The sequence below is a fragment of the Saccopteryx bilineata genome, chromosome 5 (genome assembly GCF_036850765.1).
Source record: "Saccopteryx bilineata isolate mSacBil1 chromosome 5, mSacBil1_pri_phased_curated, whole genome shotgun sequence".
Taxonomy (NCBI): Eukaryota; Metazoa; Chordata; class Mammalia; order Chiroptera; family Emballonuridae; genus Saccopteryx; species Saccopteryx bilineata.
The window spans coordinates 78,655,288-78,727,376 of NC_089494.1; the positions used below are offsets into that span (position 1 = coordinate 78,655,288).

General features: G+C 40.2%; 1 protein-coding gene across 3 annotated transcripts; it reads right to left on the minus strand.

Annotated features, from left to right (window-relative positions):
- Positions 1-23,474: 23,474 nt before the first annotated feature.
- DAPL1 (death associated protein like 1) lies at positions 23,475-43,680 on the minus strand. Of its 3 annotated transcripts, none has more exons than XM_066280018.1 (5): positions 43,561-43,680; positions 34,449-34,536; positions 31,860-31,914; positions 27,787-27,816; positions 23,475-23,761 (listed from the first exon to the last, which is right to left on the minus strand). In XM_066280018.1, exons 1-5 carry the CDS (start codon positions 43,616-43,618, stop codon positions 23,645-23,647), a joined length of 348 nt encoding a protein of 115 aa, XP_066136115.1. In that variant the 5' UTR covers positions 43,619-43,680; the 3' UTR covers positions 23,475-23,644. The 3 variants fall into 3 exon arrangements, with proteins under 3 accessions (XP_066136115.1, XP_066136116.1, XP_066136117.1); XM_066280020.1 differs by lacking the exon at positions 23,475-23,761 and adding an exon at positions 27,260-27,321; XM_066280019.1 differs by lacking the exon at positions 27,787-27,816.
- Positions 43,681-72,089: the final 28,409 nt, after the last annotated feature.

Below are 72,089 nucleotides of genomic sequence, written 5' to 3' on the forward strand. Positions count from 1 at the left end.
AAAGGAAACAGATATTCTATTTCTTTATAAACAGAGAAAGCACCCTAAAGTGATATCAGAGTGAGAGATCTAACATGATATACTGCTGTGTGACAAAAGCAAAACACAGAACGATGTATACAGCATATCCCATTTAGTGTAAGGAAAGGGGAGTATAATATATACTTATATTTACATAATCATTGGAAAGGTAAATCAGAAACTAATACATATGGATGTTTACCTGCAGGGTGTGAGAGGTAACTGAATAAATGGGGGTGGAGCAGGAGTGACATTTCTCAGTATCTACCTTTTTATAGTGTTCAGATTTTTTTTTTTTTTTTTTTTTTTTTTTTAGAGACAGAGGGCGAGTCAGAGAAAGGGATAGATAGGGACAGACAGACAGGAACGGAAAGAGATGAGAAGCATCAATTATCAGTTTTTTGTTGTGACACCCTAGTTGTTCATTGATTGCTTTCTCATACGTGCCTTGACCACAGGTGTTCAGCAGACTGAGTAAACCCTTGCTCGAGCCAGTGACCTTGGGTCCAAGCTGGTGAGCTTTTTTTGCTCAAGCCAGATGAACCTGTGCTCAAGCTGGCAACCTCGGGGTCTCAAACCTGGGTCCTCCACATCCCAGTCCGACGCTCTATCCACTGTACCACTGCCTAGTCAGGCAATATAGTGTCCAGATTTTTCAATCATATAAATATATTATCTATTTTAAATAATTATGAAAAAATAAAGTAATATCATATGTGGGCTAGTAATATTCTGTATGTGATGGATCAACATTTGAGAAGCACCACTATATTCTTAGTCCTTGGCCTAAAGTCTTTTTTTTATTTTTAACCTCTATTTTAGAAATGATTTCAAATTTTATAAAAATGGTAAAAACAAAAATAGCACAAAAAAAGATATGTGTGCCCTTTAAAAGATTAATCTATTGCTAACATGTTATCCTATATGAGCTCATCCTATCTATCACCCATCCATCTCTATCTATCACTAATTTTGCGTTTAAACTGTATGAGGTTCATGACCTTCTCCCTCTAAATATTTCAGTATGTACCATATTACCTAAGGACATAATCATAGTACAGTATCAAGGTCATGAATTTATGGTGATATATGAACTAGAAAGTTTTATTGTGGAAACAAATGTTTCCTAAACAAAAGAACCATTTTAACTTTTATATTCTACAAAATGGTCATTGGGCCATCTCCTGTTAGAGGTGAGGAATGCAATGTGTCACTGTGGAGCTCATCAGACACTCCAAATAGTGTTCATCAGTCAGTTTCAGAAGATTTCTTTTTCCATTTGTTGCAAATTAAGCCATTCATTTCTAAATGCCTGCAGCTTCCCCAAAGTCCTAAATAAACAGTTGTATATGCTCCCATTATAGTTCAGTAATGGACTTGGAAGAAGGAAGGTTCTGCAATTATATTTCGTCTGAAATTAATTAAAAAAATATAAATGGCACCTTGTTTCAAATCTATTTGTTTGGTTCCATCTGCAACAGTGGCAAATGTGGTCATATTACAGACCTTTCTTTTCGGGTCCTGACTTCAAGTTAAGCCTGCTCCCTTTGAAGAAAGAGGAGACATATGGATGTGGGGTAGGCCTGAGGGGTCTTGAGGAAGCTAAAGGGGCCGGCCTTGCATCCCACGCCCCTCACCATGGCTATACCAAAGACCTGGAGTCTCATGTAGCTACTTCAAACTACTTAGAGATATCATTTTAAGTCCAAGATTGAGGTAATTAAAAAAATATATTACAGAACCATTCCACAAACACCTTAATGTCCAATGTCATGTTTTGGGTAAATGATATTGACGAATGTTCCTGTCATTAATAAATCTGTGTGAAGATGCTGTGAGGGTGACACATGTTAGTTTAGGCTGGGATTTATGACCTTGTTTGGGGCAGGTTCTGCCTTCACACTACCCTAATTTTTCTCACTACATCTCTCCCCAGTTGCTGTCTACAGAACATGGCCTTCCTGAGCTCGGCCACTGTGTCAGAGGGCTGTGTTGTGCTGTAATTTAACCAACATATATGATCCAGCAACCCCACTTCTAGAAATTTATTCTACAGACAGCATTGGACAAGTGGAAAAGATATATAGAATTCTGTAAAATAAAATTTTTTTTGACAGAGACAGAGAGAGAGTCAGAGAGAGGTACAGATAGGGACAAACAGGCAGGAGGGAGAGAAATGAGAAGCATCAATTCTTCGTTGCGACTCCTTAGTCTCCTTAGTTTTTAACTGATTGCTTTCTTGGACGTGCCCTGACCAGGGTGGGGGGGGCGTCCTACAGCAGAGCGAGAGACCTCTTGATCAAACCGGTGACCTCGGGGCCCTGGCCGGTTGGCTCAGCAGTAGAGCGTCGGTCTGGCGTGCAGGGGACCTGGGTTCAATTCCTGGCCGGGGCACATAGGAGAAGCACCCATTTGCTACTCCAACCCCCCCTTCCTCTCTGTCTCTCTCTTCCCCTCCCACAGCCAAGGCTCCATTGGAGCAAAGATGGCCCGGGCGCTGGGGATGGCTCCTTGGCCTCTGCCCCAGGCGCTAGAGTGGCTCTGGTCTCGGCAGAGCATTGCCCCCTGGTGGGCAGAGCTTCACCCCTGGTGGGCGTGCCGGGTGGATCCCAGTCGGGCGCATGCGGGAGTCTGTCTGACTGTCTCTCCCCATTTCCAGCTTCAAAAAAATACAAAAAAACCCCCCAAAAAAACAAAACAAAACCAGAGACCTCGGGTTCAAGCCAGCGACCTTGGGCTTCAAGCCAGCAACCTTTGGGCTCAAGCCAGCGACCATTGGGTCATGTCTATCATCCCACGTTTAAGTCAGCGACCCTGCACTCGAGCTGGTAAGCTTGTGCTCAAGCCGGATGAGCCCGCACTCAAACCAGTGACCTTGGGTTTTGAACCTGGGTCCTCCGTGTCCCAGTTTGATGCTCTATCCACTGTGCAACCACCTGGTCAGGCTGTAAAGTTAATTTCTTGAAGTGGGGTTGCTGGATGAAAAGGCATGCCTCTATTTATGACTTTTGCTATGTCCTGCCAAATTATCTTCCAGTGGGCACGGATTTCAACCACACAAACAGTGTCTGAGGATGTAGTGTCCTATTCTTAGGACCCATCTGGTTTCTAGAAGCTTGTAGTTAAAAGTCCTGGCTGTCTGGGCTTGCACTCTGGCTGTGCAACATACTTACTTCACTTTTTAGTAAATGATGTACTGGCCTGTGGTGGCACAGTAGATAGAGGGTTGACCTGGAACACTGAGGTCACTGGTTTGAATCCCTGGGCTTGCCTGCTCAAGGCACATATGACAAGTAAATGATGTAATCTGATGAAATAGTTCCTCTTTCTTCCACAGGGAATGATAACAATACCCTCTCACAGGGCTGTCATGGAAATACATGAGATACTGTGTGTGAAGTGTGTATGTGATGCTTGCCACTTGTTATTGCTTTTAGCCCCAGTCTGGGACCCAACAATAGCATCTCAGCAGCCCTGTCATCCCAGGGCTGAGGCAGTCCCAGTACTGCGGGCAGCAAGACTGGGACTGGGGTTCCAGCTTTGGTTGATGAGGGAGCTGAAATGTAAAAACACTGCCAACCCACATGACCTCCTTAATGTACTTCATGACACATGACTGGTGGTTCAAAACAAAATTTTCTTACTTTTTTTTTGTAATAAATTTTTGATTATAATTTATATATAATACAATTTACCTATTTCAGTATAAAATTCAATAGGTTATTTAGTGTTTTATAGGTGTGAAATTGATCATAAATATAATCAATTTTAGAATGTCTTCAGTACTCCATTAAGAAACTCCCATATACTTTAGCTGTCACCCAGTCCTAGGTAACCACTAATTTACTTCCTGCATCTATTTTCTGGTCCAGATCTGCCCGTTCTGGACATTTCATATAAATGGAATTATATAATATGTGGTTCTTTGTGAGTGGCTTCCACTTAGTATAATGTTTTTAAGATTCACCTATGTTGTAGCATGTAGCAGTGGAGTAGCCCTCCCTTATTCTTGGGGGAATACATTTCAAGAACATATATATATACTGTTTTTTCCTATAAGATATAGCTATGATAAAGTTTGAATGTATAAATTAGGCACAGTAAGAGATTAACAACTCACAATAAAATAGAACAATTATAACAATATACTATAATAAAAGTTATGTGAATGTGGCATTATTGAGTAAAATAAGGGTTACTTGAACATAAGCACTGGGATCTGATGACAGTGGATCTGGTAACTGAGAAGGTGGGGCGTGTCTACAGTGTGGACACGTTGGACAAAGGGATGATTCATATCCTGGGCGGGCAGAGTGAGACAGTGAGACAGTTCATGTTTTGTTTTGTTTTTTTAATAAATTTTTATTAATGGTAATGGGATGACATTAATAAATCAGGGTACATATATTCAAAGAAAACATGTCTAGGTTATTTTGTCATTAAATTATGTTGCATACCCCTCGCCCAAAGTCAGATTGTCCTCCGCCACCCTCTATCTAGTTCTCTGTGCCCCTCCCCCTCCCCCTAACTCTCTCCCTCCCTCCCTCCCATGTCCTCCCTCCCCCCACCCCTGGTAACCACCACACTCTTGTCCATGTCTCTTAGTCTCGTTTTTATGTTCCACCAATGTATGGAATCATGTAGTTCTTGTTTTTTTCTGATTTACTTATTTCACTCCGTATAATGTTATCAAGATCCCACCATTTTGCTGTAAATGATCTGATGTCATCATTTCTTATGGCTGAGTAGTATTCCATAGTGTATATGTGCCACATCTTCTTTATCCAGTCTTCTATTGAAGGGCTTTTTGGTTGTTTCCATGAGACAGTTCATGTTACTCAGAACAGTGTGCAATTTAAAACTTATGATATATTTCTGGACTTTTCCATTTAATAGTTTTGGACCATGGTTGACTACAGGTAACTGAAACTGTGAAAAGTGGAACTGCAGATTAGGGGGCAACTCTATTTCATTTGTTGAATAATATCTTGGCATTCAAGATATTCAAGACTAGGGAAACACTTTCAGGTGAAATGGAAAGCATAAATAAAGGCCCAGGAGCATGGGTGCTTCGAGTTTTAACCACTTTGAACAATCCTTTCAGCATCTGTAAAATGGGTTGTCATAGGTCAGTGATTTTCAACCAGTGTGCTGCAAGAATATTTCAACATGCAATACCTGATTATTTAGTCAGGGGCATTGACCTTTTTCCCCTTAGACTGTCAAATAAAGAAGTGCCAACAGCCAACACAATAATAGTTGTGTGGTGAGAATGAATCAAAATTATAGCTTTTATTATTTTTTTGGTCAGATCAGCAAAAAATATATATATTTTTGGTGTGCTACAGAATTTTAGTAATTAGTTTATGTGTGTCATGAGGCTAAAAAGGTTGAAAATCACTATTATAGATATTAGAGATAATATATAATGGAAACCTGGAAGGAAAAAATCCTACTGGCCTACCCTCTTTATTCCTATATACTATCCATATTATTGGACTTTCCTGTTTGTTTTTCTTTTAATGATCTTATATTTTATTTCTTTATTTTTATTTTAGAGAGAGAGAAAGGCAGAGAGGCAGACAGGAAGGGAGACAGAGAGATGAGAAGCATCAACTCGTACTTGTGTCATCTTAGTTGTTCACTGATTGCTTCTCATATGTGCCTTGACCAGAAGGGCTCCAGTTGAGCCAGTGCCCCCTTGAACAAGCCAGTGACCTTGGGCTCAAGTCAGTGACCTTGGGCTCAAGCCAGAGACTTTGGGATCATCCTGATGATCCCGTGCTCAAGCTGGTGAGCCTATGGTTAAGCTGGCTACCTTGGGGATGCAAACCTGGGACCTTAGCATCCCAGGTCAATGCTCTATCCACTGTGCCACCACTGGTCAGGCGATGATCTCATATTTTATTTCATCAGTCCTAGAAGAAGCCTTCAGTAATTGCCAGAGTGACACCACCTGCAGGAACTAAAGCTGAGCTCTGCCTGCAGTGAGCCATTCCCTTTTCATCTTTGCCTCCCACTTCTGATTCTCCTTGTCATTAACTTCTTCCCCTGCCTATGCGTCCCCTCCCCCCACTCATTCACATACTGCAGACCTACTCTTACATCCCTCATGTCATCAGGAACTTCAGATCACTGTGCAGACCCAAGGTGAAAACCCACAGCTCGTACAAAATGGTGGTCCGTGGGCTAAATCCAACCCACAGCCTGCAATGGTTTGATCTGCACAGTGCACAGTAAAAAAATAAAAAAATTTGAACCAGTAAATAAAAATCAGGAGAATTCACACAAAACTACAATTTAGATTGCTTTGGAAAAAAATCAGACAATGTGCCAATATTGGGCCTTTGTTTTTGCATGATAAAACCAGACTGGTATGTCCTACCCAGCGACTCCCTTCGGTGTGCTTCTGGGCTACAACAGCTGAGGGGCCAGTCCATGAAGAGTGACAGTAAAGACAGGTTTTTTACAATTTTTTGTGCCAAGGCATCATCCATCCTCTCCCACCTCCACTCCCATTGTCATTTATCCCTGCAAAGCCCCTGGGATACTCTGTGATTTCATATCATTCTAATGTTGGGTGTTTTGTTTGTTTGTTTTTGCATTGTTGAGTATTCTGTTATGTTGTCTCCTACTCCTTGCTTATATATAGTTCTCAGCCTCTACCCTTTTTCCTTTAAAAAATATTATCACAAGCTCCTTTTTCACTGGACAGGTCACTTTAGCCTCGTCTCAAGTGTCTGCCATTGAAAACAGCAGTTTGCTCAGTTCTTACAAGCCTGGTAGAACCAAGCAGCATGTCGTCAGGCCGGAATGCTTCTTAGCTTCCAAACCCAGCTTACTCTGAACCACTTGACCCAGGATGTCTGCTGTCAGATCACTTGTTTCTTCATCAGCCCACAGCCAAGTTCATTGCTCAGTCTTTCCTGCATTTGATACGTTTGGTTAAACCCTTCCGTTCTCTCTGGGCTCTCTTTTGGTGCCTTACTCTGCCCATTTTATTTTATTTTATTTTATTTTATTTATTTTATTTTTTTCATTTTTCTGAAGCTGGAAACAGGGAGAGACAGTCAGACAGACTCCCGCATGCGCCCGACCGGGATCCACCCGGCACGCCCACCATGGGCAACGCTCTGCCCACCAGGGGGCGACGCTCTGCCCCTCCTGGGCGTCGCCATGTTGCGACCAGAGCCACTCTAGCGCCTGGGGCAGAGGCCACAGAGCCATCCTCAGTGCCCGGGCCATCTTTGCTCCAATGGAGCCTTGGCTGCGGGAGGGGACGAGAGAGACAGAGAGGAAAGCGCGGTGGAGGGGTGGAGAAGCAAATGGGCGCTTCTCCTGTGTGCCCTGGCCGGGAATCGAACCGGGGTCCTCCGCACGCTAGGCCGACGCTCTACCGCTGAGCCAACTGGCCAGGGCCACTCTGCCCATTTTAATCTTGCAGCGCTCCTCTCTCTGATCACAGACAGACTTCCGAAGGGAGCGTCTCTGTGCCGCGCGACCCTGCTCTGCTCTCTCATTTGGTCTTGGATTTTGCCATTTCCGCCCCAGTGTGTGTTCACTTCGGTTTTCTCTGTCTGTGTGCTCTCTTAATTGCTTCTGCGGCAATATCTGTCTTATTATTGAAAGCCTTTGGCCATATTTCTTTGGAAAGCTGTCTTTATGTCATGTTCAAAAATGTTTCATTATGCTAAGATCCTTATGGAGCACAACATCGGCTCTTCACTTCTTTATCCAGTTCCCTATGTTTTAAGAAGTTAATTTCAATCTCTACCATTGCATATAATAGAAATGATAAAACCTTTCATTTTACAATTGATGACCTCTCGCATTTTTGCTTATGATGCTTTTAGTCCTCGTATATTGAAATGGCTATCATCAGAAGCTAAATAAATAGTCCTCTCTCCAATCAAATGCTCCTTAAACTTTAATAATTGATAAACCCTTTAGAAACAAAAACAAAAACAAAATTCTTCTGAACCTAAACTGTTGACCTAAATTATTTTACTTATAATAAGTTTCTGTTTTAATATAGATATGATTTTGTCTAATTTAGGCAGTTTCTTCACTTTAGCAAGTATAAACTTCACTGTCTCACATTATTTTCTTTTTTTTTAATAATTTTATTTTTTTAATGGGGCGACATCAATAAATCAGGATACATATATTCAAAGATAACAAGTCCAGGTTATCTTGTCATTCACTTATGTTGCATACTCATCACCCAAAGTCAGATTGTCCTCTGTCACCTTCTATCTAGTTTTCTTCGTGCCCCTCCCCCTCCCACTTTCCCTCTCCCTCTCCCCCCTCCCCCCGTAACCACCACACTCTTATCAATGTCTCTTAGTTTTACTTTTATGTCCCACCTACGTATGGAGTAATGCAGTTCCTGTTTTTTTCTGATTTACTTATTTCACTTCGTATAATGTTATCAAGATCCCACCATTTTGCTGTAAATGATCCGATGCCATCATTTCTTATGGCTGAGTAGTATTCCATAGTGTATATGTGCCACATCTTCTTTATCCAGTCATCTATTGATGGGCTTTTTGGTTGTTTCCATGTCCTGGCCACTGTGAACAATGCTGCAATGAACATGGGGCTTCATGTGTCTTTACGTATCAATGTTTCTGAGTTTTGGGGGTATATACCCAGTAGAGGGATTGCTGGGTCATAAGGTAGTTCTATTTTCAGTTTTTTGAGGAACCACCATACTTTCTTCTGTAATGGTTGTACTACTTTACATTCCCACCAACAGTGTATGAGGGTTCCTTTTTCTCCACAGCCTCTCCAACATTTGCTATTACCTGTCTTGTTAATAATAGCTAATCTAACAGATGTGAGGTGGTATCTCATTGCAGTTTTGATTTGCATTTCTCTAATAACTAAAGAAGATGAGCATCTTTTCATATATCTGTTGGCCATTTGTATTTCTTCCTGGCAGAAGTGTCTGTTCATGTCCTCTTCCCATTTTTTTTATTGGATTGTTTGTTTGTTGTTGAGTTTTATGAGTTCTTTGTACATTTTGGGTATAAGGCCCTTATCTGAGCTGTTGTTTGAAAATATCATTTCCCATTTAGTTGGCTGTTTGTTTATTTTGTTATCAGTTTCTCTTGCTGAGCAAAAACTTCTTAGTCTGATGTAGTCCCATTCATTAATTTTTGCCTTCACTTCTCTTGTCTTTGGAGTCAAATTCATAAAATGCTCTTTAAAACCCAGGTCCATGAGTTGAGTACCTATGTCTTCTTCTATGTACTTAATTGTTTCAGGTCTTATGTTTAGATCTTTGATCCATTTTGAGTTAATTTTAGTACAGGGGGACAAACTGTAGTCCAGTTTCATTCTTTTGCATGTGGCTTTCCAGTTTTCCCAGCACCATTTATTGAAGAGGCTTTCTTTTCTCCATTGTGTGTTGTTGGCCCCTTTATCAAAAATTATTTGACTATATACATGTGGTTTTATTTCTGGACTTTCTATTCTGTTCCATTGGTCTGAGTGTCTATTTTTCTGCCAATACCATGCTGGGTTTTTTTTCGGTTTTTTGTTTTTTTTTTTTTCATTTTTCTGAAGCTGGAAACAGGGAGAGACAGTCAGACAGACTCCCGCATGCGCCCGACCGGGATCCACCCGGCACGCCCACCATGGGCGACGCTCTGCCCACCAGGGGGCGATGCTGTGCCCATCCTGGGCGTCGCCATGTTGCGACCAGAGCCACTCTAGCGCCTGAGGCAGAGGCCACAGAGCCATCCCCAGCGCCCGGGCCTTCTTTGCTCCAATGGAGCCTTGGCTGCAGGAGGGGAAGAGAGAGACAGAGAGGAAAGCGCGGTGGAGGGGTGGAGAAGCAAATGGGCGCTTCTCCTGTGTGCCCTGGCCGGGAATCGAACCCGGGTCCTCCGCACGCTAGGCCGAAGCTCTACCGCTGAGCCAACCAGCCAGGGCAATATCATGCTGTTTTGATTGTCGTGGCCCTATAATATAGTTTGAAGTCAGGTATTGTAATGCCCCCAGCTTCATTCTTTTTCTTTAGGATTACTTTGGCTATTTGGGGTTTTTTATACTTCCATATAAATCTGATGATTTTTTGCTCCATTTCTTTAAAAAATGTCATTGGAATTTTGATGGGAATTGCATTAAATTTGTATATTGCTTTGGGTAATATGGCCATCTTGATTATATTTATTCTTCCTAACCAAGAACAAGGTATATTCTTCCATCTCATTATATCTTTTCTGATTTCCCTTAACAATGGTTTATAGTTTTCATTATATAAATCCTTTACATTCTTTGTTATGTTTATTCCTAAGTATTTTTTTGTTGTTGTTGCAATCATGAAGGGGATTATTCTTTTGAGTTCATTCTCAAATGTTTCATTGTTGGCATATAGAAAGGCTATTGACTTCTTTATGTTAATGTTGTATTACTGTATTGCCTTACTGTATTGGCTTATTGTTTCTAGTAGTCTTTTTGTGGATTCTTTGGGGTTTTCGATGTATAGGATCATATCATCTGCAAAAAGTGATACCTTTACTTCCTCTTTTGTTTTTTTTCTTTTCTTTTCTTTTCATTTTTCTGAAGCTGGAAACAGGGAGAGACAGTCAGACAGACTTCCGCATGCGCCCGAACGGGATCCACCCAGCACGCCCACCATGGGGCAACGCTCTGCCCATCCTGGGCGTCGTCATGTTGCGACCAGAGCCACTCTAGCGCCTGAGGCAGAGGCCACAGAGCCATCCCCAGCGCCCGGGCCATCTTTGCTCCAATGGAGCCTTGGCTGCGAGAGGGGAAGAGAGAGACAGAGAGGAAAGCACGGTGGAGGGGTGGAGAAGCAAATGGGCACTTCTCCTGTGTGCCCTGGCCGGGAATCGAACCCGGGTCCTCCGCACGCTAGGCCGACGCTCTACCGCTGAGCCGACCGGCCAGGGCACTTCTTCTTTTCTGATATGGATGCCTTTTAGTTCTTTGTCTTGTCTGATTGCTCTGACTAGAACCTCTAGTACCACATTAAATAAGAGTGGAGAGAGTGGACAACCCTGTCTTGTTCCTGATTTAAGGGGGAAAGCCTTCAGTTTAGTGCCATTTAATATGACGTTAACTGATGGTTTATCATATATGGCCTTTATCATGTTGAGATATTTTCCTTTTATACCCATTTTGTTTAGAGTCTTAAACATAAAATTGTGTTGTAGTTTATCGAAAGCCTTTTCTGCATCTATTGATAAGATCATGTGGTTTTTGTTCTTTGTTTTGTTGATATGGTGTATTACATTAACCGTTTTACGTATGTTGAACCATCCTTGAGATTCTGGGATGAATCCCACTTGATCATGATGTATTATTTTTTTTAATATGTTGTTGTATTCGTTTTGCTAGTATTTTGTTTAGTATTTTAGCATCTGTATTCGTTAGAGATATTGGTCTGTAGTTTTCTTTTTTTGTGCCATCCTTGCCTGGTTTTGGTATGAGGGTTATGTTGGCCTCATAAAATGTGTTTGGAAGTATTGCTTCTTCAATTTTTTGGAAGACTTTGAGTAGAATAGGAACCAAGTCTTCTTTGAATGTTTGATAAAATTTGCTGGTATAGCCGTCAGGGTCTGGACTTTTATTTTTGGGGAGGTTTTTAATGGTTTTTTCTATTTCTTCTCTACTAATAGGTCTGTTTAGGCTTTCTGCTTCTTCTTGACTCAGTCTAGGAAGGTTGCATTGTTCTAGGAATTTATCCATTTCTTCTAGGTTGTTGAATTTAGTGGCATAAAGTTTTTCATAGTATTCTACAATAATTCTTTGTATATCTACGGTGTCCGTGGTGATTTCTCCTCTTTCATTTTGGATTTTGTTTATATGAGTTCTTTCTCTTTTTTCCTTGGTAAGTCTTGCCAAGGGTTTGTCAATTTTGTTGATCTTTTCAAAGAACCAGCTCCTTGTTCTATTAATTTTTTCTATAGTTTTTCTGTTCTCTATTTCATTTATTTCTGCTCTGATTTTTATTATCTCCTTTCTTCGACTGGTTTTGGGTTGTCTTTGTTCTTCTTTTTCTAGTTCCTTAAGGTGTGAAGTTAAGTGGTTCACTTGGGCTCTCTCTTGTTTGTTCATATATGCCTGAAGTGATATGAACTTCCCTCTTATCACTGCTTTTGCTGCATCCCATAGATTCTGGTATGTCGTATTGTCATTTTCATTAGTCTGTATATATCTTTTGATCTCTGCACTTATTTCTTCTTTGACCCATTCATTTTTTAAAAGTATGTTGTTTAGTTTCCACATTTTTGTGGGATTTTTTTCCTCTTTTTTGCAGTTGAATTCTAGTTTCAAGGCTTTATGATCAGAAAATATACTTGGTACAACTTCGATTTTTCTGAATTTGTTGATGTTGTTTTTGTGGCCCAACATATGGTCAATTCTTGAGAATGATCCATGTACACTGGAGAAAAATGTATACTCAGTCACTTTGGGATAAAATGTCCTTTAGATGTCTATCATATCCAGGTGCTCTAGTGTTTTGTTTAAGGCCACTATATATTTGTTGATTCTCTGTTTGGATGACCGATCTAGAGCCGTCAGTGGTGTATTGAGGTCTCCAAGTATGATTGTATTTTTGTCAGTTTTTGTTTTAAGGTCAATAAGTAGCTATCTTATATATTTTGGTGCTCCTTGGTTTGGTGCATATATATTAAGAATTGTTATGTCTTCTTGATTCAGTGTCCCCTTAGCCATTATGAAATGGCCATTTTTGTCTCTGAGTACTTTTCCTGTCTTGTAGTCAGCATTATCAGATATGAGTATTGCTACACGTGCTTTTTTTTGGATGTTATTTGCTTGGAGTATTGTTTTCCAGCCTTTCACTTTGAATTTGTTTTTATCCTTGTTACTTAGATGAGTTTCCTGTAGGCAGCATACAGTTGGATTTTCTTTTTTAATCCATTCTGCTACTCTGTGCCTATTGGTGAGTTTAATCCGTTTATATTTAGTGTAATTATTGACACTTGTGAGTTCCCTATTGCCATTTTACATCTTGCTTTCTGTTAGTTTTGTGTCTTGTTTGATCCTTCTGTTTCATCTTTCTATCTTTTGTTTTTATTTGGTTGTATTCCATACATCTTTCTTCTGTTGCTATCTTTTTTTATCTCATGTGCTTCTGTGGTGGTTTTTTCAATGGTGGTTACCTTTTTTTTTTTTTTTTTTTTTTTTTTTAGAAGCTGGAAATGAGGAGAGACAGTCAGACAGATTCCCGCATGCACCCGACTGGGATCCACCCGGTACACCCACCAGGGGCGACGCTCTGACCACCAGGGGGCGATGCTCTGCCCCTCCGGGGCATCGCTCTGCCGCGACCAGAGCCACTCCAGCGCCTGGGGCAGAGGCCACAGAGCCATCCCCAGCGCCCGGGCCATCCTTGCTCCAATGGAGCCTTGGCTGCGGGAGGGGAAGAGAGAGACAGAGAGGAAGGAGGGGGTGGGGGTAGAGAAGCAAATGGGCACTTCTCCTATGTGCCCTGGCCAGGAATCAAACCCGGGTCCCCCGCACGCCAGGCCGACGCTCTACCGCTGAGCCAACCGGCCAGGGCCCAATGGTGGTTACCTTTAAGTAATGAAAAAGGTTTCTACCCTGTTCATTGTAACGCACTATTTTGTGAGTACTTTTGCACTCCATCATCCTTTGCTACTGTTAATCTCCATCTTCTCCCCCCCCCTTTCTTTTTGTTGTTGTCACAGTTTAAATTTGGTTTTATTGTGTTCTTCTTGGAGCTTTTACTTGTGGCTTTGTTTTTTTTGTTTTTTGTTTTTTGTATCTGATTGGCGAACCCCCTTTAGTAATTCCTGGAGTGGGGGTTTCTGATGATAAATTCCCTCATCTTTTCTGTATCTGTGAATGTTTTTATTTCTCCTTCATATTTGAAGGATAGCTTTGATGGGTATAGTGTTCTTGGCTGAAAGTTCCTCTCTTTCAGGACTTTAAATATTGGGGTCCACTCTCTTCTAGCTTATAGAGTTTCTGCTGAGAAATCTGATGATAATCTAATGGGCCTTCCTTTATATGTTGTATTCTTCTTTTCCCTGGCTGCCTTGAGAATTTTTTCTTTGTCGTTGGTTTGTGCCAATTTCATTATGATGTGTCTTGGAGTAGGTTTGTTGGGGTTAAGAAAACTCGGAGTTCTGTTTGCTTCTTGAATTTGAGGCTTTAGTTCTTTCCACAGGCTTGGGAAGTTCTCATCTATTATTTGTTTGAGTATGTTCTCCATTCCATTTTCTCTCTCTTCTCCCTCTGATATACCTATTATTCTTATGTTATTCTTTTTGATGGAGTCAGATAATTCTTGTAGGGCTATCTCATTTTTTTTAATTTTTGAGTCTCTTTCTTCTTCTCTCTGTTGTGCCTCAAGTTGCTTGTCTTCTATTTCACTAATCCCCTCTTCTATCTGGCCTATTCTATTAGCTAAGCTTGCTACCTCATTTTTCAGCTCGTGAATTGAGTTTTTCATCTCTGATTTGTTTTTATAGTTTAAATTTCCTTGGACATATATTCTTTGTGTTCATTGTTTTCTGAGCTCCCTAAATTGCCTTTCTGTGCTTTCTTGTATATCTCTAAGGATTTTTAGGATTTCTATCTTGAATTCTCTGTCATTTAGCTCCAAGGTTTCCAATATATTACATTTTTTCTCCATAGATTTTTCCTCATCTAGCTATGTTACCTCTCTTTCTTTTGTATCCATGATATTCGATTTTCTCTTCCTTAATGGCATCTGAGGGTGGTTTTGTTGATAGTATTAATGAGATTTAATAAAGAATAAAAAGTTAAAAAAAATAAAAAATCAAAAAGAGTTGTTTTTTTAAAAAAAATAATAAAATAAAGAAAAATAAAATTAAATTAAAATTTTAAAAAAAGGTAATTATTCCCCCCCTCCTTTTTTCCTCTCCTCTCCTCTCCCCTCTTTCTCGAGAAAATCTTGTGGTGAACTGTGAGTTATATTGTACTAAATAGAACAAAACAATGCCTGTAATGGATGGCCTAAATTGGGGAGAAGTAATAAAGGGGCAGAAAAAAAAGAAAAAAAGGGGGGTATGGACCCACAAAAAGCAAATAAGAAAAAAATTTGGGTCAAGAATAAAATGATTTGCTTTTAGGTGTTGGTTGACTAAGAGTTATGATGAGAGGAATAAGAGGGAAACAGGAAAATTGGGGGACAAATTAAAAAATTACTATTGTATTTAGTGGAACAAGAACTAGATAAAATGGAGAGCCAGGGCTGGGAGCACTGCTAGTGTGTTAAAAAGGTGAAGTAAAACCCCCCCAAAATGCCACAAACATAAGTTTGAGTCCCAGATAAGATATTGTTTGTTATTGAGGTTTGAATGAGAGGAGACGTAAAGGAGAAAGGAAGAAACTAATATAGAGGGAGAAAAGAAAGAGAGAGAGAGAGAAAAAAAAGAGGGAACCACTAAAAGAAGAAAAAAGAAAAAAGAGGAAAGAGAGAGAGAGAGAGAGTTAAGGGTTTTGGAGTGCAACCCTCATAGAGAGAAAGGAAGAGGAAAGAAAAGATAATGGGAGATGTAACACTTATGGGTAGTGTAGTTCAAGGAGAGGAGAGAGTAAGACCAGCAGAGAGTTAAACGACCAAATTGGAGGAGGAAAAAAAAATATTAAGAATGAAGATAAGAGAAACAAACGAACAAATATAATAAAATGGGATAGGTTATAAAGTCTGCGTATTATTCTTGATTTTTAGAGGTTATCTTCTTGCTTTTTCTTTTCTCTCCCTCTTCCTGGTAGGTGACTCTGTACCCCGGGTTCTACCCTTTGGCACGCTCAGGTAGAGGTTTGCAGTTGATAAGTCTCTATGGCAATGTCATGTATTGTGCTTTAGTCTCGTTGGCAATTGAGGCTCATTAGCATTTATAGGCTCCGCCAGTGAGAGAGTCCGTGTTCCTGGAGCCTCTCTCCTAGTCTTTCCTTCATCAATTAGTAGCCTGATAATCCAGCTATGGGGTTGCTGCTGCCTCTGCCTGGGTAGTAAGAGGCTCAAAGAGCTGGCAACTACCCACTCTATTCCCACTCAGCACAGGGCTCTGGGTAAGGCTCAGTCAGTCAGAGCTGCTAGCATAATCAGGCGGGGCTTCCGCCCACTCAAAGACCTCTGGCTCTGCCACTCTGTCCGGTAACATGGGTGCCCACTCCCGGGGCGCTTGGAGGAAACTCTCACTCACTATCTGCGCATGCAGACCAAGATATCAGGCCGGCAGTCTCACCCTCTGAGTGAAACCCCCGCCCGCACAGAAAAGTTCCAGCGTTGGAATTGGCTCTCACTCCGTCCCTGTGCGCGGCTTTTTCAAGGCGCTGGGGCGGCCCAAGATTCCGCTTTTGGCCCACACAAAGGCCCCTGACTCTGCTCCTCTGTGGGATAACACGGGCTCCCACTCCTGAGGTGCTGGGAGGAATCTCTTGCCCTCTCTCTGTGCGCGCAGACCAGGATATCAGGCCAGCCGCCTCACCCTCTGAGTGAAACTCCCGCCCGCACGGAAAAGTTCCAGTGTTGGAATTGGCTCTTGCTCCGTCCCCGTGCGCAGCTTTTTCAGGGCGCTGGGGTGGTCCGGAGATTCCGCTTTCAGCCCACACAAAGGCCTCTGACTCTGCCTCTTTGTGGGACAACACGGGCGCCCACTCCCGGGGCTTTTGAAGGAATCTCTTGCCCAATATCTGCGTGTACCGACCAGGGGATCGGGGAAAATGGCTGCCCTGCTTGTCTTTCTTTGTCTGGGTTTGGCGCAAGTGTTAGCTTGTATTGCCCGGATTGCCACAGGCACAGTTTTTCCTCGGGTTGGATCTCCGTGCCACAGCCTGGTTCGGCCGTTTGTGCCGTGGCCTGGATCTATTCACCCCCTTTGCCCGCCTTAGTTTCTATATTCTCAGTTCCCAGTGAAAGCCGCCCTGTTTAGGTTAGTGAGGAAGGCGGAGCATTTCTTAATCCCTATTTCCTTCAGGGTTTGATTATATATTTAGCCAATTTTTCACTCGACCATACCTTCGGGTGTATTGCGAAACAACTGGAGGCTCCAAGGATAGGTTTTTCTGTTTATGGTAGAAGATCTTGTTGAGTTTTGGGGGAGATTTATCGGTATCGCTTCCTACCGCGCCATTACTCTGACGTCATCTCCCTCACATTATTTTCAAACTAACCTGTAACTTTTGTTCACGAGGAACATTTATGTGTTGAGTCTTTGTTTTCTTTTCTCACAGAACTCTGATAATTTTAGTAGCAATATGGTTGACCCCAAGGGGCCCAATGGGGTTGAAACCCCCAGTGCAAACTTGCGCCTGAGTTCTCGTGGCATGCCTGCTCATATGATAGGTATAGGGGTCATCTGAAATATATCTTTGCAAACATTTAGGTTGATTTGCAAAGCCCTTGTAGAAAACATTCACATCTCTGTTCCCACATCTCACACCTGATGATAAGTACTTCACTGCAGAGGTCACGTTTCATTTATCCACTGCTCCTGCTCCTTTTCCTAAGATGCACTTGCCATTTCCCCTAGCCTTGTGCCTTCTGCTGAACACAGGGGAGACATCTTGCACACCGTTTCTTTTTTTTTTTTAGCTTTTATTTTTTTCTCATTTGAGAGTTCATATCTGTAAAATGTACCTTTTCTCCCAACCTGGTTCACTTCCATGATTTTTCAAACTTCCATATTGTGTCTTTTAAACAAAAACCTGAAAGTCTGAACTTGAATGGTCCTTCTCCTATTGAGGAATTTGATTAGTCCCAAGCCGGTCCTTGCACACACAGACTTCTCTCTTCAAATTCAGGTCTATTTCTTAAGTAAAAATTACATCCAGATCTTTTCTGTTTGGGGATTTCTGAGCTTCAGCTCCAGCTTGTGTTCTCACGGGGTAACAGAGACACCTCTAGCTTTGGGATTAAAAGATTCCCAGAGACGTTCCTTCATTTGACAAGCTATAAAACCTCAGGAACCTCTTAACTTCCCTGAGATTCATTTTTCTCATCTGTAAAATGGGATAATGATAGCTACCATCTCACATGATTCTTGTGAAGATTTCATGAAATGCTGTATGCAAAATCATGTTCACAATTCTGTATGTATTATACATTTTTAGTTGAAGCTCTGCTTGTCCCAATTTTTTGTGTTTTTCTCTCAGTCCTTCAACATTTCCTTTGAAAGCTGTCCCTTTTTTCCTTTGACTCATTTTTCTTGGTTTAAGTTTCCTGTCACTTCGCTCATTTTAATGAATTAATCAATTGATCACTCATCCATTCTATCATATTTGTATGAAAATGTTGACATCCTGACAGCTGAAGTCTAATTTGGTGGGGGCAGGGAGATTATTTGGGGGTAAGGTGACTCCCTGGGGAAGTGGTTTTCTAGGGATCGAGACAACCCAAAGAATACTAATTGTTGATTTGAAATTGAACAGGTGTTAGGAGGAAGAGGAGAGGAGAAAAATGAGAAAAGGGAGAGTGGGAGGGGAAGCATCTAGCAGGGTGGTGTGAGGAATGGGCACTGCCTGGGGTGTGATTAGCAGAGAACAAAATCCTGGGGTGGGGCAATGGGAAATAGCGGAATAAGGACATACACATAAAATCAGGGATATCTAATATTCTATTGTAAGTTGTCTGGTGACTCTCTACTAAATCTTTGGTAATGCTTTTTACTCTTTGGGGTAGGCTTTTGGGGAAATCATGGAAATGGCCTGAGTACTAAGCCCAGATTAGGATGGTGGGACACAGAGACAGCAATTAATGAACAAATTTGTCGGAAATCAGAGATAACCATGACAGTATAACCCTTCTGGAGATTCACAGACATTGTGGGGAGGCCTTTGAACATCCACTAGGGGAGGATCAGGGTTTAAGTTTATTTTATTCATCCAGCTGACATGTAGACATTCATATTAAAACATAATATGGCCTGACCAGGCGGTGGCACAGTGGATACAGCATCAGACTGGAATGCAGAAGACCCAGGTTTGAAACCCTGAGGTCACCAGCTTGACCGTGGGTTCATCTGGTTTGAGCAAAGCTCACCAGCTTGAGCCCAAGGTCGCTGGCTTGAGCAAGGAGTCACTCTCTCTGCTGTAGCCCCACAGTCAAGGCACATGAGAAAGCAATCAATGAACAACTAAGGTGCCACAATGAAAAATTGATGCTTCTCATCTCTCTCCCTTCCTGTCTGTCCCTATCTATCCCTCTCTCTGACTCTCGGTCTCTGTCAAAAACAAAACCAACATAATATTGGTATGTGGCACTGGCCAGTTGGCTCAGTGGTTGAGTGTCAGCCTAGGCGTGTGGATGTCCCGGGTTCAAATCCCAGCCAGGGCACACAGGAGAAGCACCCATTTACTTCTTCCCCCTTCCCCCTCTCCTTTCTATCTTTCTCTTCCCCTCCCACAGCCAAGGCTCCATTGGAGCAAAGTTGACCTAGGGTTGAGGATGGCTCCATGGCCTCCGCCTCAGGTGCTAGAATGGCTCTGGTTGCAATGAAGCAATGCCCAAGATGGGCAGAGTATCGCCCCCTAGTGGGCTTGCTGGTGGATCTCAGTTGGGTGCATGCAGGAGTTTGTCTCTCTGCCTCCCTGCTTCTCACTTCAGAAAAATAAAAAAAATAAAAAAAGTAAAAGAAACATAATATGTGGTCCTGGCTGGTTGGCTCTGTAGATAGAGCATTGGACTGGTGTGCAGATATCTTGGATTCGATTCCTGGTCAGGGCACACAAGAGAAGCAACCACCCACTTCTCTTTCCCTCCCCTTTCTCTTTCTCCTTCCCTCCTGCAACCAGTGTCTGGGTTGGTTTGAGCGTCAGCCCCCGGAGCTGAGGATAGCTCAGTTGATTTGAACATCAGTCCCAGATGGGGGTTGCTGGGTGGATCCTGGTAGGGGTGCATATGGGAGTCTGTCTCTCTATTTCCCCTCCTCTCACTGAAAACAAACAAACAAAATATGTGCCAAATTCCAGCGATATCATTCATCACACAGGAGGAACCGGATAAATGTTTGCTGAGCAAATCACTTTTAGTGTTCCTACCATTAATTTATCATCTTTTGTTCATATCTCATATCACTTTTTCTTTGAGTGACTTCAGAACTAGATATTTTTATGTGTTCTCTATATCCCTTTTTTCAGCAAGAACTGATTTTCCTTAGTGCTTTCTTCCTGTGTCTCTTGTTTACTTCCACCAACTTCATGTTTACCTTTTTCTGTCTTTCAACTTAAAAGCCATCTCCATTTTCTTCCCTGCTTTCTCAAATTTCCCAGCAGTCATTTCTGTGGGTGTTATTGGCCCAGCTGTGTGTGTGTGTGTGTGTGTGTGTGTTTTGTTTTTGGTTTCTGGCTCTTGTGGCTAACATAACAATGCCAGTCTCCCTTTTATGGTGAAAAATTCTTGGATGGTTTACATAAATGCTCCTTTTGGCTTGCAACATTTATAAAACCCAGTTCACAGACAGAGAAAGAGACATAAAGAAAGAGATAAAGAGAATGTGCACATGCAAGTGCTTATCTCTTGAAACTAACATACTGAAGTGTGTTCTATGATGTTTGGGATTTGCTCTAAAATAGTCCAGACGAAGAAAGGAAAAGAGGAAGTGGGGGCTGGGTACCATAGAACAGGATGGACCACATTCTTTTTTTTTTTTTTTTTTGTATTTTTCTGAAGCTGGAAACGGGGAGAGACAGTCAGACAGACTCCCGCATGTGCCCAACCGGGATCCACCCGGCACGCCCACCAGGGGCAATGCTCTGCCCATCCTGGGCGTCGCTATGTTGCGACCAGAGCCACTCTAGTGCCTGAGGCAGAGGCCCAGAGCCATCCCCAGCACCCGGGCCATCTTTGCTCCAATGGAACCTTAGCTGTGGAAGGGGAAGAGAGAGACAGAGAGGAAGGAAAGGGGGAGGGGTGGAGAAGCAGATGGGCGCCTCTCCTGTGTGCCCTGGCCGGGAATTGAACCCGGGACTTCTGCACGCCAGGCCGACGCTCTACCACTGAGCCAACTGGCCAGGGCCTGGACCACATTCTTGAAGCTCTGTGATGCGCACTTGAAGGTTCAGTATAATATTCACTCAAGTTTTGTGTATGTTTTTAAATTTCCATAAAGTTTTATTAAAATTTATTTATTAAAGGTCTGCTTGTCAGCTATTGATCTCCACAGCCAACACATTTCCTTTCGATTGTCCATGACCACTGGGTGACTACATGAGCCTCTGCTGCAGCATGTCCCCACCACCACCACCACCAAATCATTTATAAATTTTCTCTTCGTATTGATTTGTTAGCATGCCTACTTCACTGCTGCCTAAGAGCGTCTGGTGGGCAGGAGCAGTGTCTTACTCAGCCTCGTGCCCTGGTGCCTCACAGAGTCTCTTGAACTGAAGTGAAATGAGTTAAAGAACAGGCTTTACTAGTGAGTCCATAGCCAAGCCCCTGCTGACACCCCTCTCCCAAGGCGACAGCTTTTCTGGGCCTGTGAACACAATGTAGGGTTTCCAGCTGCGTGGAGACACACCATATCCTGCAGGGCTTATTCCTCAGGGAAGAGGGAACGGCCGCTTTGGCTTTCTACATATGCGGTCATGTCACTAGCAAGTTCTCTTACTGGCCTCTTCCTTTTTCTTCTGATACATTCTCCAAGATAATTCCAATTTCCTTCCATATATGAAGTTCACACCAAACACCTTACTTTCTATAATTTGGTGAGTTAAATGGCTAAACTTGTGGAGCCAATTAAGGCCGGGGTCCTCACGGCCTAGTCTTCCTTTGAGCAGCCTCTCCTCCCCTGCGACACATCTTCTACCGGTAGGCAGGTGCTTTCTTCTCTTCTTACTTCCAGTTGGCTGGTCAGCCTTATCTTACCCTCAGGAAAGTTGAGTGTAGCGGTGCTGCCATCTTTGCTTCCCATTTCCCGTATCTTCCTCCCCAGTCCCTACCTGCTTCCGTCTAGCCCAGATTTTCAGCTTTCCCTTGAATTTCCTATTCTAGGCTAAGCTTGTACTATCTCTTATAGTTCTACTAGAATAATTCTGGCAGCTTTCAAGACAGTCATCCTGGTACCACCTTGCTCTCACTACTCTTTAAGTGGCTTATTGCAAATCTCATTGTTTGTCTTCTTCTCAGTATATCACTGGAAAGGTTAAACTGGGGGGGTCAGATGTTGTTATTTTTGTTTGACAAGGATCAGAAAAGTTAAACAGGCTGCTTAAGGTTAATAACCTAGTGAGGGTCAGAAGCAGGACCCCAGACTCCTAACCTCAGTTCGGTGGTCCAGCTAGCATTCACCATCAGGCTTCTACTTTGCTACTGTGCCCTGGGGAAGTGGCGGCCAGCTTTGAACTTCTGTGCATTTATTTGCCTTGCAACACTTACCATCTGGAATATTCCTGACAATAGCCCCTGAAGATTGAAAAGTGAGCTAAGCCAAAGTGGGGTGGTTGTTCAGGCTGTCTTATTGATTCAGGCTGGCACTGACTGAGGCTTGATATTACCTCAAACAATTCTCTTACTCCTGAAAAAGAGCCAAACACCTCAAGGAGGAGGTGGGATGCATCATTATGAGCACTGGATCTTAGCCAGGTGCCTTTGGAGTTCCAGGAATCGGAGACAGGCTTGGCACCAGGTCATACTCCAGGGCTGCCAGCCTGTACAAATGATGCAACAGAGTGCTGGCCCCATCTTTGGGTAAAGAGAGGTGCTGAATGTTGGACAGTACTATCAATTAGAGGTTCAGAATGGTGGAATAGGGTCAGCTAACCTCTGTGATAAAACTATGGACCCCACCATCCTGAGGATACCTTTGGTTATCCGCATGTGAGTATGTGAAGGTGTGTGTGTGTGTGTGTGTGTGTGTGTGTCTGTAGTTGATTGGAGTTAGAGCAGTTTTAGCTATGGCAACACTTTCCCTCTCACCCCCATCTGCAATTAAAATAAATTTCTATACCCCAACCACAATACCCTGTAGCATCATAGTCCCTTGAGTCCTAAAGTATGAACCTTCAAGGAGGCCCTGAACAAATCGCTACTGAAACTGTAGTTCAACCTCCCAACCTTGATTGCTTTGCAGGAGAGAATATATTTGTAATAAATCTTTTTTTTTTCATTTTTTCTCGCTTAACCTTAAAACAAACTATGTATTTATGTGTGAAACTGGAAAACGCATTTCAACTCAAATGAAAATTTAAGAATCTCAAGACAAATGCACTGAGCAGAATAACTCCTCATGTTTGTATTGGCTTTTGCCAAAGCTCAGCGTACTCGTCTCCAAACTTGGCCTTCAAAAACTCACTGTGGGTGGAACAACTCAGGTTCAGCTTCAAGGGTAAGTAAGAGAGCTTGTCCAACGAGGTAGAGCGGAAGAGTCAAGTATTTCATATTCTTCACTTATTCAACAGAATTACTTATGTAAATATCGGTCAGATCTTGCCCTGTACCAAAACGAGGCCCAAGAAATGCATTGGGTTTACAATTTCAGATGCTTTATTATCTAAAGTCCAAAAATGAGATACAAAAGCTATTTTATTTACCAAGCAAGTACACTAAACCCAAGGAAAGTTTTGGTCCTTTTTGCTAAGCTGTCAGATGTTCAAGGTGGTTTGGCAAGATGGCTGTGTTTTACGTCCCAGCTTAACATTTTCGAGGCTGTTGAATAATGTAGCTCCTTTTCATTGGAGTGACCTTCTCCAGGGCAGGTCTGGGTTTCTGATGTGCCATGTGCACTATTGCTGGAAATTTATGGCTGAGCTAAGTGTGAGGAGGAAAGAAAAAAAATAAGCATTTTGGATCTTTTTGACTATGAAGCATTAAGGTAGTAGAAAGCAGTACAGTTGGCCAGGAACATTTCACAATTTTGTTAACTTCTTTTATAATATCTTTTTTTTCCATACCACTTCCCGCTCTGGGCCCATAGTGTGTTAACCTGGGTTTTCCATCATTTGTTTGTCTCTAATTTATAAAATTATAAAATATATTATATTAAAATAATATATATATAAGGTATATGTGCATTTATATCTATGTTTTGAAGTGACATTTTTCAAGGTAGAAATGGTTCATTTTCTCTGCAACAGTCTTCTAATGTTAGTGGTTATTTTAGCACCAGTATGTGTATATGGATCACTAATTCTATGAAGGCTATGAAAACATTTCAGGAAGTCCTGAGGAAGAAGAACCCCTGAATTGTCAAAAAGTCAGAAACAAAGAACCTCTGAAAGGAATTAGAAAGAGTTAGGGTTATTAGGTTGAAATATATAAAATTGCTATATTGATATGTAAAAGGATGGTGTAATATTGGCCATTACACATGATTCAATCCAAACAGCCTGGTGAAGAGAAGGCTGAGGAATGACTCCATAGCTTCAGGTACCATTAGTCCACTCCACAGAAGACATATATGAGGAATAGAGTTAAATGAACACAGATTGAGACTATTTGACAATAAGAGAAATTTCATATGGAACCAAAAGACCTTATGGAATTTACATTAAGGATGGCTTAAAATCAAAGGGATGTCCAATGCTGCAAGCACTTCAGACATAATATTTCTAGGAGGAGAATTTGGACTCAGTAACCTTTTTGGTCCATTATAGTTCTTGGTTTTCAAGCCCATCGATACAAGCATAACGGTATCTAAGTACACTTTTTTCTTTTTTTTTAAAGATACCTTCTTTAGCAAGCAAGGATAATTACTATTGAATTTACATGCCCTTGCCTTGACACTCAAATTAAATAGAAGGGGAGATAAACTGTTCATGACCACAAGCATTACATTGTTTATGGTTTGTTTGGGTTCTTGTAAGCCACAGAGAAAACATATGTGCCTTATAACTCTTCTCAAATGTCCCTGAGCTCTGGGCACACAGCATCCACTTTCATGTGAAAATGACGCTAGAAAGTCCTTTTTTTGTGGTCTTAAAAAATTAAACACACTGGAAGAATATAAACTGAAGTGTTAACAATGGTTATCTCTGAGGGATAGAATTATGAGCAATTCCTAATCCTTTTCTTTATTTTGCCTATCAGTATTTTTCTTAAATTTTCTTTTACAATGAGCAGGTATGAGTTATAAAATAATTAAACCCAAGGATGGTCTATGCTGGCATTCTAGCAGAAAGGAAGAAAAATCTTTAAAAAATCTGAAAAGTGTGTGGGTTTTTTTTGGGGGGGGGGATCAGATCAGTTATCATTAGGCCCCATGACATGCATTTTATAGAGTGATGATGTCAGAGTGTTCTGTTTTGTTTTTCTTTTAACATTAGAGCCAGAAGGAAACTTAAGAAGTCATGGACTTCCATAGTTTTCTTCCAGACTGGGTGTCTTTAGTATTCACTAAAACAGATGGATTATTTCAGGTTAGGTCTAAATAATATTCAAGAGATTATAGGTAGGAAGAACAATTTGGCAAGTTACTTTAAGTCAATGTAAGGTAAAGGGGGAGGGCTTGAGAAAGGAAATGAACAAGTAATTATGATATAACAGAAATCTGGGCAATTAGCCAAGGTGAGGTAGAGCGAGATGACAAGTTGAGACTGAAGAGAGAAAGCCACAGTGTTGGTTGTTGTTCTTAAGGCGTGAGAACGGTGATGGGTGGAGTGGGAAAGCAAGGGGAAAGAACAGTGTGTTGGAACACACTTATTGCTTAATGTGACACACTAATTCATCCCCAGGGTTATTTCCACAGTTTAGGGCCTACAGATTTTGATCACTTAAAAAAAAACTGTGCTAAAAATACACCTAACATAAAATTCACCACCTCAACCATTTTTAAGTGTATAGTTTAGTAGCATTAAATATATTGACATGCAACTGTCACTACCATCCATCTCCAGAAATTTTTTATTTTTCTTTTCCAAGTGAGAGGAGGGGAGATAGTGAGACAGACTCCCATATGCGCCCTGACTGGGATCCACCCAGCAACCTCATCTGGGGCCGATGCTCAAATCAAGGGAGCTAGCCTTAGCACCTGGGGCCAACAATTGAACCAAGTGAGCCACTGGCCAGGGGAGGAGAAGTGGGAGAGAAGAAGGAGAGGGAGAGAAGGGGAGAGAAGCATATGGTTGCTTTTTAAAAATTAATAAATTTAATTATTTTTGTGACAGAGACAAAGAGAGAGACAGAGAGAGGGACAGATAGGGACAGAAAGACAGGAAGGGAGAGAGATGAGAAGCATCAATTCTTCATTGTGGCATCTTAGTTGTTCATTGATTGCTTTCTCATATGTGCCTTGACCAGGGGCTATAGCAGAGCGAGTGACCCCTTGCTCAAGCAAGTGACCTTGGGCTTCAAGCCAGTGGTCTTTGGGATCAAGCCAGCAAACATGGGGTCATGTTATGATCCCATGCTCAAGCCAGCAACCCCATGCTCAAGTCAGGTGAGCCTGTGTTCAAGCCAGCAACCTTGGGGTTTTGAACCTCGGTCCTCTGCATCCCAATCCAATGCTCTATTCACTGCACCACTGCCTGGTCAGGCTGGTCGCTTCTCTTGTGTGCCCTGACTGAGAATGGAACCCAAGACATCCATACACCAGGCTGACGCTCTATCCACTGACCCACTGTCTAGGGCCCAGACATTTTTTTTTTTTTTTTTGTATTTTTCTGAAGCTGGAAACGGGGAGAGACAGTCAGACAGACTTCCGCATGCGCCCAACCGGGATCTACCCGGCACGCCCACCAGGGGGCGACGCCAGGGCCCAGACATTTTTATTATACCAAACTGAAAGTGTGTTGTACCCCTTGAACAGTAAGTCCTCATTCCTTCTTTCCCCAGCCTCTAACAACCGCCCTTTTCCACAGTGACTGCACCATTTTACATTCTCACCAGTAATATATAAGGGTTGGGCTTACATTTTAACTAAGGCATTTAACTGAGGTTCTAAAAGCCCCGTTCACTGCTTCCAGGAGGGGAATGCCACAGATCAGAATGAGTGGGAGACCGCCTCTGGGGCCTACTCACCATCTGTAACTGGGTTGGAAAAGTTCAGGGGGAAAAAATTAATGGGATTAAGAAGAAGTGGAAATTAATTCTAGCAAAGATAATAACCTTAGAGAAACTGTAATTATTAAATCACAAATGTACAGTTTGGGGGGGCAGTAACAGGGTTATGTAGAACTTCTTGTACAGGATGGGGCTTACAGTAAAAGCAGGTTTACAGTTGTGAGTAGGCAAAACAGAGTTTATTCTTCTATTATCATTTATTAATTATGGCATTATTTTCCACACAAATAACTGTGAACTTACTTTTGCCACACCCTGGTATATATCATACGAGGTTCTCTCTCTCAGATATCCACCCCCTCAAGCAGGAACTGTCCAATGTAGAAGGGGGGTTGTGGGTACAGGGTCAAGAAAGAGTCTTGCATTAGAATTGAAACTATAAATAAACAGTCAACCCCTAAATGTCCTAATTCTGTGTTGTAGATTCTATATCAGTGTAGTTAGGAACATTTTCTTTCCAAGTCTGAACTAGAAAGAAGTAGAAACAGCTTCGCAGAGTACAACTTACAACCAGCTGTGCTTTTAGTCTAGCATCTTAACTTTGGGGAGGCTTTCAATTTTTATCCTTCATCTTTGTAAAAAAATAGGCTTGTAGAATAAAAGGTGTTTCTTGTGTGATTCATTAGGGTAAGAGAATCTAAGGTAACTCCACAAGAGGAAGAATTCAAGGCCAGCTTATGTGTAAGGATTCTGTCCTGAGGGGGTTCCATCACATAAGGGCCAACATACTGAACTTGAAAAGCAGATCAATAGAAATCCCCACAATGAGAATTTACCTTCATCTTGGGTAGCTGTGACCTCAGAATCTATAAGTTTGGTTTCAGAGAAAAAGCAAAAGAAGTATGTTAAAAATCTTTACGGTTGGAGCTGTGAAAGAAATTCTAGATGCAGGAAAAGCAGCGGCGGGTTTTGTTTTTAGAGCCTGAAGTTAGGTAGTGTTGCATCCTGGCAATGCTTCCATTCATCTTTCCAGGGTGTTAACTTCCAACTCCAATGTTGGCACTTAGATTTCCACACCCCGTTAAGTAAAGTGCTTAAAACAAAACATTCAGCTTGAGTCAATGAAATTCAAGGCTACTCCTACGGTGATGTTAATCTACAGAACAAGAGAAACCTTTTTAGATCTGCAGATGCCTTTGATGGTTGGCTCTCTCCCAGGATCCCATTTCACATCCATTGCACTCACTTTGGCACTGGTGACGCATCTGGCAACTCGAAAAGGGGCCCCAGCTTTAACTAGGCTTCAGCCTTCCACTTCCCTCCACACTAAAACCCAACCCTGTTCCTAAGGTTTTAACTGGATACTTTTATGTTGGAGGAGCTTCACAACTATTGCCAAATTTAACTTCTACAACCATCCAGAGAATTAATATACTTGGCAGTATCATTCTTTCTCAATCCCTGCCTTAAAAAAAATGTTTAAGTAAATGAGCAAGCATAAATCTCAGAGGAGCTACGTGACTTCTAAAAGGTTAAACAATCTCTAAGTAGCAGGTGGAATGTGGTCTAAGACCAGGTCTCCCAGATTTTTAGCATAGAGAGTTTTCAGGGTTACATAAGTCCCTTTCTGTCAGGAATGCCATGTCATGTGATCTGTCACTAGGTAACATGAATTCTCTTATAATTTAGGGATAGGAGAGGTGGGAAGGGCTGGCTGGAGAGGTGGGGAGGGAAGGGCAAAGGTAGTGGGGACAGAGGTCTGTGTGCAGGGAGGGGTGGTGGAAATAGTAAGAGAGGAAATTTTAGGTTGCTTCCTGTTTAGATTTGTACAGTTCCAACATTTTGAGGATAGTTTTTAAATCTCCCAAATCTTAAACCCTAGGTCGGCTTTAAAGTAAAGTATCCCGAGATAATAGCACAGGGATAGAAACTTCCTGCCATGATTGATGGTTGTTGAGATCTATGGATTGGGCTGCACTTTCACCATCTTGGATTCTAAATTCTTAAGGTGGTATGAGATTCAGACAGAATTCTAGCTGAGGGCACGAATGAATGTTAATAAACGCAGAGGATATGACCCTTCTTTCTGCTACTGTTTTTCTTCTGGTCAATTGCATATTGTGAAGTCTATGTGACAATATATTTTATGGAGGGAATAATTATAATACAGGTGAAAATTTATCAGCAGTATAAATATCTGTATCTCTATATTTTTACATCTTTTAACTTTTTGGTATGAGGCTTAAAGTTTATACATATTTATTTTTTTAAATTAAGGTTTAATTTATCTACAGTAAAATATACCCTTTTCAGTGTACAGTTCTATGTGTTTTTTACAAGTACTTACAGTCTGTGACCACCACTACACTCAAAATATAGAACTGTTCCACCCCCCCCCCAAATTCCCTCTTGTCTGTTTGTGCTTAACCCGCCCCTCACCTTCAGCTCCTAAAAACCACTGATCTCAGTAGGTCTATTTGTTCAAAGGCACTGGTCTTGTTACCCTAGGCTGACTTTTATTATGAAATCCTATTCCACATCAGGTTGGATTAAGGATTCAGGGAGGATTTTTCTTAGCTGTAAGGAAATATGTGGATCCCACTGATTTCCATAGTCAAGATAATCACTATGGTAATCTTGGGACTTAATTTTCTGGCCTTTAATTCTGTGCCCAGGATTCCAAATGATGTCCTGTAGGCTCTCTGCCGGGAACAGTACTGAGGGCTAACCGCATCTGACTCCGTGCTGATGTTACACATGTTACATAACTTCCTCTTACTCTCACAATATCGCTTTGACACACACAGATACTATAAATCACTCTCCCATTGACAGATGAGGAAACAGAGGCACAGAAAAAGGAAAACATCTGCCCAAGGACACACAGCTAATGAGTGACTGAGTCTGTAGAAGACCCAGGCATCCAGTCATCTATGTAGTCTCGGCCACATTCCCTCTTCAGTAGACACTGAGCTCTAAGTGTCAAAGTTGTTCTTTTTAAACATATAGCTGCTATGAGAAATACTTCCAACAGTACACTGTCTCAATGTTGTCTTATTTTTTCAAATACAACTTATTATTGTTTTTGTTATTTGAATCTTCTTTTTATCTTTGAAATAAAGAATTTATATTTTTAACTTGAAAGGAAAGAACCCCTCTGTGTCACAGACATACGCACATAGGTCTATAAAAAAATATATAAACTCTTGCACCATATCTAATGTATAGCACTGTAAACCTTTATTGACCACTCTCCTTAAACATTTTATTTTGGGTTAACACATATTCTAGAGGAATGTGCCATCCAGTTTCACTTACAATGATGGCATTCTCTTGCCCCTGAGGAAGAGGCGTTCAGGGGGCAGGAGCAAGAAAGCCTGCGACGCAGGAGCGGGCAGCTGGTGTTGCCAGCAGGGCACCATCCTTCCCCACCCTTCTGGTAAAGCCAGCAAGGCAGAGTCACTTATTATCTCACTTTAAATCTATCTGTTGGGGAGAACCAAGCCCCCCCTCAAGGCTCTGTAGCTACAGTCTCTAATCAAGATCTTGTCTTGCGCTATCTGCTCTGTAATCCTCAAGAACTTCAGACGTGCCTTTTTATTTCACTGCCACAGAACTGATGCTACCGAGCAGGACGGAGAGCAAACAGGCAGGCTTCTCTGTGCCTTGCACTATTCTAAGAGCTTACTGCGTGTGAACTCAATTATTCCACACAACAAAACTGCAAACTGTGTTCTCTCTCTTACTTCCATTTTACAAACAAGAAACCCGAGCCACAGGACGAGTAACTTGCTCAAGGTCATACGGAGAGTGAGTGGAAGAGTCAGCGCCAGGTGGGGGTGCAGAGGGCTAGCCACACAGTTTCTGCTCTAAGCTTTTTCAGATCTCTAATTTTGGCAGTAACAGCAAGTCTTTCTTCTATAAAGGAAGCCCACTCCTGTCCTTTTCAGTAAACGTGGCAGCAGCTGAAAGAGTGGTTCTTCATGGCCTTAAATGCAACGTGTCTGCCCCCTAGCAATAAAATAAGGACCCTCACTCAGCTCACCTATGTAACTGAAAAACAAACTTTTGAATACAAAACCAAACACTGTCTCTCTCTGCTAAGAATTTTCTTAGTTTCTGGAGCTACTTGGAAGAAATTTAAGATATAGATATAAAAATAGCAATGGTCAACCACTTTTATAAAGAGCCTTGACTGGATAAAGGCAGTCAGTGGCCAGCTCTCCTCCAGCCCGAAACCGCGCAGCCTCCCCCGCCCACACTGGCCTCCGACCGAATCCTGACTGCCTCAGGAGAATGCAGTGCCGAGAAGAAGGTCAAATTGCTGAATTCCCAACACACTGGCTGCCTTTCTGTAGAGACGTGCCAGTGTTTCTGAGAAACGTTTGAGATGGCAAAATAAAGTTCTGCCAAGTTGGTGTCATGATTCTTGCTTTACTTTCTTTCTATCTTATGTTTGAGATGATTTATTAAATGGCACTAGGAATTTGGAAGAAACAGCTTTTTTTTTCTTTTTTTACTTTTTATTGACTTCATTGGGGTGACCTTGGTTAATAAAATTATATAGGTTCCAGGTGTACAATTCTACACTACATCATTCGTACACGGTATTTGTGTGTTCACCACACCAAGTCAAGTCTCCTTTCATCACCATTTATGGCCCTATACACTCCTCTACCTCCCCCAATCGGTGCCCCCCAACCCCTTCCCTCTGCTAATCACCATACTGAAGCAGCTCTTTTAACCAAGACCTCTTTGTGTTCCTCAGACTGAGAGCAGACTATTCACAGGACATCAAACTGCTGAGCTGGAAAAAGCTAGTGGTCATCAGCTCGCTCAGCCCTGCAGCCTGCTGGCTGGGTACATACTGTCGGGGAGCATCCCGTGGCGCAGCCCACCCACAGCTCACCTTCTCCAGCGTGTCGTTCAGGGCGTCCTGAATCTTGGCAGCGTTTACAATGGCACTGCAAAGATGAAAAGAAACTTCACATAGGACCTGAAAACTTCCCCACTGCAGAGGTGAAATGATTATACAGGGGGCAGTCTGCTTTGCTTTTAAGGTTTCACTCTGCTTGGCTACATCTAAAAGACAACAAGTCCTGCTTCCGTGGGCCCACGTGCCTCCACGAGCTTTGTGGGCCAGCTGATTATGACTACTGCTTTTTAACTCCTCACTGAAGTACAGTATATATGCAGAAACGAGCACACATTATCAGTGAATATTCACAAACTTAAAACACTAGTGTACCCAGCTGCCCCTAAGGATAACCGCTACTCTAACTTAGAGCCCCATTGATTATTTTTGACAGTTTTTGAACTTCATCACATGAATCATATAGCATGTACTCGATTGCACCTGGCTTCTTTTCTGAGGCCAAATTATTTTGTCAGAGAGTTTCAATCAGGGCTGAGCCTGCAGTTCAATTTCTTAAAGGAAACTCTGCACTTGGCATATTTTCTTTTCCTGGATGGTTTGTGTTGGTTGGTACAAGTTATTAGGAAACGGACATAGATCGATGATGCCTAGAAACTTATTTTTCAGGGTATATTTTCCAAAAGCTATTCTCCAAGAAAATGTAAGGAGAGTTGTTTGTCTGCGAAGATGAGGCACTCCCATCCATGCGCACACTCACGGAGCAGATGTGAAGCAGGGAGGAAATCCATGGAGCTAAGGAGGCTTCCGCTCTACCACCTCACACTGCAGGGGCTCCTTCCAAGGCCCTGGGAGGGACCTCGCCATTTTATAGTGGTAATTTTAAAATTGTTTTCCTTTAAAATGGCACCCAAATCGTATAAGCGTTAGGTCCCGGTTTCTTCTATCTCCAGTAAATAGGGAGCAAGATATAGAGAGAGCTATTCCTTCCTGATTAAGTTCTATAGTAGTGTAATTCCCATCTTTTAACCACTATTAAAAAAAAACAACTGAGGATTTGTTTTTTAAGAGAGTTCCAATCACTACTTCATTACTCCTAAGCAATTCCTCTTTTGGCACATTTCAGCTGATGTTGGAACTAATAGTCCTCTTTTTCTGAAGTGCAGAGAAATATGATCGCTCCACAGGCTGCCGAACGGGTCATTTCCAAGCTATGACTGTAGATCTTGAGCCCATGGCCCAGGCATGCTAAGTGTCACAAGGAACAGGGCTTATGCTTAAGTCAGGTTTTAGTAACAGAAGACTCTTTCAAAATTAAGCAGCCCAGAATTCAACAGCAGTCTGCTCTCATTTACTGAGTCTCTGTTCTAGGAGTGGTCCTAGATGCTGGGTCACATGAGGAATAACGTATGACCCCCTACCCTTGAGGACTCACAGCTTTGTTCTCCTTGTGTGATGATTATTTTCTGGATTCAGGAGTAACAAAAACTTACTGCTAGTGGGGCTAATGAATATTTATTTTAATGTAGAAATGGTCCTCAAACAATTTCCTTCACAGAAACCAGAAAAAGTGATCTAAAAATGTTACACGAAAGAAACAGAGAAAGTCCATAATCTATTTCCCTGTGAATTCTTCTGAGACTTCTGCCATTTTAACTCCTAAAGAGGTACGTTGAGAATTCTCTAATCCACTCCTTTTCAAATACTCACCAACTCATCTATGGAAACCGTCCTGAAATAGTCTCTGAAGCAGCCCTCATTACATACTTGGAGGAGCCAGTTCCGCATGTTTCTTTCTTTTTGAACGCACTCATTTTCCTTAACTAAGGCACAGAATGATTGGGCCATGTGCATGTCTGATCCAGCTCACAGCTTTCTGCTTAGCTTTGTGAACAGTGCAGGGTGTCAAGGTGAAGGTAGAAAGAGCAGGGAGAAACTAGCCTAGGTGTCTGTAAGCCTTCTGGCTATGCCAAATACAGTCGTCACTAGTAGTTCTAAATAGTTGAGTGATGAATTTAAAACAACAAAAATATTTATTTTTAATTCAGGAGATTTGCTTCAGCAAAAAACATACTATGAAAATAGGGTTGCCTCTGGACAATATTTTAAAGGCTAATGTGAGAGTAGGATAAAGGGACAGGGGTCCGATTTGAATGCATTTAAGATTGTGTCATTTAAGTACAAGACAGCTGGGCTGCGCTCAAAGAGCGGGAGAGCGGGCGGGGAGAGCGATGCAGGCCCAGGGAGCTGGGGTCCTCCAGAAGGCAGCCGCCTTGCACTCCAGTCTACATCACCCCTCATCTTGACCCCCACCCCACCCCACTTTGGTGGCTGCCTCTAACCCTGCTTAGAGGCTTGCATTTTGTTATTTCAACCAAAGCTTTCAAAAGCCAGATTCTGAGAATGAGTCAGAAGTCAGGGCAGTGGTGGTAACGGGCATTTAATTCAACAGAGATGCTTCTGGTCCCTCTGGATCCCCACCTTTATTCTCAGTCCCTGAACCTCGAGAAAAAGCCTAGGGGGCCTTGGCTTATCCTAAAATTTGGGGAGGCCTATGACTTCTGGAAGAAGAGTCACTCAGAACTCTTCGAGGTGACGCAGGAGAAGAACTTAAGCAATCCCTACCTTGTTTTCTCTAATCCTGTTTTTTTGGTGTGTCTCTCCAAGATGCTAATTTCTTGTTTTTTGGAAATTCGCATTCCTCCAGCTTTTACTGTAAACAAATAAGCGTGAAGTTATGGTTAGAACATCAAGAGAAGGCATGCTTTGTTATTCAAGGTGTGGATTTAGATTTGAAAAGAATTCTAGAATCTATGTTTTAAAGATCTAAACTTTTATCTAAAACAACACGATGAAAAAGTTACCCTAAAACGACATAAAAGAAAAAAAAATGTTTCCTGCAGATAGGGTGGGGAGGGGAAGAAGCTCTGAGGCCTTCTTGTTTATGTTCGAGAGGGGGCACTCAGGTCAAAGAGGCAGCAGCCACATCTTCCCTGTGGGGAGGTGAATAACAGCTACTCCCTTAGGCATTTCACCGAAAAACATTTTTTCTTGTTATCAAATCAATTACATTCTTCATGATAGCAACAGACAATTACAAAGTGACCCTCCTGTTTTCCCACAAGATTAAAGTTTGTGCAAGGCTTGCATTTTGCTATTTCAACCAAAGCTTTCAAAAAGCAGATTCTGAGAACGAGCCAAAAGTCAGGGCAGTGGCGATAACAGGCATTTAATTCAACAGAGACGCTTCTGGTCCCTCTGGATACCCACCTTTATTCTCAGCCCCCGAACCTCCGCCAAGCTCAGACTTTGTAATGAGTAATTAAACTGCATTAATAATCCTGCCAGTCAGGAGATCAATTAGTGTTAATTAGGCTACAGATGACCTAACAGCAATCCAAGTGTTTAACAATGTCAGACGAAATCAACTTCTTGAAAAGGAACAACCCATTTCAGATTGCAAGTCAAAGCAAATACTTTTTTCTGTTCCCAGGAAATTTGCACATCTACAATCTGACAAGCTCAAATGAGCAAAAGCTAAATGAACATTGATTTGTTTGAATCTGTTAATTCTTTTTATGAGAATGTCAAATGGACAATTTTCTAACAAAGTGGAAAATAAAGAAAACCAATTCTGTTTTTCCATGCCTGTGTGAATTGACTTAGTCACTGTTCTTTTAAAATTATTATTTAATTTGTTGTTTTGATTTTAATACATGCATAAAGCACACAATTCGAAAAGCATGCAAAGGTCTACAGTCTCTTTCCTACTATTATTTCCCAGCCTCTTGGCTCATCTCCCTTGATACTGCTAATGTCACAAGTTTCTTATATTCATCCACAGATATTCTGTATGTCTACCTACATAGTATTTTTTAAATAGGAGCATAAGATACACATTGTTCTGCATCTTGTTTGTTTATATTTTTCATTCAATCATATGTTTTGGAGTAAGTTCTGTTTCAATACATGTGTAGAAATGTGTCTTTCTTTTAACATCTTTAAATTTTCATGATATGAACAGTCTGTGTTTACTTAACCAATTCCCAAATGTTAAGACATTTCAGATGTTTCTAATCCATTGCTATTACAAACAATGCTGCGAAGAATATTCTTTCACACACACACACACATACACACATATATAATTTTGCACAGGTGCAAGTATATCCGTGGGATAAATTCCTACAAGTGATCTTGTTAGTTCTCGAGTATGTGCATTTGGAAGGTTGTTCAATCTTGCCAAATCGGCCTTCACAGAGCTTGCACCAGTTTACAGGCTCACCAGCAACAATGGCAGCAATTGTCGCCCCCACGTCCCTGGCAACCATGACTTAGAAAACATTTGGTTTTGTCAATCAATAAGTTTTTTTAAAAAATGGTATCTCATTGTTTTGTTTGCATTTCTTAACATTTTATTAAAGGTTGAGTTTTTCTCTGTGTTTTAGAAGCCACTTATATTTACTTTTTAAGAGCTGTTCAAATTCTTTTTCCTTTTTTTTATTGATTTATAGGAGCTGCATATCTATGAGATATGTTGCAAATACAAAATATTCTACCAGTTATTGTTTTTTTTGTTGATGTTTTGCCCTCAGAAATTTGCTGTTTATGTCAATCTTTAGTGGGTTTTGTATCACAAAGGAATTCCCAACTCTGACGTTTCATAAACATTATTCCATATTTTCTTCTAGAACTCTTAGGGTTTCATTTTGCACAACCAATCTTTGATCATATATTTAAATCCTTGACCCTTCTAGAATCTATGTCCCTTGTGTAGAGGCATGATAGATTCTTTTTTTATATTATCCTAATAATATTAAAAAATCTATCTTTTATCTATTAATTTGAAATGCCATCTTTATCATATACTAAGTTCTTATATATATGTATATATGTGTATATAGGTGGATTTCATGTGTATACATATGCATATATACATGCATATACATATAGCTATTTCTGGACTTCTGTTCCATTCATCTCTCTGTCCATTCATATGCCATTACAACTCTTTAAATGCTTGTGGTATTATAATATATTTTAATATCTAACAGAGTTAGTCCTTCTTTGTTATATTTCTTTCACAGAATTTTACTAGCTATGCTTATTTATCTTACCATATGAACTTTAGAATCAGTTTAATTTTTTATAAAAATCTTGTTAGTATTTTTAAAGATCTTGTTTTAAATTTGTAAATATTTTTTATACGCAACATTGTATCTTTATATTCATGGTAGCTCTCTGTTCAAGAACATGGTATGCTTTTCTAGTGTTTGTATCTTCTTTTGAGTCCCTTGGTAACTTGTTCACATAAATCTCACACATTTATTAGCAGATTTATTCCCTAAGCATTTTATCTTTCAGTTGTTGCTGTTGCTATTATGAGTCTAGTCTTCCATTATAACTTTAACAGATTGTTGTTCTTATATTACTATTATTAATTTTATATCTAAACCTTATTAAACTATTTCATTGCTTATAATAGTTTTAAAATATTCTTAGGTTTTCCAGGTTAACAAAAAGTATTAACATGTAAAGAATTATATAATTTTCTCCAAAAAATGTTCAATGGTGGTGATACCGGACATCTTTGTCACACATTTTTAAAAGATTGCTTTTAGTGTTTTCCTACAAAGCATAATGTGTACTTAGGAAGCTACAGATATAATAAGTATGTCTATTTTCATAAATATATTGTTTTATCATGTTAAAGAAATATCCTCTAGCACTGTTTCATTCACTTAAAAAATAACAAACAGCTTGACCAGGTGGTGGTGCAGTGGATAGAGTGTCAAACTGGGATGCGGAGGAACCATCAGGTTCGAAATCCTGAGGTCACCATCTTGAGTGCGGTTTCATCTGGTTTGAGCAAGGCTCACCAGCTTGAGTCCAAGGTCACTGGCTTGAGCAAGGAGTTACTCAGTCTGTTGTAGCCCCACGGTCAAGGCACATATGAGAAATCAATCAATGAACAACTAAAGTGCTGCAAGGAAGAATTGATGCTTCTCATCTCTCTCCTTTCCTTTTTGTCTGTCTCTATTCCTCTTTGACTCTTTCTGTCTCTGTCCAAAAAAAACCCCCCAAAACAAGCACATATGGAATTTTATCAAATACCTTTTTAGCATAAACAGATACCATATGATTTTTCTACTTATTGTGATTAATTATATTATGCTTTACTATGAAATCATTCTTGTAGTCGTGAAATAAACTCCACTTGGTCATTTTGAATCACCAACTTGTTTTTCTTTTTTTCATTGATTTTAAAAGCCTCTAACTAGAATTGTAATGTTAGATGCAGACTAGGGGGAAAATGCTATTCTCCTACATGATTTCTTTAAATTCATCTATACACACACATACATACATATGAAAAAGGCAACAAAGTAATCAGTGACAGAAATGAAATTATGTGGACATAACTTCTGAACAGCCTTGGAACGCAGACGTGAAATAAACCAATGATGGCTTTTTTAGGAAGGCTGTTGGAGAAGTGTGTGCCCTGGTGTGAGGAGTGGTGGGGTTCACGGCACCATTGTCCTGTTGATTGAGAGGAATCAAGTAGGAACTCTAGAGCTTGTGCCTTCAATACCCTCCTGACAGTATTTTTCACTGAACTCAGGACAAGTATTATTTATTTAATTTATTGTGTTTACATACATTCTAGTTTCTCCCCGAATGCACCCCTCCCCATATTCCCCTCAGGACAAGTATTTTTAAAATAGGGTATATTGTAATGATTTTCTTTTTAGTGCAACTTTTGTTTTCCCTGATACTATTGTTTTTATACATTTTCTCTCATCTGGACTAATTTTATTGCCAACAATGGAAGCAAATTGTTCTTGATAAATAGACAATACCCCTCCTGGCCTCTGTGACCTTGAGCAAGATACTTACACCCCTCTGAGGCTCAGTTTCTGCATTCTTTAAAAGGGAATACTACTGATTGTTCAGGTTGTTCTAGAGAATAGAGGTGACATAAGCATCTGGTACATGCTAGGTACTCAATAATTTGTAGTTATTATTACTGCTAGGTATTTTATGTTTTTCCAGAGGAGAGAATGAAGATCAAAGAATGAAGTAGTATATATTATTCAAGTGAAGTAGATGGCCTAGTACATGAGTACGCTTTTTTGCCCCTAGTGTGTTAAACAAAAGAAGTCTACCTGCCATGAATACTTTAGGAGGATTTTGGTGAATTTGTTAGAATTTTTAACTAGATAATCCTTATTATGAAGCCCTTACAATGATTCTAACTTTCCCCATCTACCTACAAAAGAAAACCTATCACTTCTCTCCCTTTGGAAAGAAGAAAGGGCACTTGACAGAGAAACAAATACCAAAAGAAATGTTAACAAATGCAAACACGGGAGTCCTCCATTCTTATGAACAATAAAATAGAGATATTGGAGGGAAATTAAAAATCCTCCTAGAAAATTTCTCCTTCTATCCAGGAGTCTCTGGGCTGAAAATGAATGATTTAGGAATGAGTGATGGGGTCCACTTAGGAAGCATAAGGAACCAAACTTTGGACCTCCAGAGCACAGTGCTTGTATCAAACCTGTCCTGCTAGGTAATCTCAATCGGTCATCCATGTGCAGTAGAAAGAAGCAGAAGATAATATCCCCATACTATCACGGATACACTGAGATACAGGTAGATGAAAGCTCTCACAACCTTGAGGTGACTGAACCAGATGGAACTGGTTTGTGGGTGGGAGGGTCATCTTCACACTTCTGCTGGGAACACTACTTACACTGGTCTCCTGGGATCTAGATAAACCGTTGTAAATAAACACTTATAACATGATACAAGTAGCTTCTTGCCCATCTTGCTTACACCAAATAGATCTGACTCATGGGATCTCTATAGAGTCTCACTGTGACTAAATTAGTTCATTTAAATTTGTGATCATTTACATAATTCCATGTTTGGGACTATATCGCCTTTTGAATCATTGTAGCAGGATGACCTAGATTTGGGTAAAGTGAAATACGAACTGACTTAACATTTTAACAGGACTTTAAATACAAGTACAGTACACAAGGTAGACTTTTGGTCCTTTCAATAAGCAAAATGAACTAGAGATAAAACATGTAAAAGAGAGAGAGAGAGTCTTTTGGATAGTTTCATTAGAAAATTGAAATTCATGTGGAAAAAATGAAACTTTTGTTTTCCTATCTCTTAGTAGGATCTACTATCCAGGTGTCCCCAAACTATGGCCAGCGGTCACATGCGGTCCCCTGAGGCCATTTATCCGCCCTCCCCCCACGGTACTTCCGGATGGGGCACCTCTTCCATTGGTGGTCAGTGAGAGGAGCACTGTATGTGGCGGCCCTCCAATGGTCTGAAGGACAGTGAACTGGCCCTGTGTAAAAAGTTTGGGGACCCCTGTTACTCTGTGGGTGCTTTTGTAGTTTATGACTTTAAAAATAGACCCTTGCATTTAGAATGCTATATAATAACTTTCCAGTTAAGATTTCCCATACATTTTGCACAGTTTTTCATAGGGGGTAGTGAAGATAAAGAAAAGCCTCAGAAAAGGGAAGCTTACACCAAGGTTTGTGTAGACTCTGCCTTGTGACTTAGGACGTTTATGTGAAGAATTGAAGCAAAAGGTTAGATGTTTGCAAGACACTTTCTTTGCAATTACCTTTGATATTTCAACAAAGTTAAGCTGCTAATCAAGACCTAAAAGACCCTCATCAGCAGAAGGCTGGGGGCAAGGAGAGAGGGCTTCAGAGCAGTTGGCACGGAGTCCACTTTATCTCCAAATCTCAGACCCACTGCCCTTCAGTTGTGTAACTTTGGATAAATCCCTCAACCTTGCTGACTGTTTTCTCCTCTGTGAACCAGGGCTGATGGGACATCGTCAGTCTGCAGGGCTGCTGCCATGGCTGGAAGGCCCTGTGCCGTGCCAGGAGCACAGAGCGCTGGGTGCAGGCAGCTGCTCCTGCGATCGTCAAGCCCCTGTCCCCATGACGCTTGGGGTCGTGGTCTCACAACCTCTCTCTTGAACCTCACAGACCAAGTATGTAAGTGGACTTGAGCAGGCCGAAGTTAAGAGAATTAAGACTTTGCCTTTATTTTATTTTTTAATGATGCTGGCTCTTCTGCCGCTATGGTTTACCCCCAATTTCTACGTTAGTTTCACACTTGGGGATATACTCCCCAAACTTTGTTCTCTCTTTCTTGAGTCAGAAAACTAATTCTCCCTGGAGATTCAGAGGCGGTTCCTCTGACAGCTCTCCGATTCGTTTGACTTAAACCAAATTAAAAAGTGCAGGGAATATAGAGAAAAACTCATGAACCCCTGTTCTTTCTAGTTCATTATGTATGTCCTTGGCTCCCTCGATCGCCGTCTACTCACCATCTTTTGCTGTTCAAGTGATGGGGTTCTTATTAAGTGAAGAGTGAGGCAAATCAAAAAAGCAGAAAATCCAAAGCTAAGCTTACTAGAGCCCTGGCCAGCTCGTGTTTAATGTAGTTTTGTTTCACAGCATAAATTTATAACCAGAGCTAACAGAGGTGCAATATATTAATATAGATGAAAGAAAAGCCACTAAGCCCTCGCCATGGAGGTGGGAAAGCTTTCCAGCTGGCTGGCTTTTGAGGGGTTTCATTTTTAACTATGATGGGGCGGGCACGTGTGTGTTTTCCATTGCCATTTCCTTCTGTTTTGCCTACTGCAGTAGTGCCTGATGCGGCAGCCCTCACACATCCAGACGCCTTGAAATTGGGGAGGACCATTTCTTTGGACAGCTCTGTGTTTTATGAGCCCTGCATTTTATGGGGGATTAACATTAATGTGCTCCGTACCTTAGTTAAGTTATTGCCTTTCATCATCATAACAACCTTATACTATCAATGTTAGTTTTCACCCCGTTTTAGAGATGAGAAAGTGGATGCTCAGAGGTGTGGAATGAAAGCGGGTTTAAACCCCCATCTGTCTGACCCCAAAGGCCAGGTCAAATCCTTCCCATCACCGCATGTCTGCTTCCCACTTTTGAATCTATATATGGCTTATTAAAATAAAAAAAAAATCAGGTGAAGATTTAATGGAATTCTGTTGACGAATTATTGTGGTCCCATAAATAAAATTTTGTGCCATGGCAAACTGGTTCAGACTTAAAATAGGTAGCAAGTCAAGATGAAGGATGAGGCCTCTTTGCTCCCTTGCTCTCAGTGGGTGGGGGTGCAGAAGTCTGTCTTCCTCTCCAGTCTAATTATCCCAGACCTCTTATCTGTAGTGTCACAGTTCATAATAATTAATCGTCATGCCAGAGGCATTGTGACATGCTTGATGAATTCATGGTGTGCTATGAACACAGAGTAATTAGCAATCATTAGGGTTGGGGATGGAAAGTTCTTGGTGGCTTCATTCAAGCATTCATTTGGTTAAGTTTATCTCTGCATTCTTTGTGCATAAATGTAATTTAGTAAATCAGGTTTTAGCTTGAATGTTTTATGAAGGATTGGGGTAGAAGTGTAGGAAGAGAATGCTGTTCTTTTTTTCTTTTTTCTTTATCTGTGTCATGGCTCCTCTTCTAATAATTTGGAGGTATAGTTCCTGACCATTAGGTAGCACCATTAACTTTAAATACAGATAATGGTAAATATTGCTAAATCCAATTATAAATATAAAATGCCAGGAATCTGCCACAGGAGAGCAGGGCATGGAGCCCAGAACTGGAAACTCAAAATTAGTAGTAAAAAATCTGACTCTTTCCAGCTAGTCTACTCACTAGAAAACCACTGTACCTGTGTCAGCTTTTCAAGCTTTGTGAAGGTTGTATCTGCCATCATTCTCTGCAGCAAAGATGACTGAAATAACCTCGGCTAAGAGGTGCCAAATAATGATACCAATAAATAAATTTTGTAAATGGAAAAAGGCAAGACAAAGTGGTCAAGCTTTTGAGATCTCTCTTAAAGGAAAAAAGAAAGCAAGCAGTTGTAAGAACAAAAAGTTGGCTAAAAATAGGCCTACATGCCTCACTCAATCTATATGAACATATGGTTAAGTACAATAAAACTAATTTCCATATTCCAGAGAGTTGATATAAATAGCACCCATTTAAAACAGAGAGTGAGAGAGAGAGAGAGAGAGAACTTGGATGCTTTTCAAAACACCTTGATAGCTCTTGTTTCCAGTTAGCCCGCTCCAGTATTTGGGTCCTGATTAAAAAGTGCTCTGCAGTTTGTTGACAGGAAACTACATCACTGATAACACCGCCCGCCCCAAAGCCTGCGGAGCAAGGGAGAATGATGGCTGCTGTCCTTGGTGTGGAAGTTGGTTCGCCTGGCTATGAAATCAGGTGATGTGCAGGTGTCTTGGAGAGACTGAGTCTTAGAGCTGGAACCCTTAGGGAGGAAGGATTCTGTGGTAGTAAGTCACCTTGCGGGTGTGGATGCGTCGCTCCCAACCTGCATCCAGGGAGGAAAGGACCAACCTTCTTACCTGTCTCGGTCCACAAGCATCCAATCCCTGTACCCCCATATATAATTAGGATTTAGTTCGACTGGGGCCTGACAAATCCCCAGGAGGTTTCAGACACAAGCCTAGAAAGATCAAAGACACAGGAGGAAACCACCCACCAAGTGTGAAAGTAAAGTAACAATGGGAGGGTGCGAATCTCTGCTGGGGGGCGGGGGTGCCTCTGTCGAAGGCACAGGGGAAAGGAGCAGCAGCAGCAATGAGGCCCTGCTAGCTCCAGGACAGGGCAGGTGGGCAGCCTACCTGCGGGAGGGTGCCCCCCTTTCAGCGGGAAGGGCAGGACTTGCACTTCATTTGCCATAGCGCGTGCCAGTGCCAGTGCCAGTGCCGGTGCTCTGGAGGCCGAGTGCCAGCTGTGGCTGCCCCACTGCACCCTGGCTTTATACAGGCTGGGGGCGGGGCCCCTTCAGGGCATTGCTGAGCAGCAACAGGGCTTGTCACGTAGCTCTCTGGAACCTGTATCTCCTTGGCAAGTTTCCTCTTAGAAGAAAACTTCTAAGAAGTTTCTGAGAAGGCAGGGCAGGTCGATGGCTAAGGGAACTCTGATTTTCTTTCACAAAAGGAAGGGGAGAGGATAACGTTCAGTGGAAAATTTTTTCTTCCAACTGTCCATCCATTGAGTATAGATGGTGAACCTACAATATGACAGGCTCTTTGTCACATGCAAGCATGAAAGGAGGGAAAGGCTCTTTGCTTCAAGACATCTGTAGTCTTTTTTAAAGAGACAATTATAAAACAAAGTGCTATGCTTTTGTCCCATATTTTTGCAGTTGTAAGCATTCCTACTGAGAAAATAATTGGAGATGGAAACAAAGATTTCTGCACAAGGATGGTAAATATATATATATATATATATATATATATATTTGTATTCATTGGAATTAACATAAACATTCCCAAATAGATACTTAAATAAAATATAGCCATGAGAGTCCTAGGTACACATTTACAAATCATGACTTAAAATAACATTTAGTGATGTGAAAAATATAAGAGTGAAAAGCAGGCTAGAAACCAAGAGATGGCAATTTTGTTTAAAAAAAAGTAAGTACAAATTTATGCTTAAACATTATTGGCTGATCAGCATTTAACATATTAAAGGTACTTATGAATATCTCTTTGTTCTTCAATACAACTAAAAACTTCTGCTCCTCAAAACACGTTGTTACAAAAATGAAGACCAGCTGCAAACTGGGAGAAAATATTTATAGAACACGTTTCTAATCAATACTAGCATCTATACCAGGTGTCCCCAAACTACGGCGGCCCCGAGGCCATTTATCCAGCCCCCACTGCACTTCTGGAAGGGGCACCTCTTTCATTGGTGGTCAGTGAGAGGACCACTGTATTTGGCAGCCCTCCAATGGTCTGAGGGACAGTGAACTGGACCCCTGTATAAAAAGTTTGGAGACCCCTGATCTATACTGTAAAGAATTCTTACAACTCAATAACATCCCAATTAAAAAATAAGGAAAATATTTTTAAAAACTCTACAAAGTAGAAATATGGACAATAAATAAGCATATAAAAAGATGTTCTGCATTATTAACCAATTGGAAAATGCAAATTAAAAACAAACTGAAATACACTGCATGTGTATCAAATGGCTCAACCAAAAAATAAATAATAATAAAATAAAGAAACTACAACAGCAGAGCAACTGGAAATCCCATCATAGCTGGTGGGAATGTAAATTGGTAAAGCTACTTTAGAAGTCAGTTTGTCAGTTTCTTATAAAATTAAACACTTACTACAGGACTAATAATCCAATCCCTAGGAATTTTCCCAAGAGAAATGAAAACATATGCAAACAGAAAAACCTGTGTATACGTGGTTATAACAGGTTTATCCATAGTTGCCAAGAGTTAGAAACAACCCAAAAGAGCTGTAGAATGAATAAACAGATTGTGGTACATCCATACAATAGAAGTTATCAGCAATAAAAAGAAATGAACAGGTACACGCAACAATATGAGTGAATCTCAAAAGCTATGCTATAAAAAGAGACTGAAAAAGCTATCTTCTGTATAACTCCATTATATGGCATTCTTTGAAAGACAAAACTACAGAAATAGATATCAGCTCTGTGACAGCCAAAGTAGGGGGTGGGGACAGTGGTTTAACCACAAAGAAGCACGAGGGGACTTTTGGTGGGTGATAGAAATGTTCTGTATCTTGATTGTGGTGGTGATTACATTCATCATACAGCATTAAAAAAACCCAGTGAATTTTACTATAGCAAATTATACCTCAGTATACACCTCATGTTATATCTCACTATACAATAAAAATATCTATTTGTTAAATAAGTGGATGAAAATACTCTAAAATATTAAAGGCGGCCATCAATAGATGGGAGTATTACTTGTTGATTTTTATTTTATTTTCTCAGTTTTTTTGTATTACTTTTTAAATCAGTAGAACCAATAAGACACCAAAGGCAAAGGCTACAGAAGAAAAACATAAACAAATGGGATATCAAACTAAAAAGCGGCCCTGGCTGGGTGGCTCAGTGGTAGAGTGCCCAGTGTGTGGAAGTCCCGGGTTTGATTCCTCGTCAGGGCACACAGGAGAAGTGCTCATCTGCTTCTCCACCCTTTCCCTTCTTGCTTCTCTCTCTCTCTTTCTTCTCCTCCCCTCCTGCAGCCATGACTTGATTAGACTAATGCACTAAAAAATGGCTCCAGTTCAATGGAGCAAGGGCCCCAGATGGGCAGAGCATTGCCCCCTAGAGCAGAGGTGGATTAAGGTCAGTTGAGGCCCTGGGAACAGAAGAAAATATTGGGCCCCTTACATTAGAAAAAAGTGTAAAGTTGGGGTTTTGCGGGGCCCTTCTGAAGTCAGGGCCCAGGGTGCGCGCCTGGTGTGCCACCGTTAAATGTACCTCTGCCCTAGTGGGCTTGACAGGTGGATCCTGCTCTGGGCACATGTAGGAGTCTGTCTCTGTATCCCCTTCTTTCACTAAAATAAAAAAAAAACCCAACACACACACAAAAAATCAAACCAAAACAAAAAAACTAAAAAGTATCTACACAGTAAAGGAAACTTAACAAAATGAAAAGGCAACCTATTGAATGGGAGAACATATTTGTAAGTAATGTATCTGATAAAGAATATCCAAAATACGATGTAGAGAACTCATATAACTCAATAGCCAAAAACTGGTTTAAAAAATGGGGAGGGGGCCTTGGCTGGGTGGCTCAGGGGATAAAGCATCATCCCAGCACACCAATGTCCAACGGGTTAGATTCCCGGTCAGGGCAAGTATGAGAAGCAATTAATGGGTGCACAACTAACTGGAACAACTAAGTAGAACGGGTTATTCTCTTCCCCTTTCTCTCTCTCTCCCTTTCTCTCTTTCTCTTTCTCAAAAGTCAATGGAAAAAAATTTTTTTTAAATGGGCAGGACTCTGAATAGATATTTTTCCAAACAAGACATACAGATGATTAACAGGTGCATGCATGCATGAAAAGATGCTCAATATCACTAGTAATCAGGAAATGCAAATCGAAACTACAATGAGATACCACCTAACACCTGTTAGAATGGCTATTACCAAAAATACAGGAAATAACAAATGTTGGAGAGGATATAGAGAAAGGTAAACCCTTGTGCATTGTTGGCTGGAATGTAAATTGATACAGCCACTATGAAAAACAATAGAAAGGTACCTCAAAAAATTACCAAAATAGAATTACCATATGATCTAGCAACTCCACTTTTGGGTATTTATCCAAAGGAAACAAAAACACTAATGGGAAAAGATATACACACTCTATGTTCATGGCAGCATTACTTACAATAGCCTTGATATGAAAGCAACCTAAGCGTCCATTAATAGATGAATGGGTAAGGAAAGTGAGGCAGATATATGCAATGGAATATTAGTTATTCGTAAAAGAGAAAGAAATTATGCCATTTATGACATGGATGGACCTAGAGGACATTATGCTAAGTGAAGGAAGTCACATAGAGAAACACAAATACCTTATAATCTCATTTACATGTGGAATGTATAAAAACTCATAGATACAGAGAACAGAAGGTGGGTGCTAGAGGCAGGGAGTGGGAGTGGGCTAAGTGGGTGAAGTTGGTTAAAACTGTACAAACTGCTATTTGTAAAATAAATAATGTAATATACAGCATGGTGACTATCGTTAACAATACTGTATTGTATATTTAAAAGTTGCTAAAAGAGTAGATCTTAAAAGTTCTTCATCACAAGGAAAAGTTTAAATTATGTATGGTGATAGATATTACCTAGACTTATTGTGGTGATCATTTCACAAATATATACAAATATGAAATCATTATATTGTACACCTGAAACTAATACGATGTTATACGTTATTTATATCTCAGTTTTAAAAATGTTTTTTGGAGAAAAGTATGTTAAAATGTTGTGACCAAGATCGGTAGATGCTATGGGAGCAGAGAAGGAAGCATTTGTATCATCTGGGAAATATTTTGTGCGTGGCCTTCTCTTGCAGAGCCCTGGACTAGAAGCTGGGGCTCGGAGGTAACAAAACCCCATTCCTGCTTTCAGCAAATCTCTCATTCTCACAGGGCATGTAGAGGATGACATGAGAAGGCTTAGAGGGTTCCACCTATGATCAACAAGGTTCTTAATAATGGTGTGCAACAGAAATTGCACATAGTGTGATGACAAAATGTTCTGTATCTGCTCTGACCAATATGGCAGCCACAAGCCACATGTGATTTGAGCACTTGCAATGTGGCTGGTACAAATGAAGAACTAAATTTTTAATGATAATTAACTTAAATAGAATAGCTACATGTGGTTTGTGGCTACTGTATTGGACAGCACGTGTCTGTAGCATAAAACCTAGATGCATGATTGTTTGTTGCCCAGATCTTGTAGATTCCCCTCTCTATCTGCCTAGTGCAGAGGCAGGGAGGACATCAAAGGGCAACCAACCTTTGGGAGAAATATGAGGGTCCCAATAATTAGAATCTACAGGGCACCCCCTCTCTATTCGACTCCTACCAACGCTACTTATTTAATTGACATGATCTTCACAGACTAATACATACCTTCTGCTTTTCTATTTACCCCAAAATGAAAAGTATCTACAGATTAATAACAGTACATAAGAAGAGTAAATAGGGATAAAATAAAAGCGTGGCATAACTTACAAAAAGACAAACAACCTGTTTAACTGCAGAAATGTGAGAAGAGAGAGGAAAAGGGAAAAGAAGGCCAATGTGTTTTTTTTTCTGGTGGACTCTTCCCCGCTCGGCCACCATCTCTGCCTCCACAGGAATAGGAGGTCCTGTCTGGATCCTGACTCCTTTGGTGCGTGTGCACCACCACAAAGCAGCCACTCGGGGTGGCGGGGTCTTCCACTGCCCTATTTTGTGTGAGTCATTAAAAGCCCAGGCCTGCTGTACACCCTGTGAAGTGAGTAGAGCCTGGATTATTTAGAGGATGTACTATAGACTTCATCAGGATGAAAGTCTCAACCAAGGAAGGCAACATGTTATTACTCTTCAAATAGGCTTATAAACCTCATTTTAAGAGAGTCATTTGTCTAGTTAACTGCAGTGGGAGAGTAGTTCATGCTAAGACCAAAGTATCTGGAATTGTGCTGAGTAATGCTAAAAGCCTAGTAAAATGGCTTCTCACGACATTGAGGTTGCCAGATAGCTTTTTGTCTTTTAAATGAAAGGACAATATAACATGAAAGACATTAATAATATTTCAAAATTATACAACACTTTCATCATAGTGCTTTCTTCTTTTAGTTTGTGTGTGGGGAGCCATTATTACCTTCTTCATGCACTTACAGTTTTGCAGTGCGTGTATTATTTTCATATATTTTTTTCTTAACATTAGTTACATACTGCATATAATGCCCAGTTCTGAAGATAAGAGAAATCTGGGTTAGATCGACAAGAAAGCTAACTAGGAGGATAATGACTTTCATGTGATGGGTGGTTTAGAGGGGAGTTCCCTTCAAGGGGCCCTGCGCTGTTTTGTAAGACATCTCGGGCTCCCAGAGCCTGCCTGGCTTCATCAACTTCCTTTGTCTGTTTATAAGACGTGGCGTGCCTTTCTTCCCCCACTCTACTCACAACACCAGAATTTTCTTTTCCTCCAGGGACATTTGAAATTCCTGGTACTCTTTAGCAGCAAACTTGTGCTGTCTTCTCTTTCTTTGTTGGACCCAAAACAAAAGACCCAATATTAATTCAGACATGTATGTAGAGATCTTTCCTCTGAGTATCACACAGACAAACACCTTTGCAGATGGGGGATTTCCCCAGAAACAAAACAAGTCTGGATTCTGTGTGCAGAAGGCATACAGGCATAATTTTGAAGCTAGTCAATCTTGAAAAAAAATGTAAGCAGTGAAGAATACATTTTCTCTTGCCTTGGGCCTGGAAGTTTCAGTAGTGGGTGTTAGAGCAAAGAGGCAAATTGTCTTCATTAGAAGATAATAGTAGTCACTTGTTTATAAAGTACACTTGAGAAGATCAGTGAAAATACTAAGTTCTGCAATTCCCTATCTTCCCTATCACCGACAAAGTAAACACTTATTTCTTCTATTTTACAGGTGGGGAAAGGCCATAACAAGAGCTAAAGAGAGGGAAATGAACTTTAAACATCATAAAATGGCAGAGAAATGATTGGAAGCTGCTATTGATTCATTGTTCAACCAGTCTTTAGCATCTGAGAAGTCATGCTGGAAATCTGTATAATACACCAATAAGAAAATAGCATTCTCTCTAAGCAGCAGACATTAAAAATAAGTTATATGTCACAGGGATGCTTGCCCCTTCCATGTGCTAGAAACTTTCAGGTACCAGAGATTCTGAAAGGAGTTCCCACGGTAGCCAGACTGAGCCATGAGAGGTGTCTTGAAGGGTTGCCAGCCACTGGCCTTTTATGGGCCCGTGTTTGACTCTATTTCCTTGGTTGATGGCTTCCCTCCCCTACTGCCCAAGGTCTTTCTTTCTTTCTTTCTTTCTTTCTTTCTTTCTTTCTTTCTTTCTTTCTTTCTTTCTTTCTTTCTTTCTTTCTTTCTTTCTTTCTTTCTTTCTTTCTTTCTTTCTTTCTTTCTTTCTTTTTCAGAGACAGAGAGAGAATCAGAGAAAGAGATAGACAGGGACAGATAGACAGGAACAGAGAGATGAGAAGCATCATTAGTTTTTTGTTGCACTTTGTGACACCTTAGCTATTCATTGATTGCCTTCTCATATGTGCCTTGACCCTAGGCCTTCAGCAGACCGAGTAACCTCTTGCTTGAGCCAGCGACCTTGGGTCCAAGCTGGTGAGCTTTTGCTCAAACCAGATGAGCCTGCGCTCAAGCTGGCGACCTCAGGTTCTCGAACCTGGGTCCTCAGCATCCCAGTCTGACGCTCTATCCACTGCGCCACCGCCTGGTCAGGCCTCCTGCCTTTCTTAATAAAGGAAAAACAAGAAGGGACAATTTATAGTGGACAATTTTGCTATAATTTATTTTCTTTATTCTGTATCGGTTTATTTTAGTGCTTGTTTTCTCTTTCAATTGTATTCAGTGTTTTCTCTGTTGTTTCCCATTATATCTACATTCTCTAGGTAGGGTGTGGGACATGGGGGTGAAACTTTATGGAAAAAATGTTCACTTGGTCCTTGGGTTTAAAGGACTGACATATTTGCCTATGGGGGCTTCTTCTCTGCCACACAGGGTAGGAGGGTGGATTTCCTGGCCTGGGGATTCCTTTAGATGATCCTGGGCCCCTGTAGTCATGATGTGATAGCCCCTTTTCCATCTGTAAGTTCCATCCCACTGCTGGGAAAATTCTCCCATTTAGGTACCAGGTATCCCTTTATTGACTATGCCATATTTTAAGACTCCTAAAAATTAACAATCTAATTTTAACATCTCTGAAGATTTTTACATTTTTGTTTATTGAACGGATAATACATTCATATAATTCAAAAGACACAAAAGGAGACATTAATGAAAAAAATTAAAGAAGTTATAAGTAAATGGCAAGATATATCATGTTCATGGATTAGAAGAATTAGTAATTTCAAAAAACACCCAAAGCAATCTACAGATTCAGTGAAATCCCTATCAAAATTCCAATGGCATATTTTTACACACAAATAGAACAAATCATCTTAAAATTTATATGAAATCACAGAAGACTTCAAATAAGCAAAAACAATCTTGATAAAGAAAAACAAAGCTAGTGGCATTATGCTTTGAATTTCAAACTATATTACAAAGCCACAGTAATCAAAAAAGTACATATGGGCATAAAAACAGATACACTGAGATGACGTCAGAGTAATGGCGGGGTAGGAAGCGATACCGATAAATCTCCCCCAAAACTCAACAAGATCTTCAACCAGAAACAGAAAAACCTATACTTGGAGCTTCCAGATGCTTCGCAATACACCCAAAGGTATGATTGAGTGAAAAATTGGCTAAATATATAACCAAACCCCGAAGGAAATAGGGAGTAAGAAATGCTCCTCCTTCCTCACTAACCTAAACAGGGCGGCTTTCTCTGGTAACTGTGAATATAGAAACTGAGGCAGGCAAAGGGGGTGAATAGATCTAGGCCACCGCAGCACAAACGGCCGAACCAGGCTGTGGCACAGAGATCCAAGCCGAGGAAAATCTGATCCTGTGGCAACCCGGGCAATACAAGCTAACACTTGCGCCAAACCCAAACAAAGAAAGAAAAGCAGAGCGGCCATTTTACCCGGTCTCCTGGTCGGTGCGCAGTTAGTGGGCGAGAATTTCTTCCTGGGAAAGCCACGCACGGGAGGGAGTGAGAACTAATTCCAACGGTGGAGATTTTCCGTGCTGGAGGGTGTTTCACTCAGAGGGAACCGCGGCCGGCCTCATATCCTGGTTTGCGCATGCAGATAAGGAGTGAGCAATTCCTCCGAGTGCCTCGGCAGTGCGCGCCCGTGTTATCACACAGAGGGGCAGAGTCAGGGGCCTTTGTGTGGGCCAAAGCGGAATCTCGAGCCGCCCCAGCGCCTTGCAAAAAGCCGCGGACGGGGACGGAGTGAGACTGAATTCCAACGCTACAACTTTTCCCTGCGGTTGGGGGTTTCACTCAGAGCGTGAGACTGCTGGCCGGATATCCTGGTCGCAGACAGTGAGTGAGAGTTTCCTCCAAGCGCCCCGGAAGTGGGCGCCCGCTTGTGTTACCAGACAGAGTGGCAGAGCCAGAGGTCTTTGAGTGGGCAGAAAGCCCGCCTGATTATGCTAGCAGCTCTGACTGACTGAGCCTTACCCAGAGCCCTGTGCTGAGTAGAAATAGAGTGGGGAGTTGCCAGCTCTTTGAGCCTCTTACTATCCAGGCAGAGGCAGCAGCAACCCCATAGCTGGATTATCAGGCTACTAATTAAGGAAGGAAAGACTAGGAGAAAGGCTCCAGGAACACGGACTCTCTCACTGTCGGAGCCTATAAATGCTATTGAGCTTCGACTGCCAACGAGACTAAAGCACAATACATGACATTGCCATAGAGACTTATCAACTGCAAACCTCTATCTGAGCGTGCCAAAGGGCAGAACCCGGGGTCCAGAGTCACCGACCAGGAAGAGGGAGAGAAAAGAAAAAGCAAGAAGATAACCTCTCAAAATCAAGAATAATCTGCAGACTTTATAACCTATCCCATTTTATTATATTTGTTCGTTTGTTTCTCTTATCTTCATTCTTGAGACTTTTTTTTCCTCCTCCAATTTGGCCGATTAACTCTCTACCGGTCTTACTCTCTCCTCTCCTTGAACTACACTACCCATAAGTGTTACATCTCCCATTATCTTTTCTCTTCTCTTCCTTTCTCTCTATGAGGGTTGCACTCCAAAACCCTTAACTCTCTCTCTCTCTCTCTCCTTTCTTTTTTCTTCTTTTAGTGGTTACCTCTTTTTTTCTCTCTCTTTCTTTTCTCCCTCTATATTAGTTTCTTCCTTTCTCCTTTACATCTCTCATTCAAACCTCAATAACAAACAAATTATCTTATCTGGGACTCAAACCTATGTTTGTGGCATTTTGGGGGGTTTTTACTTCACCTTTTTAACTCACTAGCAGTGCTCTCATCCCTGGCTCTCCATATTATCTAGTTCTTGTTCCACTAAATACAATAGTAATTTTTTAATTTGTCCCCCCATTTTTCCGTTTTCCTCTTATTCCTCTCATCATAACTCTTAGACAACCAACACCTAAAAGCAAATCATTTCATTCTTGACCCAAATTTTTTCCTTATTTGCTTTTTGTGGGTCCATACACTCTTTTTTTTCTTTTTTCTTTCCTTTTTTTTTTTTTTTCTTTTTTTTTTTTTCTTTTTGCCCCTTTATTACTTTTCCCCAATTCAGGCCCTCCATCACAGGCATTGTTTGTTATAATTCACAGTCCACCACAAGATTTTCTCAAAAAAGAGGGGAGAGAAGAGGAGAGGAAAAAAGGAGGGGGGGAATAATTTCCTTTTCTTTAATTTTTATTTTATTTTTCTTTATTTCATTATTAATTTTTTTTTTAAAAAAAAACAACTCTTTTCGATTTTTTATTTTTTTTATTGTTATTTTTTTTAACTTTTTATTCTTTATTAAATCTCATTAATACTATCAACAAAACCACCCTCAGATGCCATTAAGGAAGAGAAAATCGAATATCATGGATACAAAAGAAAGAGAGGTAACACAGCTAGATGAGGAAAAATCTATGGAGAAAAAATTTAATATATTGGAAACCTTGGAGCTAAATGACAGAGAATTCAAGATAGAAATCCTAAAAATCCTCCGAGATATACAAGAAAACACAGAAAGGCAATTTAGGGAGCTCAGAAAACAACTCAATGAACACAAAGAATATATGTCCAAGGAAATTGAAACTATAAAAACAAATCAAACAGAGATGAAGAACTCAATTCACGAGCTGAAAAACGAAATAACAAGCTTAGCTAATAGAACAGGTCAGATAGAAGAGAGGATTAGTGAAATAGAAGAAAAGCAACTTGAGGCACAACAGAGAGAAGAAGAAAGAGACTCAAAAATTAAAAAAAATGAGATAGCCCTACAAGAATTATCTGACTCCATCAAAAAGAATAACATAAGAATAATAGGTATATCAGAGGGAGAAGAGAGAGAAAATGGAATGGAGAACATACTCAAACAAATAATAGATGAGAACTTCCCAAGCCTGTGGAAAGAACTAAAACCTCAAGTTCAAGAAGCAAACAGAACTCCGAGTTTTCTTAACCCCAACAAACCTACTCCAAGGCATATCATAATGAAATTGGCACAAACAAACAGCAAAGAAAAAATTCTCAAGGCAGCCAGGGAAAAGAAGAATACAACATATAAAGGAAGGCCCATTAGATTATCATCAGATTTCTCAGCAGAAACTCTACAAGCTAGAAGAGATTGGACCCCAATATTTAAAGTCCTGAAAGAGAGGAACTTTCAGCCACGAATACTATACCCATCAAAGCTATCCTTCAAATACGAAGGAGAAATAAAAACATTCACAGATACAGAAAAGATGAGGGAATTTATCATCAGAAAACCCCCACTCCAGGAATTACTAAAGGGGGTTCTCCAATCAGATACAAAGAACAAAAAAAAACAGAGCCACAAGTAAAAGCTCCAAGAAGAACACAATAAAACCAAATTTAAACTGTGACAACAACAAAAAGAAAGAGGGGGAGAAGATGGAGATTAACAGTAGCAAAGGACGATGGAGTGCAAAAGTACTCACAAAATAGTTCGCTACAATGAACAGGGTAGGGACCCTTTTCATTACTCAAAGGTAACCACCATTGAAAAAACCACCACAGAAGCACATGAGATAAAAAAGATAGCAACAGAGGAAAGATGTATGGAATACAACCAAATAAAAACAAAAGATAGAAAAACGAAAGAGAAGGATCAAACAAGACACAAAACTAACAGAAAGCAAGATATAAAATGGCAATAGGGAACTCACAAGTATCAATAATTACACTAAATGTAAACGGATTAAACTCACCAATAAAAAGGCACAGAGTAGCAGAATGGATTGAAAAAGAAAATCCAACTGTATGCTGCCTACAGGAAACTCATCTAAGTAACAAGGATAAAAACAAATTCAAAGTGAAAGGCTGGAAAACAATACTCCAAGCAAATAACATCCAAAAAAAAGCAGGTGTAGCAATACTCATATCGGATAATGCTGACTACAAGACAGGAAAAGTACTCAGAGACAAAAATGGCTATTTCATAATGGCTAAGGGGACACTGAATCAAGAAGACATAACAATTCTTAATATATATGCACCAAACCAAGGAGCACCAAAATATATAAGACAGCTACTTATTGATCTTAAAACAAAAACTGACAAAAATACAATCATACTTGGAGACCTCAATACACCGCTGATGGCTCTAGATCGGTCATCCAAACAGAGAATCAACAAAGACATAGTGGCCTTAAACAAAACACTAGAGCACCTGGATATGATAGACATCTACAGGACATTTCATCCCAAAGTAACTGAGTATACATTTTTCTCCAGTGTACATGGATCATTCTCAAGAATTGACCATATGTTGGGCCACAAAAACAACATCAGCAAATTCAGAAAAATTGAAGTTGTACCAAGCATATTTTCTGATCATAAAGCCTTGAAACTAGAATTCAACTGCAAAAAAGAGGAAAAAAATCCCACAAAAATGTGGAAACTAAACAACATACTTTTAAAAAATGAATGGGTCAAAGAAGAAATAAGTGCAGAGATCAAAAGATATATACAGACTAATGAAAATGACAATACGACATATCAGAATCTATGGGATGCAGCAAAAGCAGTGATAAGAGGGAAGTTCATATTGCTTCAGGCATATATGAACAAACAAGAGAGAGCCCAAGTGAACCACTTAACTTCCTACCTTAAGGAACTAGAAAAAGAAGAACAAAGACAACCCAAAACCAGCCGAAGAAAGGAGATAATAAAAATCAGAGCAGAAATAAATGAATTAGAGAACAGAAAAACTATAGAAAAAATTAATAGAACAAGGAGCTGGTTCTTTGAAAAGATCAACAAAATTGACAAACCCTTGGCAAGACTTACCAAGGAAAAAAGAGAAAGAACTCATATAAACAAAATCCAAAATGAAAGAGGAGAAATCACCACGGACACCGTAGATATACAAAGAATTATTGTAGAATACTATGAAAAACTTTATGCCACTAAATTCAACAACCTAGAAGAAATGGATAAATTCCTAGAACAATGCAACCTTCCTAGACTGAGTCAAGAAGAAGCAGAAAGCCTAAACAGACCTATTAGTAGAGAAGAAATAGAAAAAACCATTAAAAACCTCCCCAAAAATAAAAGTCCAGGCCCTGATGGCTATACCAGCGAATTTTATCAAACATTCAAAGAAGACTTGGTTCCTATTCTACTCAAAGTCTTCCAAAAAATTGAAGAAGAAGCAATACTTCCAAACACATTTTATGAGGCCAACATAACCCTCATACCAAAACCAGGCAAGGATGGCACAAAAAAAGAAAACTACAGACCAATATCTCTAATGAATACAGATGCTAAAATACTAAACAAAATACTAGCAAATCGAATACAACAACATATTAAAAAAATAATACATCATGATCAAGTGGGATTCATCCCAGAATCTCAAGGATGGTTCAACATACGTAAAACGGTTAATGTAATACACCATATCAACAAAACAAAGAACAAAAACCACATGATCTTATCAATAGATGCAGAAAAGTCTTTCGATAAAATACAACACAATTTTATGTTTAAGACTCTCAACAAAATGGGTATAGAAGTAAAATATCTCAACATGATAAAGGCCATATATGATAAACCATCAGCTAACATCATATTAAATGGCACTAAACTGAAGGCTTTCCCCCTTAAATCAGGAACAAGACAGGGTTGTCCACTCTCTCCACTCTTATTTAATGTGGTACTAGAGGTTCTAGCCAGAGCAATCAGACAAGACAAAGAAATAAAAGGCATCCATATCGGAAAAGAAGAAGTAAAGGTATCACTTTTTGCAGATGATATGATCCTATACATCGAAAACCCCAAAGAATCCACAAAAAGACTACTAGAAACAATAAGCCAATACAGTAAGGTCGCAGGATACAAAATTAACATACAGAAGTCAATAGCCTTTCTATATGCCAACAATGAAACAACTGAGAAGGAACTCAAAAGAATAATCCCCTTCACGATTGCAACAAAAAAAATAAAATACTTAGGAATAAACATAACAAAGAATGTAAAGGACTTATATAATGAAAACTATAAACCATTGTTAAGGGAAATTGAAAAAGATATAATGAGATGGAAGAATATACCTTGTTCTTGGCTAGGAAAAATAAATATAATCAAGATGGGTATATTACCCAAAGCAATATACAAATTTAATGCAATTCCCATCAAACTTCCAATGACATTTTTTAAAGAAATAGAGCAAAAAATCATCAGATTTATATGGAACTATAAAAAACCCCGAATAGCCAAAGCAATCCTAAAGAAAAAGAATGAAGCTGGGGGCATAACAATACCTGACTTCAAACTCTATTATAGGGCCACAACAATCAAAACAGCATGGTATTGGCAGAAAAATAGACACTCAGACCAATGGAACAGAATAGAAAGTCCAGAAATAAAACCACATATAGATAGTCAAATAATTTTTGATAAAGGGGCCAACAACACACAATGGAGAAAAGAAAGCCTCTTCAATAGATGGTGCTGGGAAAACTGGAAAGCCACATGCAAAAGAATGAAACTGGACTACAGTCTCTCCCCCTGTACAAAAATTAACTCAAAATGGATCAAAGATCTAAACATAAGACCTGAAACAATTAAGTACATAGAAGAAGACATAGGTACTCAACTCATGGACCTGGGTTTTAAAGAGCATTTTATGAATTTGACTCCAATGGCAAGAGAAGTGAAGGCAAAAATTAATGAATGGGACTACATCAGACTAAGAAGTTTTTGCTCAGCAAGAAAAACTGATAACAAAATAAACAGAAAGCCAACTAAATGGGAAATGATATTTTCAAACAACAGCTCAGATAAGGGCTTAATATCCAAAATATACAAAGAACTCATAAAACTCAACAACAAACAAACAAACAATCCAATAAAAAAATGGGAAGAGGATATGAATAGACACTTCTCCCAGGAAGAAATACAAATGGCCAACAGATATATGAAAAGATGCTCATCTTCTTTAGCTATTAGAGAAATGCAAATCAAAACGGCAATGAGATACCACCTCACACCTGTTCGATTAGCTGTTATTAGCAAGTCAGGTAATAGCAAATGTTGGAGAGGCTGTGGAGAAAAAGGAACCCTCATCCACTGTTGGTGGGAATGTAAAGTAGTACAACCATTATGGAAGAAAGTATGGTGGTTCCTCAAAAAACTGAAAATAGAACTACCTTATGACCCAGCAATTCCTTTCCTGGGTATATATCCCAAAAACTCAGAAACATTGATACGTAAAGACACATGCAGCCCCATGTTTATTGCAGCATTGTTCACAGTGGCCAGGACATGGAAACAACCAAAAAGCCCGTCAATAGATGACTGGATAAAGAAGATGTGGCACATATACACTATGGAATACTACTCAGCCATAAGAAATGATGACATCGGAACATTTATAGTAAAATGGTGGGATCTTGATAACATGATACGAAGCGAAATAAGTAAATCAGAAAAAACCAGGAACTGTATTATTCCATACGTAGGTGGGACATAATAGTGAAACTAAGAGACATTGATAAGAGTGTGGTGGTTACGGGGGGGAGGGGGGAATGGGGGAGGGAAAGGGGGAGGGGGAGGGGCACAGAGAGAACAAGATAGAGGGTGACGGAGGACAATCTGACTTTGGGTGGTGGGTATGCAACATAATTGAACGACAAGATAACCTGGACTTGTTATCTTTGAATATATGTATCCTGATTTATTAATGTCACCCCATTAAAAAAATAAAATTATAAAAAAAACAAAAAAAAAAACAAAAAAAAAACCAGATACACTGATCAATGGAACAGAATAGAGAGCCCAGGAATAAACCCCCACATATACAGTTTATTAATTTATGAACAAGGAGCCAAGAACATACAAGGGGGAGAGGACAGTCTGTTCAACAAATGGCATGGGGAAGACTGAACAGCCACATGCAAAGGAACAGAATTGGACCATTATCTTACACCATACCCCAAAATTAACTCAAAATAAATGAAAGATTTGAATGTAAGACCTGAACTTATAAAAATCTTAGAATAAACATACTTGGTAAGCTCCTTGTCATTAGTCTTAGCAACTTTTTTGGATCTAACATCATAAGCAAAGGCAACAAAAGCAAAAAACAAAACAAAACCAAACCCCAAATGGGACTACATCAAATTAAAGGGCTTTTTTTTACAGCAAAAGAAACCATCAACAAAATTTAAAAGCAACCTACCAAATGGGACAAAATATTTGCAAATCATAGGTCTGATGGGTGGTTAATATCCAAAAATATATAAATAACTCATAGAAATCAAAAGCAAAAACAATTTGATTTAAAACTGGGCAGAAGATATGAATAGATATTTTTCCAAAGAAGACAAACAGCTGGTCAATATGTACATGAAAAGATATTCAACATTACTAATCATCAGGGAAATAAAAATCAAAACTACAATGAGATAGTAGATTGGTTATTATCAAAAAGACAAGAAGTAACAAGTGTTAGAGGGATGTAGAGAAAAGGGAGCCCTTGTGCACTGCTGGGAGGAATGTAAATTGGTGCAACCACTATGGAAAACAGTACTGTGGTTTCTAAAAAATAGAACTACTAGATGATAAATACCCAGAAGTAGATTCTACTTCTGGGTATTTATCAGAAGAAAACAAAAACACTAATTGGAATAAATATATCCATCCCCACATTCATTGCAGTGCTATTTACAATAGTTAAGACATGGAAACAACGTTAAGTGTTCATTAGTGAATGAAAAGATTAAGAAAATGTGACACACACACACACACACACACAATGTAAAGTTATCAGCCACAAAAAAAGAATGAAATCTTGCCATTTGTGACAGCAGGGATAGATTTTGAGGGCATTATGCTAAGTGAAATAAGTCAGACAGAGAAAGACAAATACCATATGATCTCATTTATATTTGAAATCTAAAAAAAACCCCCAAACCCAATCTCATAGATACAGAGAACAGACAGGTGGTTGCCATAGATGAGGTTGAGTGAGGGTAGACAAAATGGGTGAAGGGGGTAGAAGGTACAAGCTTTTGGTAATAAAATAAATGCCGTGAGGATGTAATATACAGCATGGTGACTCTAGTTAATAATACTGTACTGCAAATTTGAAAGTTGGGAAGAGAGTAGATCTTAAATAGTCTTATCACAAGAGAAAATTTTTTGTAAGTATATATGGTAATAGATGATAACTAAACTTACTTTAGTGATCATTTTTCAACTTATATAAATATTATGTTGTACACCTGAAACTAATATAATGTATGTCAGTTATACCTTAATTTAAAAAGAACCAAGACAAAATGGTATATAGTGAATCTATATGCCTTTCCCTCCCTGATCACCTTCCCCTCTCACCCCCCCCTTCCCAACTTCTAGGTCCCTTCTCTCAGACAGCCAAGGACATTAGTTTCCTAAAGTATTTTATATATTTAGAAGAAATTCGTACATATACATTTTTATCCTTTTTATACAACCTATGGTAATATATATTTATATTATTGTGTACCTAATGTTTCTTACAGCATATCTTAAAGATAGTTCCCAGTTAGATATAAAAGTTTTGCTATTATTTAGTCTTCCATTTTATACATGGATCAGAATTTATTTTACCAGTGTCTTATGATGAAGATTTACACTGTTTTTAAGCATTGACTATTTCAAATAATTTTGTAGTGAATAGATGCAACTTTGTCTGTATGTGCCAGTTTGTCTATAAGATAGATTTCTAGAAGTAGATTACTGTGTCATAAGATATGGGCATTGGTAATACTGATATTGCCAAATTGTCCTTCATAAAAGTTGGAGAGCAATTCCCGCCAGAAATAAATTGGAGTCTTTCCCCCCATGTGACAACTTCTGATCTTTGTCAAGCTGATAGGTAAAAAATAGCATTTCATTTTTTAAATTTTATTTTAATTTTTTAGATTTTATTTACTCATTTTTAGAGAGATAGGAGAGAGAGAGAGAGAGAGAGAGAGGAGAGAATGGGGGAAGAAGCAGGAAGCATCAACTCCCATATGTGCTTTGACCAGGCAAGTCCAGGGTTTCAAACCAGCAACTTTAGTGTTCTATGTCAACACTTCATCCACTGTGCCACCACAGATCAAGCTAATTTAATTTATTTAATTTTTCCAGGCTAATTTTATTTTTAATCTGTATTTCTCTTAGTATAAGTGAGGTTGAGCATAAAGCTTAAGACTCATTTGAATAGTCTTTATAAATTATTTATTCATAAGTTATGTTGGTTTTTCTATTGGTTTATCAGTATTTTGGTCATTTTTGTTATTGCTTTTTTTTTCTTTCTTTTTTTTGTTATTGCTTTTGAGAAGCTTTTTATATATTGTTATCTGCGCAATAAGGAACATGTTGATGATTTTCTTATGTAAATTAGAAAATACATAGGAATTATTTTTTAAAATTTTTATTTATTGATTTTTAGATAGAGGAGAGAGAGAGAGAGAAGGGGGGGAGAAATATGAAACATCAACTCATAGAGGTTGCTCTCCATATGTGTCTTGACCAGGCAAGCCCAGGGTTTTGAACCAATGACTGTAGCATTCCAGGTCAACACTTTATCGGCTCTGCCACCATAGGTCAGGCTAGAAATTATTGATGTATATGTCAAAAGTCTCCTAGAGAGGAAATTTTTTATTTTTAATGTTATTCATTAAACAAAAACTTATTATTGACATTTTCAAACATACAGAAGTAGAGAAAATAGTATGACATGCAGCCATGCACCCATTATCCAACTTCAGAAGTTATCAACATGTGGCCAGTCTTATTTAATCTATAGCTGTCTCCTGCTGCCCCCCATGCCTCACACAAATTTACCCCTCCCCCTTGTATTACTTAGATGCAAAAATCTGTGGTATTATATAATCTCACCATAATGATTGCTATTGTTTTAAAATATTACTATAATGTCTCCTAGGCAAAATTAACCCTCATTCTTTAATATTATTAAATATTTAGTATTCAAATATGCCTAATTGTCTCATAAGTTTTTTTGTTATAGTTTGCTTACATCAGAATCTAAACCAATGTACACATTGCATTTGGTTACTGTGTCTGCTAAGTTTTTATTTTATTTTTATTTTTATTTTATTTTTGGGTATTTTTTCAAAGCTGGAAATGGGGAGGCAGTCAGACAGACTCCCGATGCTCTGCCCATCCGGGGCGTTGCTCTGTTGCAACCAGAGCCACTCTAGCGCCTGGGGCAGAGGCCAAGGAGCCATCCCCAGCGCCATCTTTTGCTCCAATGGAGCCTCGGCTGCGGGAGGGGAAGAGAGAGAGAGGAAGGAGAGGGGGAGGGATGGAGAAGCAGATGGGCGCTTCTCCTATGTGCCCTGGCCGGGAATCGAACCCGGGACTCCTGCATGCCAGGCCGATGCTTTACCACTGAGCCAACCAGCCAGGGCCTCTGCTAAGTTTTTAAAAATATCCAAAGATTCCCTTCCCTTAGTTTTTCTTGCAATTATTTTTTTAATTAATTAATTATTTTATTTTTAGTGAGAGGAGGGAGGTAGAGACAGACTGCCACATGTGACCCAACCAGGATCCACCTGGCAAGCCCACTAGGGGGTGATGTTCTGCCCATCTGGGGTCTTGGCTAACCAGAGCCATTTCTAAGCACCTGAGGCGGAGGCCAAGGAGCCATCCTCAGCACCTGGGGCCAACTTACTCTAATCAAGCCATGGCCGCAGAAGAGGAGAAGAAAGAGAAAGAGAGAGAGAGAAGAGAGAGGGGGAGGGGTGAAAAAGCAGATGAATGTTTCTCTTGTGTGCCCTGACTGGGAATCAAACCTGAGACTTCCACACAATAGGCCGACGCTCTACCACTGAGCCAACTGGCCAGGGCCTTGCAATTATTTATTGAAGAAGCTGGGTCTGCAGTCCTGTAGAACTTGCCACATTCTGGATTTCCTTGCATTTGATATACTATTACTTTTTATCTAGTCTTTTGTATTTCCTGCAAACTGGTGTTTAAATCTAGAGGCTGGATTTGATTCAGGTTGGATTTATTTATTTTTGGCAAGCATACTTCAGGGGTGTTAATGTGCACTTCCTGTTTAATCATGTCACGAAGCACATAAAGTCTGGCTGTCTCTGTGATGTTGAGGTTAATCTGTCAGCTTAGATACAGATCTAGAATGCTATTAGATAAAGAAAACAAAACTTGTTTCTGTGAAAAATGAAATGCCAAAGAAGAAACCCACAACCTCATTTTGGGAGGAGAGAATACACAATGTGAGAAGCTGACTCTCATGTTTAACACAGTGAAAGGCTCAGAGCAAAACTCATCTTTTGGTTCAAGTTTCCTTTAGTCCCCAGGTCAGTATCTGTGGGTCATATATGCTGGTTTACAGTGTTGAAATGTATTTGAAATTTAGTCATTTTTCTTCCTTCTTTTCCTTTCATTCGACTTGGAATAAAAATTTCTTCATCTTGCTTATCTTATCTCACTTTTGAAAATGCTTCTGACAGCTGCCTGAAAAGGCAGTTAAAGTTTCAGGGGCTTTGAAAATGTCTGTACAGGAGGTCTCGTTGGCTGAAGTCTCAGCCATGATCACACAGACTTTCAGTTTCTAAGTGGCTACTGTCCTTAGTGAGGGCAATACTCCCTCACTTTTTCTTCTCTTTCGCTGCACTCTCCTCTCCACACTCCCCAGCTCTGGTTGACCACCAGCCTTCTGTGACCCATGCCTACGAAATACTCCTGCAATTACCTGTCTCTTCTTATTATTAATGCTTTGTGGGGTTGATGAATGAATTTTATACTGTCCCAAATTTGAATAAACTCACAGGTCTTCAAAAGTACTTGCTTAAAGAAAATCAAGATTCTTAGTTTGTGCCTTTAAAACTGCATTTCTTCGGTGGAGCAACACGATGGCCACAGAGTAGGGGGACATTCCAACTCCCACCTCCCAAAACCAAAGTGGATTACAACTTAATTTTAAGAACAATCATCTTGAAAAACCAACTTTGGACTCAACTAAGAGAACTCTATATCCAAGGACTACCAAAAAACCCACACTGAGACTGGTAGGAAAGGTGGAGATGCGGAGAGGGTGGCCCCGGTCCCAGGAACGAGCAGTGGCCTGGAGGGACTCTTGTGGCGGGAAAGGTTTCCTGGAGAGTTGTGGGTCCTCATCCCCAGGACCGGAGCCCCAGCCTAGAGTCCCAGAGCCTAGAAGAAGCATACGGACAGTATTTAGCTGAGAAAAGAGCTGAGATACTGTTAGTGAGAAAGAGACAGAACTCTCAAACTCAGGCTCCATCTTAAAGGGACTGCTCAAAACACCTCACTCACAGCCACTTATCTGGGAATATGGGAGCGGGGAGTGCTGAGAGGACTTAAATTGCAGGAGGAGAGTGTAATCTTGGAGGCACAGGGAGAGACACTTTGAGGGACAGCCACCCTAACCCCTGGGTTGAGTTACTCCCCAAATCTAAAGAGTGACCATTTTCCCTGGGAGCAGCAACATCAGCAAAGGGAAGAAATTACCCTGCCCATCAGAGGCTCTTCTGCTCCAGACGGAGCAAGGAGGAGCTTAGAAGCAGGCAGCACGTTAAGAACAAAGGTAGTGAGTGCTGAGGTCTGAGCTGCACTGCCCCCTCCATGCTGCTGAGTACTCGCTGGGGGGCAGGTGGGCCAGTGGCAGCAGGGCGCGGCTGCAGGGGCCAGGGCAGTCTGAGTGTGTGCATGCAAGCCCACCCATGGCAGCAGAGGCTGGGGCGACTGTGGAGGTGGTCCCAGTGCAGGAAGTCCAAGCATGCGCACAAGCCAGCCTGTGGTGGAGGAGGCTGTCTGAGTGGGTGCACACAAGCCCACCTGCAGAGGCAGAAGCCTGAGTGCATACACGCAAGCCAACACACAGCAGCAGGCTGGCGCCGGCAGTGCCCAAGCCCAAAAGCCCAAGGTGGTGGCAGTGGTGGCAGCAGGCCAGCGGACAGACCATACACTGGGAACAAAAATGCCACACCCCCTGAACTTCTGTGGCCACAATGTTCTGAGGGATGCAAAAGAAGAATAAATAAATAAATTAATTAATTAAAAAGTCTGGATAGAATGACACCTGAGGCTAAGGGTCATACCATACCTAATCTCTGAATTACAGTACTGAGCCCAAAAAATAGCCAGCAATAAGAGGCAACAGAAAGTGGATCTCAGGGGAACTAGAACTTTTAAACAAACTTCCTCCAGGCCAAGAGTAGATAAAAGTTAGCCTTGGAGTGCAGCTGATACTTACAATGGCACCAGGGCCCAGCAGAGGCAGCCACAATACTTGGATCATCTGTAGCTCCAAAAAGGTTGATAAGAGCCAGGCTATGCGGTGACCCCCAGTGATCTGTGCCAGGCTCTGGCCAGGGAGGTCCAGGGCAGGCACATCCAGTGACCAGATATGGAGAGCATCAGTTCAGAACCTAACAACCCTTGTTAGAGTGGAATCTTAAGGAAGTGCTCCTCACACCTGACCCAGCTAAAACATAGAAAACGCCAACACAAATAGCAAAAAGAACAGTGACAGCAGACAAGTAGCCCACAGCGGAATACAAACACAGTTGATACCAAGCCAAGAATAGCTACAAACAACACAACTGAAAATTGGAAGCAGAAAATACCAACCCTACACCTAGCTACACAAAATACACACCCAAAGGAAGAGTGTATATACAGACAAAATGGGAAGACAGAGAAATGCAATCCAAATGAATCAACAAGAAAAATTCAATCCAAATGAATCAATAAGAAAAATTTGAGATGGAAATAACCAAATTACCAGATGCAGAGTTTAAAGTAATGATTGTTAGGATGCTCAAAGATCTTAGAGCAACAATGGATGGAAATAATGAGCACCTAAATAAAGATATAGCAAGCATCAGAAAGGACACTGAAATCATAAAAAAGAACCAGTCAGAAATGACAAATGCAATATCAGAAATGAAGACCACACTAGAAGGAATTAAAAGTAGACTGAATGAAGCAGAAGATCAAATCAGCGATCTATAGGACAAGATAAACGAAAGCACAGAAGAAGAGCAGCAAAAAGAGGCTCAAAAAGTCTGAGAAAACTCTAAGAGAGTTCCGTGACAATATAAAGAGAAACAACATCCTCATCATAGGGGTTCCTGAAGGAGAAGAGAAAGAACAAGGGATAGAGAACCTGATTGAAGAAATCATAGCTGAAAACTTCCCTAAATTGATGAAGGAAAAAGTCACACAAGTTTAAGAAGCACAGAGAATATCATTAAAGAGAAAACCAAAGAGGCCTACACCAAGACACATCATAATTAAAATACCAAAATTAAGAGATAAAGAAGAATACTAAAAGCTGCAAGAGAAAAGCAGTCAATTACCTACAGAGAAGCTCCCATAAGGATGACATTCAATTTCTCAACAGAAACACTAGAGGCCAGAAGGAAATGGCAAGAAATATTCAAAGTAATGCAAAACAAGAGCCTACAACCAAGACTTTTTATCCAGCAGGCTATCATTTAAAATTGAAAGAGAAATAAAAAGCTTCCCAGACAAAAGAAAGAAACACTCAAGGAATTCATTACAGCCAAACCAGTGCTGCAAGAAATGTTAAGAGAGTGTAGTAAACAGAACAAAGGGGGAAAATACCTAGAAAAAGAAGAATGTATAATTAAAGAATAAAATGACAATAAACAACTACATATTAATAATAAACTTAAATGTAAATGGATTAAATACTCCAATCAAAAGACATAGGGTAGCTACATGGATAAGAAAACAGGACCTGTACATGTACTGTCTACAAAAGACCCATCTCAAAACAAAAGAGATACACAGACCGGAAGTGAAGGGATGGAAAAAAATATTTCATGCAAATGGAATGAAAAAAAGCTGTGATACCAATACATATATCTGACAAAATAGACTTTAAAACAAAGGCTATAGTAAGAGATAAAGAAGGTCACTACATAATGATAAAGAGAGCAATCCAACAGGAAGATATAACCATTATAAATATCTATGCACCTAATATAGGGGCATTAAATTTATAAAGCAGATTTTGATGGACATAAAGGGCGAGATCAACAGCAATACTATAATAGTAGGGGATTTTAATACCCCACTAACATCAATGGATAGATGCTCAAGACAAAAAAATAACAAAGAAACAGCAGCCTTAAAGTACACACTAGATCAACTGGATTTAATAGATATCTTCAGAACGTTTTACCCCAAAGCAGCAGAAAATACATTCTTTTCAAGTGCTCATGGTACATTCTCTAGGATAGACCACATGCTAAGACACAAAACAAGTCTCAACAAATTTAAGAAGATTGAAATCATATCAAGCATCTTCTCTGATCACAATGGCATGAAACTAGAAATCAACTACAATAAAAAAACTAAAAAACATTCAAACGCTTGGAGACTAAACAGCATGTTATTAAATAACAAATGGGTTAACAATGAGAGCAAAGAAAAAATAAAAAATTTTCTTGAAACAAATGAAAATGAACATACAACAACTCAAAATTTATGGGACACAGCAAAAGCAGTTCTGAGAGGGAAGTTCATAACATTGCAGGCATATCTTAAGAAGCAAGAAAAAGCTCATATAAACAACCTAACCATACCTCTGAAAGAACTAGAAAAAGAACAACAAACAAAGCCCAGAGGAAGTAGAAGGAAGGAAATAATAAAGATCAGAGTGGAAATAAATGACATAGAAGCTAAAAAAACAATACAGAAGATCAATAAAACCAAGAGCTGGTTCTTTGAAAAGGTAAACAAGATTGATGAACCTTTAACCAGACTCACCAAGAAAAAAAGAGAGAGGACTCAAATAAATAAAATTAGAAATGAGAGTGGAGATGTAACAACTGACACAGCAGAAATACAAAGGATTGTAAGAAAATACTATGAAGAACTATATGCCAAAAAAATAGACAACCTAGGCAAAATGGACAAATTCCTTGAAACATATAATCTTTCAAAAATCAGTCTGAAAGAATAAAAAAAAACCTAAATAGACTGATTTCATCAAATGAGATTGAAATAGTTATCAAAAACTCCCAACAAACAATAGTCCTGGGCCAGAAGGCTTCACAGGTGAATTTTACCAAATATTCAAAGAAGAACTAACTCTTATCCTTCTCAAGCTATTTCAAAAAATTCAAGAGGAGGAAAGACTTCCAAGCTACTTTTATGAAGTGAGCATAGTTCTCATTCCAAAACCAGGCAAAGACACTTCAAAAAAAGAAAATTATAGGCCAATATCCCTGATGAACCTAGATGCTAAAATTCTCAACAAAATATTAGCAAACCAGATTCAGCAATACATGAAAATAAATCATACATCATGATTAAGGTGGATTTATTCTGGGGAGGCAGGGCTGGTACAATATTGGCAAATCAATCAATGTGATTCATCACATAAACAAAAGAAAGGAGAAAAGTCATATGGTAATATCAATAAACGCAGAAGAAGCATTTGATAAAACCCGGCACCCATTTATGATCAAAACTCTCAGCAAAGTGGAAATACAGGGAACATACCTCAACATGATAAAGGCCATCTATGACAAACCCATGTCCAACATTATACTCAATCGACAAAAATTAAAAGCAATCACCTTAAGATCAGGAACAAGGCAGGGGTGCCCCCTTTCACCACTCTTATTCAACATAGTTCTGGAATTCCTAGCCACAGCAATCAGACAAGAAGAAGAAATAAAAGGCATTCAAATTGAAAAAGAAGAAGGAAAACTATCATTATTTGCTGATGACATGATACTGTACATAGAAAACCCTAAAGTCTCAGTCTAAAATACTGGACCTGATAAATGGATTCAGCAAGGTGGCAGGATATAAAATCAATATTCAGAAATCAGTGGCATTTTCATATACCAACAATGATCTGTTTGAAAGAGAAATTAAGGAAACAATGCCCTTCACTATTGCAACAACAACAACAAAAAATAAAGTACTAGGAGTAAATTTAACAAAGGAGGTTAAAGACTTGTACTCAGAAAATTATAAAACAATGATAAAAGAAATCTGGTCAAGGCACATATGGGAGTTGATGCTTCCAGCTCCTCCCCCCCTTCTCTCTCTCTCTTTCTCTCTCTCTCTCTCTCTCTCTGTCTCTCCCTCTCCTCTCTAAAATGAATAAGTAAAAAAAAAAAATTACTTAAAAAAAAAAATAAAGACAGAAATCAAGGAAGATACAAACAAGTGGAAGCATATACCGTGCTCATGGACAGGAAGAATAAACACCATTAAAATGTCTATATTACCCAAAGCAATCTATACATTCAATGCACTTCCTATTAAAATATCAATTGCATACTTCAAAGATATAGAACAAATATTCCAAAAATTTATATGGAACCAAAAAAGAACATGAATAGCCTCAGCAATCTTAAAAAAGAATACAGTGGGCCCTGGCCGGTTGGTTCAGCGGTAGAGCGTCGGCCTGGTGTGCGGGGGACCCGGGTTCGATTTCCGGCCAGGGCACACAGGAGAAGCGCCCATTTGCTTCTCCACCCACTCCCCTCCTTCCTCTCTGTCTCTCTCTTCCCCTCCTGCAGCCAAGGCTCCATTGGAGCAAAGATGGCCTGGGTGCTGGGGATGGCTCCTTGGCCTCTGCCCCAGGCGCTAGAGTGGCTCTGGTTGCGGCAGAGCTTCGCCCCTGGTGGGCATGCCAGGTGGATCCCGGTCGGGCGCATGCGGGAGTCTGTCTGACTGTCTCTCCCCGTTTCCAGCTTCAGAAAAATACAAAAAAAAAAAAAAAAAAGAATACAGTGGGTGGTAACACACTTCCTGATATCAAGTTATACTACAAGGGCTCATACTCAAAACAGCCTGGTACTGGCATAAGAACAGGCATACAGATCAATGGAACAGAAATAAACCCACACCTATATGGATAACTGATATTTGACAAAGGAGGTAAGAGCATACAATGGAGTAAAGACAGTTACTTTAACAAATGGTGTTGGGAAAATTGGACAGGTACATGCAAAAAAATGAAACTAGACCACCAACTTACACCATTCACAAAAATAAACTCAAAATGGATAAAAGACTTAAATGTAAGTCGTGAAACCATAATCATCTTGACAGAAAACATAGGCAGTAAGCTCTCTGACATTTCTCGCACCAATACATATGCTGATTTATCTCCACGGGCAAGTGAAATAAAGGACAGGATGAACAAATGGGACTATATCAAACTAAAAAGCTTTTGCACAGCTAAAGACAATATGAACAAAATAAAAAGACAAACCACACAATGGGAGAACATATTTGACAATAAGTCTGATAAGATGTTAATAACCAAAATGTATAAAGAACTTGTAAAATTCCAGGAAGACAAACAATCCAATCAAAAAATGGGCAAAGAAAATGAATAGACACTTCTCCAAAGAGGACATACAGATGGCCAATAGGCATATGAAAAAATGCTTAACATCACTAATAATGAAAGAAATGCAAATTAAAACCACAATGAGATATCACCTCACACCAGTCAGAATGGTGCTCATTAACAAAACAACACAGAATAAGTGTGGCGAGGATGTGAAGAAAGGGGAACCCTCCTGCACTGCTGGTGGAAATGAAGACTGGTGCAGCTTCTGTGGAAAACAGTATGGAGATTCCTCAAAAAATTAATAATGGGCCTGACCAGGTGGTGGTGCAGTGGATAGAGCATCGGACTGGGATGTGGAAGGACCCAGGTTCGAGACCCTGAGGTCGCCAGCTTGAGCGCGGGCTCATCTGGCTTGAGCAAAGAGTTTACCAGCTTGGACCCAAGGTCACTGGCTCCAGCAGGGGGTTACTCGGTCTGCTGAAGGCCCGCGGTCAAGGCACATGTGAGAAAGCAATCAATGAACAACTAAGAAGTCGCAACGCGCAACGAGAAACTGATGATTGATGCTTCTCATCTCTCTCTGTTCCTGTCTGTCTGTCCCTGTCTATCTCTGCCTCTGTAAAAAAAATAAAAAAAATAAAATAAAAAAATTAATAATGGAACTGCCCTTTGACCCAGCCATCCCACTTTTAGGAATATATCCTATGAATACCAAATCACTGATTCAAAAGAAGATATGCACCCCCATGTTTATTGCAGCATTGTTTACAAAGGCCAAGATCTGGAAACAGCCCAAGTGTCCATCAGTGGATGAGTGGATTAAAAATCAGTGGTACATATACACAATGGATTACTATGCAGCTGTGAAAAAGAAGGAAATCTTACCTTTTGCGACAACATGGATGAACCTGGAAACTATTATGCTAAGTGAAATAAACCAGGCAGAGAAAGGAAAATATCATATGATCTCACTCATGAGAAATTTAATGAACAATGTGAACTGAGCAACGGAATAGAGGTAGAGGCGGGATCAAAGGGACCAGAGGCAAAGCGGTCAGAGGGAAAGGGGAGGAGAGGATGGGATCAGAGAAGGGAAAGAGATTAGTGAAATTATATATACATAACACAGCGTTACAGAGAGCA

Coding starts and splice junctions, on each gene's coding strand:
- DAPL1 (XM_066280018.1), bottom strand. CDS start 43,618: ATGGCAAATGAAGTGCAAGTCCTGCCCTTCCCGCTGAAAGGGGGGCAC. Junction 31,915..34,448: donor ACAGGATTAGAGAAAACAAG/GTAGGGATTGCT, acceptor TCATCTTTGCAG/TGCCATTGTAAACGCTGCCA. Junction 23,762..27,786: donor CACAGCTACCCAAGATGAAG/GTAAATTCTCAT, acceptor CCTCACACTTAG/CTCAGCCATAAATTTCCAGC.